Source organism: Ailuropoda melanoleuca, chromosome 2 (assembly GCF_002007445.2).
Source record: "Ailuropoda melanoleuca isolate Jingjing chromosome 2, ASM200744v2, whole genome shotgun sequence".
NCBI classification, from domain to species: Eukaryota; Metazoa; Chordata; class Mammalia; order Carnivora; family Ursidae; genus Ailuropoda; species Ailuropoda melanoleuca.
In genome coordinates this window covers 142,196,143-142,268,231 of record NC_048219.1, presented here as the reverse complement: position 1 = coordinate 142,268,231, position 72,089 = coordinate 142,196,143, and the positions used below count along the sequence as shown (strand labels likewise).

The following is a 72,089-nucleotide window of genomic DNA, read 5'->3' as shown; positions in this document are numbered from 1 at the left end:
GATGCTGAAAGAGAACAAAAAGCAAGCTCACTTTTCTCACGTGGTCATCCCATCTTCTAAGACCTCCTCCTCGAGCCACCTGGAGTCATCCCAGCGACTCTACCACCCTCAGGGCAGCTCTGGGCCTTGGGAAACCTGGGCTGGGTCTGGGCCAGGCCAGGCAGAGCTTTCTCTGAATGTAGGGACCAAAGGCTTGGGCTTTTTCTATGGACAGTGAGGTTTCATTAAAGGTGTTTAAGTGTTTTTGGGGGTGCCTTCATCCGGGTGTAGGGGTGAACAGTTTGCCAGGAGCGGAAGAAGTTGGGCAGGGGGAAGGAAATGTTGGTGGTCATGAAGGGACAGATGTGGCACAGATGTGGGTGGGTGAGGGTTCCAAGCGGCAGGAATCCGGGCCCACCGGAGGCGCGTGAGCCGGGCAGGAGTATGTGGGAGAGTGTGTTAGGGGCTGGCTAGGGCAGGCCCAAAGTCACCTTACCGAAAATGTCCTTCGTGGGGCTGGAACTCAGAGCTCAGAGCTCAGAGCCAGAGACACACATCACCGGGGCCCTGGAGCTAGAACTCTCCAGAAGAGAGAAAAGAACCCTCTGTTTCCCCAGCCCCACATGTCCCCACCCCCAGTCCTGCTGTGGTTTAAATTTCGGAGGAGAGGGAGACCAGTCTTCCTACAAATTGGCAAATAGGCAGAGGGGCCCTCATTCTGGGTGGAAAAGGAAGCTTGGTTCCTGGTTGTTAACTGTGAAGCCAGTGGAATGGAAAACTAATTTGCGAAGGACAGGGACCCTCCCTACAGGACCCAATGCCCAGGGCTGCCTAAGAGGAGGCTGTTCTATCCAAGGCAAAGGAACCAGTATAATAATGATAATAATAATAATAATAATAATAATAATAATAATAAATGCACAAAGAGACATCCCAGAGAAAGCAAAGAAATAGGGCAGTCTTCTCGAGAGTCTCCAGGCCGTTGCATGCAGAGGACACTCATCCTGCCCATGTGCCAAATTTTGCCCCCCAGTCTCTCTGCTCCCCACCAGCCCCTTGCCGAAGCCACCAACACCGGAGACCTTGTGCCAAGCCACTGCCGTTCTGGGGCTTAACCCAGTGGTTGGAAGCAGGAGAGAAACTGGTCTTCTTGGGCTGGTTTCTAAACCTGGATGCCTGCTGGTAGAGGCCAGCTTGGCCCTGGCCTGCGCATAAGGCCCGGGCCGCCAGGTGCGGTCCCCTGCCTCCCAAGGCTGGGAGGAGTGGCAGCCGGCTGCGGGCCTACCGGGGAAGCGGGTCAGCCTGACATCCCCAGCAGATGTCAGTCTGGGAACAGGAAGCAGCTTGTTTGGGGCTTCTAAAAATAAATAAATAAATAAATAATAACTACAACCACAAGAACGGTCTTTTATTCCAAAGTAAAAAAAATGCTTTAATGACTAGAGCATTTAGCACATCGGGGGTTTTCATTGTTTTCAATTATGTGCAATTCTGAAAGGAGCGCACAAATTCTGAGCCTGAATGGAGAATTGTGGGGCTGCGGATTTGTGCTGTTTTAAACATTTGCTTTACTACTTTAAGAAGAGAACTGTAAAATGGAAATAATGATATATTATTACAAGCAAATTACACTGTGGAGTAGCATTAATATTGCAGTTGAAACCTAGAATTTGAAATAAAGATGGAAATATTCATTTGTACATAGTTTTTGTTCTTAGAAAAATGATTTGGAATTAGGCGAGAAGCTTCCTTCTGCGTCTGCGTACCCAGCCAGGCTCAGCGCTCGGCCCCAGGTGCCGGCGGGGGCGGGGGCAGGGAACCCCCAGTTCTCGGGCGGGTGCTGGCACGGGGTGGGGGGCCCCCGTGCCTCCCCAGCTAGGTGGACAGTTGGTGCATTACAGAAATGTGTGATTTAGAAAGCAGAAATGGGGTGGTGGGTAGATCTAACAGTTTTATGTGCATGGGGACAGACCCTGGATGAGGAGACAGTGGTAGCAAGTGACAAATGAGCCTCACTCTTTGGGGGTCACCATCTCCCTTTGCGGAAGCAAGCCCTATTGCCAGACCTGGCACCCCATCTGCGCCTCTTCCTCCTCCTCCCTTTGTGGGAGGGGCTCAACAGGGAAAAATTTAGGGTACATAACTTCCTTTTATTTGTCAATTCAAGTGTTTTGTTTTGTTTTTATTAAAAAATAGGTTATTTTTCTCTGTACTGAGGAACCCTCTTCCCTCAAACGTTTTTAAAACCAATTTAATAGAGCGGAGCTCTGCTGTTTTCTGAACCAAGCATCGCGGCCTACTGTGCCCCGTTACTGGAGACCAGGACCCACATTGCTCCCATGGCTTCCCCAACCCATTTCCTGGTCCGGCCCTGTCCATTCTGCCAAACTCTCTTCCAGTCTTCCCTGCCTTTGCCCCTGAGGCCNGTTACTGGAGACCAGGACCCGCATTGCTCCCATGGCTTCCCCAACCCATTTCCTGGTCCGGCCCTGTCCATTCTGCCAAACTCTCTTCCAGTCTTCCCTGCCTTTGCCCCTGAGGCCCCTCAGGGCAGCTCACGTTCCTTCCTCATCCCCCATGGAGGCCGCTGGACCTCGCTGCCTTTGAGAATTCTTCTGGGGCAGCCCCTCACCCCACCCTACACTCTGTGCTTCTGCAACAGCCTTAGCAGGTATCTTTCAGCATCGACCGCAGTGCATCCCCCCCATTTGATTACCAGTTCCCTAGAGTAACTAAATTCATATTTGTATCCCTTGCCCAGTGCAGGGAATAACAATTAACGGTTATTGAATGAATGAATGAATGAATGAATGAATGAATGAATGAATAAACCATTTGGTGGTTTGGGAGGTGGGACTGTGAAGTATTATTTATTGAGCACATTACAATAACCCTGCAAGGTGGGCATGATCTCTTTTTTTACAGATGAGGTCAGAGGCCGTTAGTAATTTGCCTCAAGACACCAGCCAAGAAGGGACAGAGCAAGGATTATAGTTCAGGTCTGTCTGACTCCCCAGATCTCCCTTTACCCTACACGATGGGGTGACGACTGACTCAGAGAATCCACAGCATGTGCTGAGCACCGCAGAGAGAGCTTTACGGCCCTCATGGGTTTCTTAGGGTCTCCAGGATGGCCTAGCAAATACCAGGGGTCCTGATAACCAACCCCTACCTCCCACCTTCATCACCTCTTATTTGGAAAACTTTCAACCTCGAGAGAAGTTGAAAGAGTAAGACAATGAACACGAGTGTATCTTTCATATTTGTGAATACACATGTGCACTTATATTTGTATTTCTATGTTAGGGGCTTTGTCTCAGGAGCCATATGATGTCAGTCTGTACCATGTAGGTGATGTTATTATGTCTGATTACTTGGCGTGGTAGGCAGCCCCCAGGATGGCCCCAGTGGTCCCTCCCTCTGAATATTCACATCTGGTGTGTCCCCCTCCCCNGGGGCTTTGTCTCAGGAGCCATATGATGTCAGTCTGTACCATTGTAGGTGATGTTATTATGTCTGATTACTTGGCGTGGTAGGCAGCCCCCAGGATGGCCCCAGTGGTCCTTCCCTCAATATTCACATCTGGTGTGTCCCCCTCCCCTTGAGTGTGGGCTAGACTTAGTGACTCACTTCTCAAGACTGGAACATGGAGGGAGATAGAGAATGTCACTTCTGAAATTAGGTTATAAAAAGATGGTGGTTTTCATTTTGGGAGTTCTCTCTCTTTCTATTTGCATCACTTGTCCTGAGGGAAGCCAGCTGCTGTGCTATGAGGCGGCTGCGTGGAGAGGCGCACAGGAGTGATCTTGGATGGGACACTTCTGAGCCGCCAACAGCCACCTGAGTGAAATAATCCACTGTAACAACTTCTGCGAGTCAAGTTGCCCCCAATTTGGAACCCACAGCTTCCTGTCAGTCTTCGAGCACATGCTTACGTGCTGGCTCACTTTGTATTTTCCCTGTCCCAGCCCTGGAATCAGCCATCTCTCCAAGGTCTTTTAGTGGAGAATGGCATTCAGAAACCAAGGTTTGGCTGCTAGGTTTGCTCATTGCAACTGGAATGTCATTGCTTATAGCCCCTTTAAGTGGACAGAGCTAAAAAAATGTATTTAAAAAAAAATTTTTTTTAAAGATTTTATTTATTTATTTGACAGAGAGAGACAGCCAGAGAGAGGGGGAACACAAGCAGGGGGAGTGGGAGAGGAAGAAGCAGGCTCCCAGCAGAGGAGCCTGATGCGGGGCTCGATCCCAGAACGCTGGGATCACGCCCTGAGCTGAAGGCAGCCGCTTAACGACTAAGCCACCCAGGCGCCCCTAAAAAAATTTTTTTAAAGAAATTTCTTTCAATTCAAATCCAGCTCCGTAGGATTCTTCCTCTCCTTCTCATTCCATGTCTGTATCTCTCTTCTTCCCCAGTGAGAACCCTGATTCATGACCGCATTGATGTATTTGATCATTTAATCTGTCTTACATTGCACTCAAAATAGTTTCGGAATTACTACTGATATCATTTCCAAGAAGCCTTCTAAGAAAAAGTTCAAGACTTCTTTTTTTTAAAATTTTATTTATTTGACAGAGAAAGTGAGAGAGCACAAGCAGGAGGAACAGCAGAGGGAGAGGGAGAAACAGACTCCCCGCTGAGCAAGGAGTCCGATGCGGGTCTCNGAGAGCACAAGCAGGAGGAACAGCAGAGGGAGAGGGAGAAACAGACTCCCCGCTGAGCAAGGAGTCCGATGCCAGGACCCTGGGATCATGACCTGAGCTGAAGGCAGATGCTTAACCATCTGAGCCACCCAGGCACCCCCAAATTCAAGACTTCTTTGCAGTTCTATTTGTTCTTAGAATGACCCCACTAAATGTATACAGCACTGAAATGAAAACTGTGTGTGTGTGTGTGTGTGTGTGTGTGTGTGTGTGTGTTTCCATTATCAATTTGATATGCAGTCAGGTGTCTTTGTTTCTATTTGCATTTAGTTTTAGTTTTAGGATTTGTTTTCTCGAAATCTTTTAAAATTGAATTTATTTTTAAAGATTTTATTTTTTAAGTAATAATCTCTACACCCAACGTGGGGCTCAAACCCACCCCTGAGAACAAGAGTCGCACTGAGCCAGCCAGGCACCCCTGAATTTATCTTTTAATATACCAGACTTTCACAAGGTTTAAAAATCAAAACCGTATATAACAAAGTACACTCAGAAGTCTTACTCCCATCCTTGTTCCTTCTACTCTATTCCCACCTATCCACTGTAGACAATTTTTTATTAGTTTCTGGCTTATTCTTCCTGTGTTTCTTTTTCTTATACAAAAAGTAACATGATAGGGGTGCCTGGCTGGCTCGGGCAGTAAAGCATGCCACTCTTGGTCCCAGGATCATGAGTTTGAGCCCCACATTGGGTGTAGAGATTAAAAAAAAAAAGTAACATGCTATATGCCACTATTGAGCACCTTGATTTTTTTCACTTGATATATCTTAGAAATCACCACATATTAATTCATAGAAATATTCCTCAATCTTTTTTGGCTTTATGTTACTCCATTGCACGAATTCATCATAGCTTATTCAGTTAGCATCTTAATGGGTTGAGCATTTATGTTGTTTCTAATATTTTGTTATCATAAATAATGCCTTAGGAAAGAACCTTATAAAAATACTGTTTTATGTTTGTGGCAGTGTACTTTCAGGGTGAATTCCTGGAATTAGAATTGCTGGATCAAAGGGTGAATGCACACGTAGTCTTGCTAGATATTCCAAATTCCCTCCCTAGGGGTTGAACCAGTTTGCACCCCCGCCAATGATTATGAAAATTCCTTTTTCCTTACAGCCTAGGTAACAGAGTATATTACCAAACTTTTTGAATTTTTGACAATTTGATAAACACTAATATATCGATGTAGCTCTAATATGTGTTATATCGTTATGAGTGAAGCTGAGTATCTTTTCATATTTTTATTAAGAAAAAATTTTTCAAGTACACATCCTTCTTTATTTATTTATTTTCTTAAGTAATCTCTACGCAGACCCAATGTGGTCCTCAAACTTATGACCCCAAGATTGAGAGTCCCATGCTCTTCTGATATAGCCAGCCAGGTGCCCCCCATCTTTCATATTTTTAAGACCCATCTACATATGTTGTGTGTGTGTGTGTGTGTGTGTGTGTGTGTGAACTGTCTGTTTGTGCATATTGCCCAATTTTCTATCAAGTTTTGGCTTTTTTTTTTTCAATTCCAGTATAGTCAACATACAGTGTTATATTAGTTTCAGGCGTACAACGTAGTGATTCAGCACTTCTGTACATTACTCAGGGCTCATCATGATAAGTGTGTTCTTAATCCCATCACTTATTTCACCCATCACTCCCCCACCCCCATAACCATCAGTTTGTTCTCTATAGTGAAGAGTATGTTTTTGGGTTTGTCTCTTTTTTTTCTTTGTTCCTTCATTTCTTAAATTCCGCATTTAAGTGAGATCATATGGTATTTGTCTTTCTCTGACTGACTTATTTCACGTAGTATTATACCCTCTAGATGCATCCATGTTGTTGCAAGTGGCAAGATTTTATTCTTTTTTGTGGCCGAGTAATACTCTATTGTGTATACACACCACATCTTTATCCGTTCATCTGTTGATGGACACTTGGGCTACTTCCATAATTTGGCTAGTGTAGATAATGCTGCTAGAAATATCTGGGTGTATGTATCCCTTCAAATTAGTGTTTTTACATTCTTTGGGTAAATATCCAGTAGTAGAATTACTGGATCATAGGGTAGTTCTAGTTTTAATTTGTTGAGGAACCTCATACTATCTTCCACAGTGACTGTACCAGTTGGTATTCCCACCAGCTGTGCAAGAAGGTTCCTCTTTCTCTGCATCCTCACCAACATTTCTTGTTTCTTGTGTTTTTGATGTTAGCCATTTTGACAGGTGCGAGGTGGTATCTTATTGTGGTTTTGATTTGCATTTCCCTGATGGAAATGATGGATGATGTCGAGCATCTTTTCATGTGTCTGTTGGCCATCTGGACATCTTCTTTGAGAAATGTCTGTTTATGCCTTCTGCCCATTTTTTAATTGGAGTATTTATTTTTTTGGCATTGTGTTGTATAAATTTTGTATGTATTTTGGCTATAACACTTTATCAGATATGTCATTTGCAAATATCTTCTTGCATTCAGGTTTTCTTTCCTTTTACTTGAGAGAGAGTGAGAGCAAGATAGAGAGAGTACAGAGGGAGAGGGAGAAACAGACTCCCTGCTGAGCAGGGAGCCCGACTCAGGGCTCAATCCCAGGATCCTGAGATCATGACCTGAACTGAAAGCAGATGTTTAACCGATTGAGCCACCCAGGCACCCGAAGATTTTATTTTCAAGTTATCTCTACACCCAATGTGGGGCTCAAACTTACAACCCCAGGATTAAGGGTCACATGCTCCACTGACTGAGCCAGCCAGGCACCCCTGTCTTTTTGTTTTGTTGATTGTTTCCTTTGCTGTGCAGAAGCTTTTTATTTTCATATAGTTCCAATAATTTATTTTCTTATTCCCTTGCCTCAGGAGACATATCTAGAAAAATATTGCTATGGCTGAGTCAGAGAAATTACTGCCTGTGCTCTCTCCTGGGATTTTTATGGTTTCAGGCCTCATATTTAAGTATTTAATCCATTTTGAGTTGTGTGTGTGTGTGTGTGTGTGTGTGTGTGTGTGTGTGTTACGCTGTGAGAAAGTGGTCTCATTTCATTATTTTGCATGTGGCTATCTGGTTTTCCCAACACCATTTGTTGAAGAGACTGTCTTTTTCCCATTGCATATTCTTGCCTCCTTTGTCAAAGATTAATTGACCATATAACTGTGGATTTATTTCTGGGCTCTCTATTCAGTTCCATTGCTCTATGTGTCTATTTCTGTGCCAGTGCCATCCTGTTTGATTACTACTGCTTCGTAGTATAGCTTGATATCAGGGATGGTAATAGCTCCAGTTTTGTTCTTTTCCAAGATGGCTTTGGCTATTCAGGGTCTTTGTGGTTCCATACAAATTTTAGGATTTTTTGTTCTAGTTATGTGAAAAATGCTATTGGTATTTTGATATGGATTGCATTAAATGCATAGATTGCTTTGGGTAGTATGGACATTTTAACAATATCTGTTCTTCCAATCCATGAACATGAAATACCTTTCCATTTGCTTGTGTCGTCTTCAATTTCTTTCATCAATGTTTTATAGTTTTCAGGGTACAAGTCACTTCCTTAGTTAAGTTTTTTACTAGGTATTCTATTATTTTTGGTACAATTGTAAATGGGATTCTTTTCTTAATTTCTCTTTCTGCTACTTCATTATTAGTGTATAGAAATGCAACAGATTTCTGTATATTGATTTTGATTTTTGCAACCTTACTGAATTCATTTATCAGTTCTTACAGTCTTTTGGTGGAGTCTTTAGGGTTTCCCATATATAATATCATGTCATCAGCAAATAGTGAAAGTTTTATTTCCTCCTTATCAACTTGGATGCATTTTATTTCTTTTTCTTGTCTGATTGCTCTGGCTAGGACTTCCAGAACCATGTTGAATAAAAGTGTTAAGAATGGACATACTTGTCTTATTCCTGATCTTAAGGGAAAAAGCTCTCAGTTTTTCAGTATTGAGTATGATGCTAGCTGTGGGTTTTTCATATATGGCCTTTATTTTGGCCTCTTTTTCTTAATATTTAAATGTTCCTTATATTCCTCATATTACAGATTAGCCTGTATCTGTGATAAATGTTGCAAAACTTTTCTTTCACGTGCTACCATTTTTTCTTTTCTTTCTTTCATTCTTTCTTTCTTTTTTCTTTTTTTCTTTTCTTTTTTTTTTTTTTTTGCCATAGAACAGGGTTTTTAAAAATGCTGCTGAATTTACCAATATTTTCTTTTATTGTCTTTGGATATTTTATTTTTCGTTAGAAAGCCTTTATTTGGGAGTTGGGCTGGGCTTGGACTGGGTTCCCATGCATCTTGATGTCCTAAGTCTCTCCCTTTTGTGAGACAAAGTAGTGAGACTTCTTTTCCCTTCTGCCAGGGAGGTAATGGCGGGTTGTGAGTCAAGCCAGTCTGATTGGTTTTTTTCACCTGTTTCTCCTCCAAGAGGTCCCCATTGCCTCTCTTTGACCGAAGGAATCCTGGTTGGGGAGGGTTACAGACACTTAGCTCTCATCGGGGAGGATGAATGTCACATGATAGAGAACACTGCCCCATATCTTCTCTTTTCTATAGAAGCAGGTACCCACAGCTGCCCTTGGCTTGTATAGGGTTTGGGAAACATTCCCCACACCTACAGTGTAAATAAATCCACCTATTTTTCCTTCTAATACTTGTGTGGTTTCATTTTTTTACATTTACATTTCTGATCCATTTGGCATTTATCCTGGTGTATAGTAAGAGGTATGGGTCCAATTTTCTCATAGGCAAGGTGGCCCCATGGAGTGGGGGTGGGATGACGAGGGGAAAATAGTCCATGATCCTTCTAGTCGGAACCACTAGGTGGCACTCCTCTAGATTCATTTCTGTGGAACTGTAGGAGGAAATGCTTTAAATCTTCAGAAGAAAAAGGAAATGACTCGCTAGGTTTAATTGGCCAAGAGGAAGCCCCAGTGGGAAGTTCCCCTCCATCCACACAATTTTGACTTCTATAGTCAGGCTCCGTGCTTCTTTGCCCTTGATGGAAAATATCACTTCCTCCACATCACTGTTTCCTACCAGGAGGGCTTGTACTCACAGAGACTGCGTTTGTGGAGAGTGACTCCAGGCTCTGGGGTAAGGCTGTGGGGAAAGGAGTCAAAGAGAAGTCAAGATGGTCACTGCCGCGACCTGTTCTTCTTGGGAAGCCTGGACCTGGGAGTGACAAGACCACGGTTCCTGTCCCAAAGCTACAGCCAACTGACCCTGTTTCTATTCCTCAGTGTCCTCATCTGTAAAATGGTACAACAATGCTTTCCTTACCCATGTGCCAAGGATGTCAATGGGATAGAAGGATACAAGTAAAAATGTGCAGGGAAAGTAAAAAACACTGTGCAAGTAGTATGTTTTTATTATCATTACGGTTACATGTTATCATATGTGAGTATATCTCTATGGAAGCTACAGTGGTCATAAGAACTTGTATTTCTAGGGTAATTTGCTGTTGATAAGGTGATTTTTTTGTGTATCCTCTCTCTTGTGCAAGCAACACAGCCTTCGTGAGAAAATGGACTTGGTTAGCTTTAAAAGGGCTGCCAAAGTAGAGGCCATAGCAGGCGGTCTATGACAAGCTTTCCTCTCAGCCACCAAACCCCCAAAGTTGTGTGCAGAAGAATTATATATCTGTACGTTTTTCGCAGCTTGTATCAGGTTACCAAAGGAGTTCGTAGTTCAAAAGTGGTTAAGAATGACACCCGAAAAAAGGAGCCCAGCCGGGCCCAGGGCCTCCTCCCCAGTTGGCTTCTGTAAAGACTGAACTGGTTCTAGTCCCTCCCCACAGATGAGATTTATGGCTCCTGATCTCACTTCTTACCGTAGCTGGTCTGGAGAGAGAGAGAAGAGAGATGGGGGAAGGATCTAGAAGGGGTGTGGAGTGTGTAGAAAGCAAAGATGAAACTCCAAGGCGGTGGCCACTCAGCAAATAGGTCAGAAAACAATTTTGTGTTGTAAAACTCTTTGTCATGCCACAGTAGTCTTCTTTCTGTTCCTCAAATGTGCCAAAGCCGTTCCTACTTAGGGCCTTTTGCAGAGGCGATTTTGATTATCTAGAATGTTCTTGCCCTGGCTCTTCTTCTGACTGGCTCCTTCATATCAACTCCAGTGTCACTTCCTCAGAAAAGTCCTCTCTGATCACACAATTCCCCCAGCCCCCCAGCACGAATGACCACGGGAAATCATCTTTTTTATTTGCTTATGTGTTTGTCGTCTGCACTGCCCACCCACCGTCCGGGAGAGTGAAAGCACCTTTGGGCAGGAATAACATGTTATTGCCAGAGGCTACAACACTACCCGACACAAGGCAAGTACCCAACACATGCTCGCTGAGTGGCTACGTGTCATAAAAAAGGAACCGTGATCTTGTTAGAAAGTGCTGTGTCAGCATCTTGAATTCTTCTTTTTTCCTCAGGGCCAATGTCAAAGTCCTCAGGTCCCACGTGTGTGTTCTACTTCTGAGAAACGTCTCCCACCTTTCCTGTATCCCGCCCCCGCTCCCCGACGGCTGCTGCTCGGTTGCCTGGGTCCTATCAGCCCTGCACCTCTCGCCCTGCTGCCCAAGACTTTCCAGAAACACAGGTGTCCCTGCCCCAGCTCCGTACCCTCCTCCCTTGCTCCCATTCACCCCAACTCCTGGGACAACCAAGCCCTTAATGTGTCTTCCTGGCCTTTCTTGGGGCTGAATCAGTGCCCTCCCCACAGTAACTCCAAGCTTTGCTTTTGCAGCCCACAGATCTTGCCTCTCTCATGAGTGGAGCCCAGGCGAGGCAGAGCAGGCAGCTCCTTGGGAATCCCGGGAGAAGGCGGAAGTCTTCCCCTGAGGTGCATGGGGCTTCCGAAGGCAACGCGGGGGTGTGCCAGAGAGAGCTTACTGGGATGTCTCAGGAGAAGATCAAACCCCGCCCTCCCCCACCAAGGGCAGACCTGGGCCCTTCGACAGCTTCTGGGGGGCCCGTGGGCCAAGATGCTGGGGCTGGCTGCCACAAATCAGTGCAGCCCTTGGGAGGGCTGGAACGGAGCTGCACCCGGGTGGCTGTCCCTGCCCCTGTCCCTGTTGTGCAGAATGGATGGTGGTACAAGGGTAGCAGGCGGTTGTCGAGTAACTTCAGAGGCGAGGATGCAAACCCAGTGAGACAGAAGCTCTTGGCTTTGGTGTGGGAACAAATACTGACCGCAGTTGATGATGTGGCCCTTCTCTTTCCCCAGCTGTTGCCAGGTGCGGCGGGCAGGGGTTAGCAGGCTGCTGCCTGCTCCCCAGAAGAACCCCCGTTGGACTGAAGTGGGCAAACGTGACGCAGGCTGTTCAGGTAACGATGTTTAGAGACCTTTCTTATGAAAGACGTTCTATTTCCTGCGAGTTATTGCCATTAAGGATATCTATTTCTTAAACCCGACCTCTCAATTCATCTAGCCTCTAGAGATCATTTCATCTCATACCTTATGCTAGCTCAGCAGAAAAAAATGCTTTCCCCAAATGTGTCAATTCTATTTTTAAAAAGGTTCAGTGACCTATTTCTGTAATTCTCACAGACACTGAAAGAACATCAGAGTCTATTTAGGCTCAACTCTGTCACCAAAAATTTACCCCTGCCAGGTGTTGCCTACAGAGGCGCCCCCTTGCTGCGCAGGAAAGGAGGGTGGAGTCAGAGGGAGATCCCGAGAGCGAAAACGCACGCGCACGCGCACTTCTCCAGTTTTGAACAGTGGCCAGATGACGACCGTCCAACGTTAGCCAACAGGAGATTGCTTAATAATCAACTACTTCCCAAAGAACTTGAAAAGACAATTTACAAAAGAGGAACTCAGTTCATTGACTAAAACATGGAAAACAGGTTCGCTCCTCCAGTCATCACGAAAATGAAAATTATAACAGTGCCACTGTCCAAAACTAACCTAGTGCGAGAAGCCAGGATAGTGATTACCCTTCAGTGGGGGGAGAAGGGTCAAGGGGGCATGCCAATTGCTTCGGGGGTTGGTAATGTTCAGTTTCTTGATCTGGGTGCTGGTTACTTCGAAGTCTACTGTGTGAAAATTCGCTTATGATTTGTGTACTTCTCTGAGTGTATGGTAAGTCTCAACCAAAAGTTTACATAAGAAAACCAGCTCACTCTCTACCTATTAAGTTAGATCTATATCTGTATCTGTATCTATGTATCTATCTAGCCAGTGCAGCTGAAGTCATCATGAAGCTGGAATTTTCACAAACTGTAGTGGAAGTGTACATTAATACAGCCCTCTTTGGGGAGCAATTTGGCAAAATGAATTTAAAAATCTCAGAAGTGTTTGTGTTTGTGAACTGCATACTTCCACTGCTGAGACTCAATCTTAAGAAATAATCCTAAATGTCAAAAAAGGTTTATGTGCATATATGCATTGCAATGTCATTTATAATAACAAAAAATTTATAAATAGTAAAACATTGAAAGCAATCTAAATGTCCAACTACAGGGCAACAGTTAGGTGAACTTTGATCCATGTGATGACATTTTATCACTGATTATAGTACACTAAAGTGAGCAATGACAGAAGGAAACAGAATGTAGTAAGTAGGGAAAGCAGGATATGAAATTGTAGGCACAATTACAACTATGTTTAGGGGGAAAAAAGGAACACCTTTTTGCAGAGAAAATCACAAGAAGATAAAAAAAAGTGATCAATATTTATGTTTGGGTAACAAGACTGTAGGCAATATATTTTAATTTACTTTCCCATGTTTTCCAAATTTTGTTTAATGAGTCTGTATTACTTCTGTCGAGGAAGTAATGTTTAAAGAGTAAGCCATGGGCCTTCTACTCAGTCTCAGGGGTGCTGCCCCCTGCTCCTCCCAGGCCCCCTACACTCCTGCCTAATGTCACCATCCCAGGCAGAATGAAGCATTGAAAATGGTCACTTCTGGGTGGGGAACATATTGAAGTCAACTGTGCTCTTCATTCTAGCTGATGCACGCTTGGTTCTGATGGCCCAGGAAAATTCCTTAAGCTCATTACCAGGGCTACAAATGTGCCAAGGTCCTACCAAACCACTTGAAATCTGGGGGTGTCGGTGGGGGGAACTATTGGCTCAAAAATTAGAAGTGTAAAATTAAAATTCACACATTTTTATTGTAGTAACTATAAAATGTAAATTATATCAGCTCCTTTAATTTTTAACATTTGATTCCATAAAAATTTCATTAAATCTGAGAGCAATTTGTAGGTTAAATTTTTGTTATATTCAAGATTTTCTGACTCCTCATGACCTTTGAGAGAAATAATAGTTAATATATGTTAAATTGCTTTTTAGTAGCAATTTACTTTAAAAAGAATACAAAATTATGAGAGATCTCTCAGAAACAGCAATATAATTGTGTCTCCTGTGGGATAGGCTGGGTTTCAGGCCTGTTTCCAGGTAGGGTAGGGTTTCCACAAGTGAGCGTGCCTGCGGCCAAGCCTTCTTCATTTCTTCCCTCAGGTAATAGCGACTATTAAGAGGCCTCCCATTCCACCCAAGCCCTGCTTCAAAATGAAAATGTATTCACGTCTGTTCCTGGTAAACATCTCACATGGGCGCCCCAAGCCCTCCTAAGAGAAGTCTGGGCTGACCGCCAGGCCAGGTAAGCCCCTCCCCTGCCCTCTCCCCTAAGTCCCCTGCTTTCTTTCCTCAAACCACTTTCCTCTTCAGAGGGTCCTTATGTGCCTCCACCGATTGCCCTGGGAGTCACCTGAGAGCCGGGACTACTCTGTAAAGATCTTTCTTAACCTCCTGACTACTCCCGGAGATGAGGAGGAAATGCATGAATGATATGAAGGGGGATGGGTGGGAAGACAGATAGGGCTCAGGAGGAGGAGGGGTGGGGGTAGAACTCCAGGACAGGTGAGGCGGCTTTGGACCTCTGGGTAGGCAGAGGCACCCAGCACACATGGAGCTACCAGTCTGGAGTGCAGGGGAGGGGCTGGGATAGAGAAACCAAGTGGTGGTCACCAATATAAATGGGGTGGGGTAGGGCGGAAGCCAGTGCTGTGGCTGTGAGGAGCCCACTTCAGAAAGGTGGGTAGAGAGGGGCGCCTGGGTGGCTCAGTGGGTTAAGCGGCTGCCTTCGGCTCAGGTTATGATCCCAGCATCCTGGAATCGAGTTCCTTGTCATGGGATCCAGCCCTGCATTGGGCTCCCTGCTCAGTGGGGAGTCTGCTTCTCCCTCTGCCTGCCGTTCCCCCTGCTCTACTCTCTCTCTCTCTGTCAAATAAATAAATAAGGTCTTTTTTCTTTCTTTTTTTAAGACAGCGAGAGAGGGAACACAAGCATGGGGGACGGGAGAGGGAGAAGCAGGCTTCCCACTGAGTAGGGAGGCCGTTGCGGGACTCTGTCCCAGGACCCTGAGATCATGAGCTGAGCAGAAGGCAGATGCTTAATGACTGAGCCACCCAGGCGCCCCAATAAAAAAAATTAAAAAGAAATAAAGTGTGGGCAGAGAGAGCGCGCTGGGGGGAACCCCACCCTTGTGGGCCTGGCAGAAGAGATAAAGACAGCAGGGGCTGTGAAGTTCTCGGGGTTCCAGCAGAAAGAGGAAGAAAGCTCTACCAGGAGGCATGAGACCCCCGGAGGCCCGCCGTGCAACAGTGAGCGCTTGCCACTGTCGACTATGGCCAGGCCAAGAATTAGCCCGAAGTGAGTGGCAGAACAATGTTAAGATAAGCCCCATTTTACAGATGAGCACAGGTTGGCTGAGGAACTTGCCCAAGAACCCATAGGAAGGAAGTGCAGGCGTGGAGACGTGGCTCCAGATTCCACCCCAGCGCTGGGTGGCCTCCAAGCATGACTGAGGCTGGAAGAGCGTCCCAAGGAGCTGGTTACTAGAAAGCCTCGGGGGCTGTGAGCGTGAGGAGGGCCATCGCCAAGCAGCTGGAGAATTGCAGAGTCCTGGAAAGGGGAAGAAAGGAGACAGGGAGGGACTGTTTCATGAAGCAAAGGGGTGTCTGCAATTTCACAAGTGTATTTGTTATTTTTCTCATATCAAGAAGCAATTGCCAGTTAATATTTTTATCATTTTAATGTCTAAACAATTACCCTAGCTGCTTCCAGGAGGTGCACGGGGCTTGAGGCTGAGAGCTGTTCCTGCTGCCACCAACATGGACAGTTTGTACCAAGTCTTGTCTTGGCCTCGATTGTCCCGACCTGAGGCTGAGAAGTCACCCGGGGTGCCGGGTGATGATTGTGTAGGCGCTGGAGGTGGGGTCTGGTTTCCTCATCAGGGGAGGGACACTGATGATGTGGTTGCCCAACTTCCAAGTGTCGGCTCTGTGTCTGATGAATGTGGCTGTCAGAGGCCAGCAGCTTTCGTGGCCTACAGAGTAAATGGACAAGATATTGAAGGATTTGCATCCAGCTTCCTGTTTACAGTGGGAAGTTGGGAGCTTCTGTTTCATAAGCCTGGACCAAGCAATGCACCCAACGTTCCAAAATGCAGTAGATTTCTTCTGTTCATTGGACTCATCTGTGTCCGGTTGGTTTCTTTCATGGCTAGGCCGTTCGTGACTATGAACCTGCCAGGCTGTCTGTCTGAGGGGTTCGCGTGCCTTTTGGGAAGAAATCAGTGGCTGTGGATTTGCTCCTGATCGTGAAGTTTTAAAGGCTGTACCCATCCTCGCATATAAAATGTTGAAAAAGACGGAAAGGCGCAGAAAAAGAAGCATCTCTGAAAGAAAGAAAGCATATCATAGCGTGGCCTAGATGTCTTGGGAAGGAAGAGACAAGCTTGTCACTGTTTTTTCCTGCCGACCCATACTGACAAACCAACAATTTGACAGGCATTTACTTCTTAGTTTCTCATTTCTTAAAATAGATTACATTTCTACAACTGTAATAATGAAAAAAGTTTTTATTTTTTTTACAATGCCCTTTTTTCTCCTTTTTGGAGAACACATTTATGATTTTCAGGAATTAATGTAAAATCAGGAAGCAAGATGTCGTAAGCTGAGATGGTGTTTAACCTATGTGCTGTTTTGCCTTTAAACAGAGTGGGGACAGTACATTATTGCAGACATGTATGTAAGATGGTTTCCTGAACAATAAGGTGTAGGAAAGGAGTAGAAGTAAATAATTTTTCTCATTAAAAAATATTACCAATGAACATAGCAATAAAAACCTAAGCGCTTCTCCATTACTCACTTATTTTCTTCCTTAATGCGGACAGCCGCTACCAAACACTGGAGGCCTTTCTGGTCCTTAGTCAACATTGTGGATGTTCTTGTATTTTCTTCGTTCACAGATGCTTTTCCGGTGCTATGCTGTGCGTAGAGCCCTCTGGAAAAATGAGGAGGAAGGAGACTAGGACAGTTCTGCCTGGAGGCCTTTGCTCTAGATATTCCCTTTGTTTTGAACCCTCTAGGGGCACCTGGGTGGCTCAGTCAGTTCAGCGTCTGACTCTTGATTTCAGCCCAGGTCATGATCTCAGGGTGATGGGATTAAGCCCCCCGTCGGGCTCTGCTTTCAGCGCAGAGTCTGCTTGAGATCCTCTCCCTCTGCCCCTTCCCCCGCTGGCTCTCTCTCTAATAAATAAAATAAATAAAATAAAGTAAATCTTAAAAAAAAAAAGAAGAACTCTCTTCCCTCTGGTATCTTGGCTAACTTCCTTGCTTCCCTCAAGTCTCTCACCATCTCAGTGACACATGCCCTGACCATCCTGTAATACTGCAGCCAGCCTCCTACCCCCAAACTGCAGGAGCCCCTCATCTCCCCTACCCTGCTCTATTTTGTTCTTTTCTTTTTCCATAGCAACTGTCACCACTAAGTAATACTTTGATGCGTTGTCTTTCAAGTTTCCCGCACATTCCCCCTCACTACTACAGTGCAAGCTCCTTGGAGGCAGGCGCCTTTATGTCTTGTTCTCTGACCTAATGCAGGCGTCGGGAGCCAGCCATTCTGGGAGAGGGAGCAGCAGAAGCTCCAGTAATATTTTTGGAATAAAAACAGGCGCTATCTCAGTGGGCTGTGACTCCTTCATAAAACAGGAAGGGCTGGGGCGCCTGGGTGGCACAGCGGTTAAGCGTCTGCCTTCGGCTCAGGGCGTGATCCCGGCATTATGGGATCGAGCCCCACGTCAGGCTCCTCTGCTGTGAGCCTGCTTCTTCCTCTCCCACTCCCCCTGCTTGTGTTCCCTCTCTCGCTGGCTGTCTCTATCTCTGTCAAATAAATAAATAAAATCTTAAAAAAACAAACAAACAAACAAAAAAAAAACAGGAAGGGCTATAGCCAACGTTTGGAAGATGGGCAGCTTTTCCATAGGAGAGAGAAACAAGAAAGACATCCCACATAGGGGAGTGACAAGCAAATGCTAGAAGGTAGGAGAAAGTTGTCATTTGGGAGGCCCTGAGTAGACAATTTGGTGGTGCCAGGATGTATGCCATTGAAAGCTGGAATAAAGGGTGTGGATTTTCTTTCATAGGCAATGGGAGGGAAGAGAAGAGGTATTTATGGAAGGGTTTTGAGCAGGGAAAGGACTTGATGCAAGTGATTTTTTTCTGAATTTATTTATTTATTTTTAGTAATCTCTACACCCAAAATGTGGCTTGAACTCGTGGCTTTGAAATCAGGAGTCATAGGCTTCTCCGACTGAGCCAACCTGGCGCCCCCAAAGTGATAGTTCAGAAAGATTAATCTGGAGCTGGGGTGACTTTTGGGTGGGAGTGGTCCCCTTTGGGATGTTTTCCTCAATCCCCTCCCCTTGCCTTTCCCTCCTCATGAGCATTCTGGGGATTTACTGTGCCTCCTTTTGCACGGTACTCTCCACTCCAGGTTAAACGAGAATCTGACTCTGAAGGTGTGTAGCACTTCTTAGATTTGGAGGGAGGAGCCTTTGGCTCTGCCCACTCTCCTTTCTCCAGGTGAAGTCAGGGGAGGCAGTCTCCGTGGCATCTGGTTAGTAATGGCATGTGGCACTTAGAATGCTTCCTTCTGCTTCTCCATCTTCGATTTTGTATCATGGTACCTAAAAGGGATGAATGAATGCTTGAGGTTTCCCTAAGCAACACTGAAATCCCAAAGGAGTGAAGGTGGGGAGGCCTTTGCCCAGTATATCAAGAACAGGGACACATTTAGAACTGGGGCCTTATTGCAAGTCAAACTCCGAGTGATGTAATCAGCCCATTAGCGCAGGCCCGTGAAAACTGGCTTTTCTGCCATCTCTACACACACACACACACACACACACACACACACACGTGTGTGTGCACACTCTCACATACACACATTCATTGGGCCCTGGAAAGATCAAGGCCAACTGCAAAGTACCCATTCCCCAAGACTCCTAATTTATATTGGGAACTAGCTATAAAGCTCCCCCTGGTCCCCAATCTTCCCTTGCAATGATAAAGAGCATGTCACATCACACTAAATGTGACACTTAATCAAAACCCATCTTCTTTAACAAACCCTTAACCTCCAACACATGACAGTCACCAAGGCCAAGGGACGAGACAGGGAGCCGACTCAGGTGGCACATGCTTTGATTAAGAGGATACAGATTTCCTTTTATTTCACTTTCATCAGAGTTGTAAAATTCGAATCTATCTCCTTTTTGATTTGACAACAGCACATTTCAGTAGAGGTTGACACCAAAAAAAGATCAGGACTTGTTCTCTCTTCGACCGGGAGTAGACGATAATTTCTCTGAACCCCCTTCAGTAATGACCGTCAGAGCTTCTGATCTTCCCATAAGCAAGTTTTGCAGGGGACATGGTTAAACTGAAGCACAAACCCGCCTGGCATCTGGTTCCTTTCTTAAGTGGTATCTAAATAGCCTTAATCTCTAGGCCCTGGAAAAGACCTCCCCATTTCTGCCTCCTTTCTTGGGTCTTTTTTTCTCAGACTTAAATCCTCCAGTGAATTCTTTCGCCAGATTTCTGGGGCAGGAAATCGACTTTGCTGCCACACAGTACTTGAAAAACTTCTGGGGCTCCAGCAATTGTCCCTTTCTATAGCATGAGCCATGGCTTTTTCTCATGACCTGGGAGGGATTTTGTTTTAAACTCATTTATTCACTAGCTAGAGCCCAAAAGGACAAATGTATTTCTACCTGTTCAATCTACATTTATTGAATCTCAATTATGGATCATGGAGGCATGATAAGAGAAAAAGATGTACTTCTGCTTTCAAGAAACTTGGAGTAAGATGTGACAATGGCATACACAGCAGAATGGGACAAGCGGCTACAAGGCTTCCAAAGCACAGGCAGTACATGAATCCAGAAAGCATTAGGCACCTACTGTGTGCTGGACCCTGTCCTCGGCACTGAGATACAGCTTTGTACATGATGGACAACGTTCCTGCCTGCAAGGCACTTCTGTTCTAGCAGGGGCTGGGCAACATTTTCAACTTTTGTATATTCAGCTTTTGAACAACCCATACTTTGCACTTCATATGTTGACCTTCTCCAATCATCTTCTGTAGGCTGAGTTTGAACTTGGACGCGCCTGCTGACGAGTGAAATGTAGCTGTTGCGTGCCGTCACAACCGGGGGCTCCCGCTCAGTTTGTGCGGTGGTAGTGCCCTTATTATTTACCAAAAAGGAGTAGAAATTTAGACAAATGAAAGTATGTGCTATTGGTAAGACTTGTAGTTCTCATTGAATTATAACAGAGACAAAGATGGAAACCACTAGGAAAGAAAAATGCAAAATTAGAGAACCTATTTAAATGTAGAAATATCAAATATTGAGTCTAATGAAGTATAAATAGGAATTTTAAAATTTATTTTTGGTTTCCATGAGAGCAGTCTTACTTATAAAATATGTTGGCAACAGCTTGGGCAGGTCTTCAGCAACAGCACTACCTCTACACATGAGGCCTTTCTTTCTACTCCAACGGACTGGGTGCTGTGGTCAGTACTGAGAAAAGACAGGCATGACCACCAACAAGACTAAAAGACAACCTACAGAATGAGAGAAGATATTTGCAAATGTTATATGCAATACAGGGTTAGTATCCAAAATATATAAAGAACTTATACAACTCAACCCCAAAAAAAACACATAATTGAAATTGAAAATGGGCAAAAGATGTGAACAGACATTTCTCCAAAGAAGACAGACAGATGGCCAACAGACACATGAAAAGATGCTCAACATCACCCATCATCAGGGAAATGCAAACCAAAACTACAGTGAGATACCACCCCACACCTTCAACACCAACAGTGCAAGAGGGTTCCTTTTTCTCCACATCCTCACCAACATTTCTTGTTTCTTATGTTTTTGATTTTAGCACTGTTGGTGGAAATGCAAACTGGTGCAGCCACTGTGGAAAACCATATGGAGGTTCCTCAACAAATTAAAAATAGAACTACCCTATGATTCAGTAATCACATCCTGGGTATTTACCCAAAGAATACAAAAACACTAGTTTGAGGGGATGCACGAACCTGGATGTTTCTCACTATTATTTACAACAGCCAAATTATGGAAGCAGCCCAAGTATCCATCAATAAATGAATGGATAAAGAAGCTATGGCATATATACACAATGGACTATTACTCAGCCACAAAAAAGAATGAAATCTGCCATTTGCAATAACATGGATGGATTTAGAGAGTAAAATGCTAAGCCAAATATGCCAGTTAGAGAAAGACAAATACCATATGATTTTACTCATATGTGGAATTAAAGAAACAAAACAAATGAACAAAGGGGAAAAAAGTAGACAAACCAAAAAACAGACTCTTAAGTATGGAGAACAAACTGGTGGTTGCCAGAGGAGAGCCGGTTGGGGGTTGAGTGAAACAGGTGATGGGGATTAAGAGTATACTTACTGTGATGAGCACTGAGTAATATGTGGAATTGTTGAATCACTATATTGTACCCCAGAACACTGCACATTAAGTATACAGGAATAAAAAGAAAAACAAAAACAAAAACAAGAAGAAAGGAGAGGAGAGGAAAGGAGAAGAAAGAAAAGAAAAGAAAAGAAAAGAAAAGAAAAGAAAAGAAAAAAGAAAAGAAAGAAAAGAAAAATCAAAGGAAAGAAAAGAAATCAAAGGGAAAAAAAGAAGAAAAGAAAGGACAGGCATGGCCTGGCACCAGGAAAGGGACCTTACCTTTTACTCAAGGACAGAAAGAAAAGAAGAATATCCAGAATATTTCAAAGTAGAAGGGGAAAAAAATGGTCTTCTAGAAAAAGCCTATGTTTCAGCCAGAAAGAGGAGATAAGTAACACATCAAAGAATCTTCTCCTTCCCAAGACCAGGTTAAGGCTAAAGATTATGGACGATCCTAGACTGAGAACACAGAAGTTGGTGCCAAGGGTCAGAGCAGGAAAAGAGTAAGTGTTGGGTCTGCTTTGACTTTTCTTAGGGGCCTTTTCCGCGGCCCCTCAAAGGCAGTCTTCATCTTCGCAAGGGGCCTGGCAAAGCATCACCCCGATCCGTGTCTGTGCGTGAGTGGGTGCAGGATGACCCCAGCGCACAGACTGGACGGGGTGGAACGCTGGAGGGTGAGGGCAGCGAGAGTGATCGGGCGCTGTAGCAGCAAGCGCTCGACCCAGTAGTTACTCAGTGGCCTGCGGCCTGTGTCCTACACTCCCCCTGTAGGCCCCGGAACCGCTTGTGAAGCACGGCAGCACACACAGGACGCAACCACGGGCCCAAAAGCCAGTGAGAGCTGGGGCGCAGAAGGCTGCCCTTGTCCTGGGAGAGGAGCTCCTTCCCCCTTCTGGCCAGGGCGGTGCTACAGCACGTGGTCAGAGCTCCTCTGGATTAGCTTCGACCATCCCTCTCACCTCCCTTTTGCACCCAAGAGCTAACCCCTCCCAACCATCAGGACAGTTGAGAACCTCATGACAGAATTCAGTCACCATTGAGGTGAGTCAACAGGTGTGTTCAGTTCTCCTCTGAGCTTTGGTGATAAAATTGTCTGCACTTTAAGCTTTCTATTATAAATTTTTTTCAACATATATACATAAAAGTAGTGCGAATAGTATAGAGTCCCATGCACCCATCATCTAGATTTAAGCATTAACATCTTACCTTATGCTATAGTCTGAATGCTTATGCCCTCCCCCACCCCGCCAGTTCATAGTTGAAACCTAACCCTGAACATGATATTAGGAGGTGGGACCTTTGGGAGGTGATTAAGTCATAAGGGTGGGGCCCTTGTAAATGGATTAGTGCCCTTATAAAAGAGATCCGAGAGAGCTCCCTCGAGCCTTCTGACACCAGAGGTCACAGTGAGAAGACACCACCTATGAACCGGGAGGCAGACTCCCATTAGACACCAGATAGACCCACACCTTGATCTTGTACTTCCGGCCTCCAGAACTGCAAGAAATAGATTTTGCTGTTTACACCCAGACTACAGCATTCTGTTTTAGGAGCCCAAGTGGACTAAGACACCCTATTTGCTTCATCAGGTTATTTTTCTTCAGTATTTTAAAATAAATCGCAGACATCATATTTCACCCCCAAATATTTCAGTAGATACTTTTTGAAAGATGAGGGTGTTGTCTTATATAACCACAACACCAGTATCACACATATCAAAATTAACGATAAATTCTTAAATATTTTCTGATACCCGGTCCAAATTCAAATTTCCTTGATCTATCCCAAGATGTCTCCTTACAGTTGGTTCATTTGAATCGGGATCCAAACAAGGTCCACACATTGCATCTGGCTGTTATGTCTTTAGTTGCTTTAATCGAGAGAATCACCTTGAAGGATTCACCAATGGGTTGTTCTCACCCACCCCTCTGTCCTGGGCTTCAGCAATCTCTCCAAGCGTCCCCTGAGGGCCCTCGCTAGCAGTCCAGGCAACCAGACCAGAGCTACCAGGGTCTGGAGAAAGCAGCCTTGGAATGCAACCAGAAACACGGAGTTTCAAAATTTCAGCTATTATGCATGACACTTGGAAAAACGTACAATGAAATTTCTGTCCCCTGGCTCCAGACAAGATACAGCTTCTTCTTGGAGGAGGGAGAGAGAAGAGGACCGCAGGATAGAAGCAGAACTGAGAGGGAGAGCACTCCATGCATCACGGGCCCAGGCAAAGGGGTTCTATCCTCAGCTCGTGCCGAGGAGCTGGCCAGACGGCCTCCTCTGGGTCCTCTGCTGAGCACCACCCTCGATAGTCTCCTTTTGTTTGTTCGGTGGGAGGGACGCCCACCTCTTCCAGGAGAATCTTGCAGCCAAAGGTCCACAGTGCAGGGATGCTCCCTGCATGGGGAGTGGGGCCCTGGCTACCCTAGAGGGTGGGTGGTGCTGGGAAGGGAGCCCCTCCCACGCCCACCGTCACCTCAGCAGGCCAGCACCGTGTTGAGGTCATCCACGCAGCGGAGTCTGGTAACACACACCCTCTCCTGGGTCTTTGTAGGGCTGCCTGGTCCATGGCATACTTGCGTGCTCCCTCTGAGAGTTCAGCTGTATGCTACGTTGATTTCTTCCAAATCTGAAACTTTGATCAAAGAATAGCATTTCTTATGCGGGAGGAGAGTGCCTGAAGGCTGAGCTTCGTCCCCCAGCACTATATTGCAGTTTCAACTGTGCCCTGAACCCCTGGGACCAGAACTAACCGTGTTGGTGAACCCCTAGAGAAGTGGCCCCCCGAGACCCTGCAGCCAGAGTGGAGAGGGTGTGAGCCAACACCCAGATGACAGCTGTGCTCTTGGCCTTCCGGAGGACTGGCTGCCTTCTGTCTGTGCCTGTGTGAAAACTCGTTCCTGAGGGAATATTCATCTTCTTTGACGCCCTAGTCAGCGCTCTTCGGGCTCTGGTCCTGCATGGGCTCCGGTGGCAGGGTTGCTGGGGAGGCTGAGCCCTCTGAGAGACTTCCGGCGGGACCCCAGAAATGCTGCCGGTACCAGGATGGTGGGAGCTCGGGGAAGACGCTGCTCTGCTGGCCTCCACGTGCAGCTCCAAGGGCTGAGCGGCTGGCAGTCTGGTCTGCATCTGATCAGTTTTATCTGCAAAGTATTCAGAAAATTTCTCCCCCAAAGAACATGTTGACCCCCTGAAGGAGGGAATGCAGTGTGGGTCGCTTGTTTGAAGACATTCTCAGTTTTGATGAGGCTTGTGCAGAAACCCAAGATAAGCCTCAGAACATGAGCCAAGCGAGTGGGGGAAAGGCTCCTCTGGTGACACTCCGCGTCTTCCCTGCCTTCCATTTTACGTGTTTACCAATTGTGAAAGCAAATCCAGCTGTTGGGAGGAATTGCTTCCAGATGACATTATGGGAAAGGAAAACACACTTTATAAAAAAGCTGCAGAAAAAAAGCAGAGCATGTACGCTCCGTGGGCCAGGATTCCATATGGACTATTTCCTGATATTGTGCAATAAGCCAGCTCCTGGGGTAATAATAAGAAGAGTGCAAATGTTCCCCGCACTGGAGTCAGGAGCCCAGAGCTGGGACTGGACTTGGCAGAACTTGGGGAAAATCACTTGACCTCCCTAGGCCACCATATTTTTCTCCCTCTCAGGAACCGCTTCCACCTTCACTGGGGGATCCCTTGTGAAAGCTTCAGAAAATATCTTCTGAGCATCGAGTGATGTGCAAGAACCATAAGAAAGCAAGGGCATTTTGCTTTTGAAAATGGGATGCATTTCTCAGCCCCCCAGCACAGAAATTTGCTGTGTTGGCTTTCTCAAAGATTTTAGAAGCTCTCTAATGAGCTGGAATTAAAGTGTCCCTTTACTAATTTGGTTTTACAGGTCACTGGATAAAACCTACTTAGAGTGGTTTGGAAGAGGATTAGGACATTTGCGTCTCTTCCAAGTTGACTTTCCAGGCAGGGTCAGTCGGCAGCTGGAGACTCCCTTGGCTAGGGGCCAGAGCCCTTTTGTAAGCTGCAAGTCTGTAAGGGCCTGGTGAGTACACTGTAACTCTATTACCCAAGAAACGGAAAGTTTGCAGGGAAATGAACATGTAAATGTATGAAAGCAAGGCACATATTCCCGTTTGCCTGCCTAGAAGCATGCCAGAAAGGCCGCCACTGCAGTTCCCTGGGGCAAAGCAAACAGCAGAGGCCGCCGGGCCACTCTCCAAACTCCTCTTGGGGCGGTGTGGACGACAGGAGCCCCAGAACCGCCTTATGCTCAGGAAATTCCCAAAGACTGATACTGTGGCTATTACAGTCAATATTAAATAAAATTTAAAATGGTTTTTCAGTCCTACCAGCCGCATTGCGAGTGCTCCTGCGGCCGGTGACTACCGAATGAGACAGAACAGATCCAATGAACCCCCACTCATTCATTCACCGAGTGCCATGGCCCTGAAGGAAGCACTTAACATCTCTGCCCTCATGGAGTTTATGCTCTAAAGGGGAAGATGAACGCCAGACAATAAATATAGTGAGTAACTTTTTCCATCAGTTGTGGTCCCGGCAGGAAACAGATGACATATTCAGTTGTGTAATCGAGACGAGTTTAATGAGTGGATCTACCAAGGTGTGGGCAGACTTCAGGGAAACCAACAAGACACGGTGTCGTACCCAAGAACTACCCACTGTGGGGAACCCACGCGTGGGCCTCCCGGGGCAAAAGAAGGGGCAGTCACCAGAACCCAGGGAGCAAGCTCCGGGAGGGGGCTGTGGCCTCTGCTAGAGGGACCCGGCCAGGAGAGGTGCCCCAAGTGGGGCGGGACCTTCAGGATGGGACCCTGTTCCCCTCCATGCTCAGAGCTCCTGCCTGTGCCCCCGCCCCCCAGGGTCGGGAACCAGGGAAGGCAGGCAGGGAGTCCCCTGGGGCACAGAGCAAAGTGGAAAAGAGTGCAAGGGAATCTGGAGGGACAAACAGTATTAGCCTAATCGTGCCGTACATGAGAAGGTGACAGGCACAGGAGGAAGAGGTATGTGTGTACCAGAATTCCTCCCCAAACTCAAGTATTTTGAGAATCTAGAGGGATGGGATTATAAAACAATATTTTGGATTCAGCAAACATGCAGATTCCCCTCAGCGTTTCTATTCTATTTGCATGGTTTTGGAAAATTTAGGTTTTTGCTACCAAGGTAAAGCCAAGTTTTTGTTGTTTTTTAATGGATAAACTGAGGTACAGTATCCTGATGACTTATTCACATAGGTTATTACAATCAAAACAGTAATAAGCCCATCACCTATTATGCCCATTATAAATATTTCTCCATGTCATGAAGATCGAATATTACCTGGCACTTATGCTTCCTTTATTGATAGTAGCTACAAAGCAGTGTTTCTCAAACTTCTTGTGCTCTTGGCACACTTTTGAATAACTTTTGGTGACGTGGGTCATTGCAGGCCAGAAGTTACAAACTGGCAGTGCATAAAATGAGTTTTGACGGTCCTGCAAGTGTTTTTTAAAAGTCGGAACGAGCTGACACCATTTAGAAACCAGGTGATTTCACATAACAATTCAGATTTCCGGCTTGTGGAGGACTGGGGGATGTAGGAACACGGTCCGTGTCAACAATCAGAGCATGCTTCATGGTGGTTCTGCCGGCGGAGCAGGCCTATCTTCTCCCATTCTGCAGCCCCAGCCTCTCGCCTTTATATTCCCTGTCTCTTCTCGGTAGGCATTTGTGTTTGACACCAGACCCCCGCTCTAGGCCAACGGACAACTGTTCAAAGTGAATGGCCAATTGCATTGTCACTTCATTATTGTGTTTGTCTCCTTCTGTAATTGGAACTCCTTAAGGGCTGAAGTTTTTGCTTGCTTGAAGTGCTTGTGTACCCATAGCCCTGTGCTAGGCGTGGCACACAGGCACTCAATAAAATTTAGTTAATGAATCTATAAGGTTTAATTCTTTGCAAGCATTTGGCTACAGATGAAGAAGGGGAAATTGCAATGATTTGCCTCAGGTCCTAAAGCTTAGAAATCCTGAGTATGAGATTAGTTCAATCTGCCTGTGATGAAGATGTGAATAAAGGACAGGCTTGGTGTTCAAGTGCATTTCTTGACAGATCCATCAGCCTGACCATGCTGATTCCTGGGAATCTCTTTTGAGTCACAATATGCATACCTAAGGCTCTGAGGAATTCTGTAGTAAAACAACACACGGCATGTTTTATTTGGTTTAACTGAATATTTCCTAGTCTTTATCTACTTTTTCACTATTTTGACACTCCATCGTTGTTTGATTCATAACATTCCCTCTTCTCAGATGTATTAAATGACAAGCTATTTTTTTTTTAATGATGGTAAAATACAAGTATCTTGGTTAAGACAATTTTGCAAGAATTTTGTGACAGTCTCACAGCTCCCTGGGGTCTCCTTCAAAGCATGGCTAAAACAGTGTTGGGAAATGTGGCTTTCATTGTGGTGGTGTTGGACGTCAAGGTTAAGCTATCTTGTTTCTTTTTCTCCTTGGATTAGGCCATAAATCTCTGAAGATATAATGGCTTACATTTGTATAGCCTTTTATAGTTTACATTGTCACATCATTATCTGTTTTTCCTTACAACACTGCGGGTAGGGATTATTATTACATCTTATAGAAGAAGAAATGGTCTCAAAGAGCTTCACTGACTTATTCAAGACCTAAAACTAGCTAGAGGTAATGCCAAGATTTAAGCCAATCTTTTAACTCTAGACCCGACCATATTTCTGTAGTTCCCTCTGACTTTTTGTTTTTGTTTTGTTGTTTTTTTGAGCACATCGTTTTGCTTTTTGGTCAAACCAGAACGTTTACTCTAAATTTCTAACATTTGGTGTTGTAATTCCCTCCCCTCAACCTAAAATACTGACTCTAGTCTTCTCCAGTGAAGCCTTGGGACCACCAAGGAAAGGCATTAAAGGTGGTTCTAGCAAGCCAGGGGCCTGGAAGGCACACGAAGGGAAGTCAAGGGGGCTTAGATCCCCTTGTAGAGGGCCGACACCGGGCCAGCTGGATCTGACTTTTGCTCTTTTACCTAAAATCTTGCCCACTCTCAACCGTGCCTCAGGGCCACAAGCCCCTCCCGCGTCCAAACACTTCCTCTAAGGAGCGGCACGCAATCTTGGCCTTACTTGCCCCGGTCCTAAGGAAGGAAGCCACCCGGGTGAAAAGCTTAATTTGCCAAAAGAACCTTCTGGAAACCCATCTGCGCCGCCTTTAACCTTGCTGGGCGGGTGTCACTGGGTCCGCGTTTACAGATTCTGGGTCCCAAGTTCCACAGCTTCCAGCAACCTGGGGAGGAAGGGGTCTGCTCCTCGGCCTGGGGCCCCTTTCCTGCCAAGCGCGGGGGGTGGGGCGGGCGGGGAGGAGGATACGAAGGGATCCAGGAGAGAGGGGAAGGGGACCGGGAGGGGGCTGGAAGAGGGGCCGCAGGAGGCGAGGCAGGGGCGCTCGGGGCGGCGCGCCCGGGGTCGGGGCGGGGCGGGGCAGCGTGTGGCCGAGACCAGCCCGCGCCCGCCGCCCGTCCTTGCCCTGCCGTGGGCGCGCCGCCCAAAGCCGGGCCCTGGGAAGGCAGACGGCGGGGCTGATGAGCGGTTCCCGACGTCGGAAGGGGCGTCGAGTTCTGTTTCCCGCGCTGCCCGCGGGACTCGAGCTCGACTCCCGCCCCTGGCTGCCCGCCCCGCTGAGCCGGCGCGTCCCGAGAGGCTGGGGCTACAGCCGGGGGCCGAGGGCGGCCCGGGGATGGGCGGAAGTCCGCGCAGAAACCCGGAAGGGGGGCGGCTGGCGGCGGGCGCTGCGGCCGTGCGCACGTGCTTCGGCCCCTTACTTACGCGTGGGCTTGCGAGTGGAGCGCGGCCGCGCCGTGCTTTCGGGGGAAGGCGGCGGCCCAGAGCGCCTCGCCCCGCGGCTGCTCGGATCTGAGGGGCGGGAGCCTGATGTTCGGGCTTCCAGTGCGACTCCTGCCCGACTCCGCCAGCAGTCCGGTCCAGGCGCTCCCGGTTCTGAACGTGAGGTCTTCGTTTCTGTTGGCCCCATGTTGGAAACTTGCAGAGGAAGCCGTGGGGGTCTCTCTCTTCCAGGCAAAAGGTGTGTGTGAGTGCGAGCCTGTGCCGAGGTATGTGAGCAGGAGTGAGCGTCCGGGAAGGACGAGAGTCTTTGTTCCCCAAACCTCTAGGGAGCGGTGGGGTGAAGGGTCAGGGCTACCTGAAGGTGAGGCAGCTTGTCCCACTTCAAAAGGGCAGGAAGGCCCCGGGAAACCCCGTCTTCCAAAATGACCCGAGTGCTGAGCATCGTAAAGAATGGTAGGAACAAACGAACAAACACTGCTCATGGAGACACAACTTGCCGTCATTCCTGTCCTGCCCACGGTGATCTCCTGGGAAGCTTATCACTACAGAGTGATGTATATTGCATCTGTTTACCTCTACTTGTCTCTTCTCTACTCCCAGCCATAGGTTGCAAGCTCTTCCTTTTCTTTTCACTACCACTTGATTGGATGTCTCCCTCTCTTCTTTGACTCTTCAGTCTCTCTCAAGCCTTTGGACATAGAAGGCAGTGTTAAGAGGTCGACTTTGGAGACGGACTGGTTGACTCTCAGCTCCACCACTAATTAGCTTTATGATTTGAGTCAAATTATGTATTTCCCTGCACTGCAGTTTCCATTGCTGTAAAATGGAGAAATAGTAGTAGCCACCTCACAAGGTTCACTGGGGGAGTAAGTGAAATGATTCATGTAGAGTTATCTAGTCTTACCTGTCAGAGCCTAGAGTGCCCACTTACTCCTAAGCCACCTTTGGTATCTCCCTTTCTGTACCCCTTTACTTCGTCACCTAATTTTTTAAAAAAGATTTTATTTATTTATTTGACAGAGAGAGACCGCCAGCGAGAGAGGGAACACAGCAGGGGGAGTGGGAGAAGAAGCAGGCTCCCAGTAGAGGAGCCTGATGTGGGGCTCGATCCCATAACGCCAGGATCACGCCCTGAGCCGAAGGCAGATGCTTAACGACTGAGCCACCCAGGCGCCCCCGTCACCTAATTTTTTTAAAAAAAAGATTTATTTGAGAGAGACACACACACACACACACACACACACACACACACACACACAGCAGGAGTGGGGGGAGGGGCACAGGGAGATGCAGACTCCCTGCTGAGCAGGGAGCCCTAAGTGGGCTCTATCCCAGGACGCTGAGATCATGGGCTGAGCCAAAGGCAGACACTTAACTGACTGAGCCACCCAGGCGCTCCTCACTTAAACGGATTACTTGACATGTTTTCTTTGTGTACAGATGGGTTTTTTCCCCCCATTTTAAAAAATTTTATTATGTTAGTCACCATACACCGTATAGATGGTTTTTCCCCTCAGCCTGCTTTTTAATTTCCTCAAACAGTTACTTTTTATTTATATGTGTTTATTTCAATATCAGTTCGATACAGTGTACATAGCTTGTATTCAATAAACATTTTTTGATTGCTTAATAAAATCTCACTGATTTTATTATCTAGAGAGATTTTCCTGGAAATTTAGAGTTATGGAAAAGGAAAACTCTTCAAGGGGCAGGGTAAGTAGAAGAAAACTTAATATGAGAAACTTATCTTGTTAGTTTAAGACCATAAAAAGGTATCACAAATCGTAATCTCATCTATATAAAGAAAAAAAAGACAATTGGAAGTGAATGTGCCAAATGAGTAGATGTCCTGATGTAGGAGGATTATGAGTGTGTTTTTTTTCTTCTCTTGCTTTATACGTTTAAGTCCTTTGCAACTTTTCCCCAGTCAGTATGTATTACATTGTTATTCAGGAAAAGTACTTGAATTGTTTACATAATTTAGCTAATAAGAATGACCATATTTTGGGTATTTAGAGATGGGGGAACAAACCTAAGAATAAAGCAACAGTTTCCTCCATTGTTTTCGCAGACCAGCCAGTCTTTTCTGATTCATGCTAGAAAATCAACTTACCAGTTGTCTCTACTCTAGAGACATAAGTTGTCTCTTCGTTTCCTTTTCAGTGACCAGAATCCTGTCTTGCCTATTTAGGGGGACTTCCTTTGAAGCATCAAGATCCCAAACAGGGAACCAAAATCATAGAAGGGTTCATATTAAAAACAGAGGCCAGGCAAAGTGAGTAGAATGGTTTTAATGGTTATTTCAACCAAGCTGTAAAAGTCTAGTGAACTTTGATCTTTCCAGTGATTCTCTTTTTGAGCTTAAAAATGCACCAGTGCCCTCCTGCTTGTATTACTATAACCCCCTTCTTTTTAATTGCCAAATTTACAATTTACTTCAAACTGAGTTACCTTCTGTTTCTATTGAAAATTAGGACAATACCTTGACTTATGTGTGCATAGTCATTCATTCAACAAAAATTACTAAATACTGGGGTGCTTGGGTGGCTCAGTCCATTAAGCGTCTGCCTTCGGCTCAGGTCATGATCTCAGGGTCCTGGGATTGAGCCCCACAGTGGGCTCCCTGCTCAGCAGGAAGTCAGCTTCTCCTTCTCACTCTCCCTCTGGGCTCGCCCTCTCTTTCTCTCAAATAAATAAACAAATAAAATCTTTTAAAAAAATTTACTAAATACCTACCAAGTGCCAGGCCTCAGGCTGTTGCTGGGAATACAAGACAAGACCTGGTCCTTTATCTTTCAGAAGCTTGGTGTCTAGATGATGGCCATGCATATATAAACAATGATGTATAGAGAATTATCTCAGAGGTGTTGGTAGGTCCCTGAGTAGACAAACACAGCAGCCAGTGGGACATGCAGGAGTAGCCAGTTTTCATGGGGCAAGAGGACAGCAAGAAGGAGGAGGCAGAAAAGCATCATAGAAAACTAGTTATCTGGGCTGATTTCAAATCTTTAGCTTATAAATGGTTAGTCCTTTCTGATGTGAGACTGTTTTTTTCTGTACTCTGATCATGTTGTCTTATACTCTAGCCATCTGATTATATTCTTTGATACATTAAAGGTATACCTTGTGATTCCTTCCTTTGTTGATAGGTAAGGTGAGTTTATGACATTCAGATTGTATTTCATCATATTCTAAGGACTGGCTAAAATTTAAAAATATGTGAGTCCTTTTAACATGTATGATTTAGACTTACAAGACAACTTAAGCCTTAAACTTTTTATTTTTACTTAAAACATAATTGTATGTTCATTCCCCAATTTTTAGGTGTTGGACTCACTGTGTGGGTCTGCTGATTGGAAATTCTCCTTGTTTTTCTTGTGTAAGCCCCACTCTTGATACTTTGGGTTTAGGATTTCCAATCTTTGCTTTTCTATAGTGGTAGAGAGAGCTCAAAGGTACTTGTAAAACAATACTACTGTGGAGTTCTTTTCCTTTATAATCTCTTTCTTCATCTTTTACAGTTTTCTCGCTTGCAACTAATTTGACATCAGTTTTTATGACTTACTTATTTTATTATTTATTTTTTAGTGACCTCTGTCTTTTCAAAGCATTCAGCTTCGCTTTTATATTATTTCTCATGTCTGGTTTTAAAATGTATTTGTTTTGAGTTTTCTTTTTTTGCACTCATATTTCATTTTTTATGTAATAGATATAAACACATTTTAGAATAAATAACTGATTTTTAAGCATGCAGCATAACCATCCTATACTGTTTAATTTTAAAAATGCCAGTCCATGATCTAGTGAATTTATGTCAACCCAATAAATTGATATGAAGACTTACACTTTGAAAAATACTGTGTTAAAGAGTAGCCTCCTAGTATTCAGTGCACCTGGCATCAGTGGGGGTTAGAGATAATTAGAGAGTGAAGGTTAGTCCAGCAAGTTGGTTAAATAGTGTTCCAATAAGAACCTTCTACTCTATTAAAATTTTGTTGTATTAAATTTCTGGGTGAACCACTAGGGTTTGTAAATCTTATTGCACTCAAATTTTGGCTGCTCTCTTTTGAGGTTTAAAGAAAGGTAGAGTGGATCTAAAACTCTTAAACTTAGAGTTAGTGCTAATGGCCGACAGAGTTCACATAATATATTTAACCAATATAACAGCCATTTTAAGGCCATTTGGTGATATCCTGTCATGGACAGAACAAGGAGATTGATTGGTAAAATGTCTAAGCCAATATAAGAAAAAAGTTTTCCTAGTTTATGATAATGTCTGGGGCCCCTAAGAACCTCCACTTAAGTCTTAGCCTTGGGTTCTTCATGGGCAAAGGACTTGAAAGATATTTGATGGAACCAGAAAAGGATATGTAAATGAATATTTGTTTAAGTTGAAATCAAGACCTTCTNGTCTTAGCCTTGGGTTCTTCATGGGCAAAGGACTTGAAAGATATTTGATGGAACCAGAAAAGGATATGTAAACGAATATTTGTTTAAGTTGAAATCAAGACCTTCTTTTTTTCTCAGTGGAGGCTTCACGTTACAAAAGGTATTGGGGGCTACTCTGCCAGAGAGTGTAGTAAAGGCAGTTGGGTATTTTCCTGGGTTGATAGCTCTATCTATGTTGGTCTGCACTACTAACTTTCAGAATTTTACTCCTTTACAAAATACCTGTTGTTCAGGGAAGATGGGGCCGGTGAAAGAATGGACTGTCTGTGGCAAAATATCCGGGATTTTCCATCTGTGGAGTTAGGTACTTCTATTCCCTTTTTAATGAGGGCACACAGTATGACAGCCTTCATTTCTGAGGATGTCAGGCCTAGAACCTTGGAAATAGGTTGGGTGTGGAGATTGCTGAGAAACAGGACTGGAGAAGGATGTGCACTAGGCACATCTCCTAGCATTACTAGCTGTTTGTTTGAATCTTCAAGGATGGATAGAGTTATAGAGTGATTGCAGTTATAGAGAGGATAGATTAATGTCAGAGAGAGAAGTCAACCAGTTCTGCAAACAGGGCCCAATGAGAGGTTGTCGGTATTATGTAGTCCCCAAAACTCACATTGTCAGTACAACCAGAGTAACCAGGCTCCCAAGGACTGATTCATGCTCACTGAAGACTCTTGAAAGAACTGAATGCCAGTTCACCATGGAGACATTCATCTCTAGTGACCAAAAGACTCGTGTATGTTCTCCTGGACCCTCACTGCTAATTCCTGGGTACCTTGGGGAACCATCCTAGTGACCAGAAGGTTGTTTAGTGATCTTAAAATCACAAGAGAGAAATGGATGTGTTATGGGTTGAATTGTGTCTGCAACAAATTCCTGTGTTGAAGCCCTAACCCCAGTACCTTGGAATGTGACTTTACTGGGAAATAGTCACTGCAGATGAAATTAGTTAAGATTAAGAGTAGAGTGGTGCCTAATCCAAATATGACTGGGATTATATAAAAGGGTCCCTTATAAAAAGGGGTGGGATCAAATTAAATTGTTATCAACTTTAAAAAAACTGTTATAGATATAAGTTGTCACAGAAGAACCTAATATAATCACAAACCAAAAACTATAGTAAATACACAAAAGATAAACAGAAAGGAATGTAAGTATACCACTAAAGAAAGTCATCACACCACCAAGGAAGAGAGGGACAGAAGAAAGAAATAGAGAGGAACTATAAAAACAGCCAGAAAACAATGAACAAAATGGCAATAAACACATACCTATTAATAATTACTTTAAATATAAATGGACTAAATTCTCCAATCAAAAGGCAGAGTGGCTGGATGGATTAAAAAAACATGCTACCTGCAAGAGACTCAGTTTAGATGTAAGGACGCACACAGACTGAACGTGAAGGGATGGAAGAAGATATTCCATACAAATGGAAACCAAAAGAAAGTTGGAATAGCTATAGTTCTATCAGACAAAACAGATTTTAAAACAAAAGACTAGGGGCGCCTGGGTGGCACAGCGGTTAAGTGTCTGCCTTCGGCTCAGGGTGTGATCCCGGTGTTATGGGATCAAGCCCCACATCAGGCTTCTCCGCTATGAGCCTGCTTCTTCCTCTCCCACTCCCCCTGCTTGTGTTCCCTCTCTCGCTGGCTGTCTCTATCTCTGTCAAATGAGTAAATAAATAAAATCTTAAAAAAAAATAAATAAAACAAAAGACTAAGAGACAAGGAAGGGTGTTACATAATGCTAAAGGGGTAATCCAAAAAGAAGATACAACATTTATAAATATATACCCAATATAGAAGCACCTAAATGTATAAATCAATGTTAACAGACCTAAAGGAAAAATAGCAATACTAGTAGAGGACATTAATACCCAGCTTACAATAATGGGTAGATCATCCAGACAGAAAATCAAAATGGAAACATTGGGCTTAAAGGATGTGTTAGGCCAGATGTACTTAATAGATATATTCAGAGTATTCCATCCAAAAGCAACAGAATATACATGCTTCTCAAGTATACATGGAACATTTTCCAAGATAGATTATATGCCACAAAACAAGTATTAATACATTTAAGAGGAATTAATCATATCAAGCATCTTTTCTGACCACAGTGGTATGAAACTAGAAATTAATTACATGAAGAAAACTGGAAAATTCACAAACATGTGGAGATTAAACAACATGCTATTGTATAACCAATGGTTCAACAAACAAATAAAAAGATAAAAAAATACTTTAAAACAAATGAAAATGGAAATGTAACATACTGAAATTTATGGGATGCAGCAAAAGTGGTTCTTTTTTCTTTTCTTTCCAAGTTTTTTTGTTGTTTGTTTTGAGAGAAAGAGAGAGAGAGCATGCAAGCACATCGGGAAGAGAGGGAGAGGGAGAGAGAGAATCTTAAGCAGAGCCAAAATCAAGAGTCATCTTTGACCTGAGCCAAAATCAAGAATCAGCTACTTAACCTACTGAGCCACCCAGGCACCCCATTTTCCAAATTTTTATTTAAATTACAGTTAGTTAGCATACAGTGTACTATTATTTCAAATATAGAATGTAGTGATTCATCACTAACACAACACCTGATGCTCATCACAAGTGTCCTCCTTAATAACCATCACCCATTTAACCCATCCCCCCCTGCCCACCTCCCCTTAAATAACCATCAGTTTGTTCTCTATAGTTGAGAGCAAAAGTAGTTCTAAGAGGGAAGTTTATAGTGATAAATTCCTACCTTAAGAAACAAGAGAGGCACCTGGGTGGCTCAACTGGTAAAGCGTCTGACTTCAATTCAGGTCATGATCTTGGGGTCCTGGGATCAAGCCCCACGTTGGGCTCCCAGCTCAGTGGGGAGTCTGCTTTCCCTCTCCCTCTCCTCTGCCCCTCCCCCTGCTCATCCTCTCTGTCTCTCTGTCTCTCTCTCAAATGAATAAATAATATCTTTAAAAAAAATAAAAACAAGAAAATTCTCAAATAAAAACCTAACTTTATACCTCAAGAAACTAGATGAAGAATAAATGAAGCCCAAATGTAGTAGAAGGGAGGAAAAACAAAGATTAGAGCAGAAATAAATGAAATAGAGACTAAAAAGATAATAGAAAAGATGAATGAAACTAAGAGCTGGTTCTTTGAAAAGATAACAAAATTGAAAGCATTTAGCTAGATTCACCAACAGAAAAAGAGGACCCAAATAAAATCAGAAATGAAAGAGGAGATGTTACAGCTGATAACACAGAAATACAGAGATCATAAGAGACTACTATGAACAATTTACACTAACAAATTGGACAAGCTAGAATAAATGGATAAATTCCTAGAAACATACAACCTACCAAGACTGAATCATGGTGAAATAGAAAATCTGAATAGACTGATTATTACTACTTACTACTACTGCTCCTTACTACTAGTAAGGAGATTGAATAAATAATCAAAAGCTCCCAACAAACAAAGTCCAGGACCAGATGACTTCACTGGTGAATTCTACCAAACATTCAAGGAAGAATTAATATGAATCCTTTTCAAACTCTTCAAAAAATAGGAGAGCAGGGAACTCCTATAAACAAATTTTACAAGGTCAGCATTACCCTGATAACAAAACCAGGCAAATATCCCACAGGAAAAGAGAATTACTGGCCAATATCCCTGCTGAACATAGATGCAAGAATCCTCAATAAAATACTAATAAACCAAATTCAACAATACATTAAAAGGCTCATATAACATGGATCAATGCAAGGATGGTTCAATGTCTGCAAATCAGTCAGTGTGATACACCACATTAACAAAATGTAGTATAAAAATCATATAATTAACTCAACAGATACAGAAAAGGCATTTGGCAAAATTCAATATCCATTTATGATAAAAACTCTCAACCAAGTGGGTATAGAGGGAATGTACATCAACATAATAAAGTCCATATATGATAAGTACACAGCTAACATCATACTTAATGGTGAAAAATTGAAGGCTTTTCCTCTAAGATCAGGAATAAGACATGGATGCCCACTCTTGCACTTTAATTCAACATAGTACTGAAAGTTGTAGCCAGAGCAACTAGGTAAGAAAAAAGAAATAAAAGTCATCCAAACTGGAAAGAAAGAAGTAAAATTCACTATTTGCAGATGACATGAAAATATATACAGGAAAACCCTAAAAACTACATCAAAAAGCTGTTAGAATCAACAAATTCAGTAAAATTATAGGATACAAAATTTACACTAAAAAATATGTTGCATTTTTATTTACTAATGTTGAGCTATCAGAAAGAGAATTAAGAAAACAATTTCATTTACAATTGCATCAAAAAGAATAAAGTACCCTGGAAAGAATTAAACCAAGGAGGTGAAAGCTTGTATATTAAAAACTACAAGACATTAATGAAAAAAATTGAAGACACAAATAAATGGGAAAATGTTCCATGCTCATGGATTGGAAGAATCAATATTGTTAAAATGTATATACTACTCAAAGCAATCTACAGTTTCCGTGAAATCTCTACCAAAATTCCAATGGCATTTTTCACAGAACTAGAACAATCCTAAAAAAATAGAAAAATCCTAAAATTTGTATGGAACAATAAAAAACCCTGAATGCTAAAGCAATCTTTTGAAAGAAGAACAAAGCTGGAGGCATCACACTCCCTGATTTCAAGCTATTACAAAGCTATAGTAATTTAAAACAATATGGTATTGGCATTAAAAACAGACACATAGTTCAACAGAACAGTATAGAGAGCTCAAAAATAAACCCACGCATATACGATCGATTATAAAAGGAGCCAAGAATATATTATGGGGAAAGGACAGTCGCTTTAGTAAATGATCTTAGGAAAATTGGACAGCCACATGCAAAAGAATGAAACTAGACCACTATCTTATAACATGCACAAAAATTAAATCAAAATGGATATTATTCAAAATACTTGAATGTAAGACCTGAAACCATAAAACTGCTGGAAAAAAACATAGATGGTAAGATCCTTGACATAGGTCTTGGTGATGATTTTTTTTTTTTTTAAGAGAGAGAGAGTGTGTCCGTGCAGAGGGGTGGGGGGGAGGGCAGAGGGAGAGAGAGAATCTTAAGCAGGCTCCACACTCAATGCAGAGCCCATTACAGGGCCCAATCTCATGACCCTGAGATCATGACCTGAGCTAAAATCAAGAGTCGGACACTTAACTGACTGAGCCACTCAGGCCCCCCTAGTGATGATTTTTTGAATCTGACACCCAAAGCAAAAATAACAAAAGCAAAATAATTAAGTGGGACTACATCAAACTGAAAAGCTTCTGCACAGTAAAGGAAACAGTCAACAAAATGAAAGTTCAGCCTCCTGAATGGGACAAAATATTTGCAAATCATATCTCTAATGAGGGCCTAATATCCAAAATATATAAAGAACTCAAGCAACACAATAGCAAAAGCCCAAAGAATCCAATTAAAAAATGGGCAGAGAATCTAGACATTTTTCCAAAGAAGACACACCGATGACCAGTAGGCTCACTGAAAGGTGCTCAACATCACTCATCATCAGGGAGATGCAAATGAAAACCACAATGAGATATCACCTCACACCTGTTAGAATGACTTATCAAAAAGAAGAAATAACAAATGTTGGTGAGGATGTGGGGAAAAGGAAACCCTTATGCACCGTTGATGGGAATGTAAATTGGTGCAGCTGCTCTGGAAAACAGTATGGGGGATCCTCAAAAAATTAAAAATAGAGCTACTACATAATCTGGCAATTCCACTTTTAGGTATTTATTTGAAGCAAATGAAAACATTAATTCAAAAAGATACATGCACCCCCATGTTCGTTGCTGCATTATTTACAATAGGCGAGATGTGGAAACAGCCTAAGTGTCCATTCATAGATAAATGGATAAAAAAAATTGGGGTATACCCTCCCCACATGCACAGAATATTACTTAGCCATAAAAAAGACTGAAGTCTTGCCATTTGTGATAACATGGGTGGAAGTGGAGAGTACTGTGCTAAGTGAAATAAGACATGGAAAGACAAATACTGTATGATCTCTCTTATATGTGGAATCTAGACCAAAAAAATATAATTAAGCTCATAGATACAGAGAACAGATTGGTGGTTGACAGAGGCAGGGGGTGGTGGGAGTAAGAGAAATGGGTGAACATTTTTTCTTTTTTAGTTTAAATAAATTGAATAAAAACAATGATAATTCTATTGTTGAACAAAAAAATAACACTTAAATAAAAATTCTCCTTCAGATGCAGAGGTTAATTAAATATGATTATTAAAATGTCAAAAGCAAATTCTAGTCTTATAAACTGGCATGAAATTTAACAAAATGTTAATCTAATTATATTTAAGTGACAAAAATAACATTGTTTTTTGAATATTGCATCAAGAAATAAAGTCAAGAAATAAAGATTTAAGCAAACAAAAGGAAATAACCTAACCAGAACCCCAACTCCCCAAGATCATAACAGTTTCAACCTAGAAGTATTCTTCCATGGAGTGCCTGGGTGGCACAGTCCATTAAGCGACTGACTTTTGGTTTCTGCTCAGGTCATGATCTCAGGGTTGTGAGATCAAGTCCTGTGTTGGACTCTGTGCTCAATGCAGAGCCTGCTTAAGACTCTCTCTCCTCTCTCTCTGCCCCTCCTCTATCTTTTCTCTCTCTCTCAAATGAAAAAAAAAAGTATTTTTCCAGATTTTTGCCTGTGTGTGTAAATATTCAAAAGGAAAATTTTAGAAAAGTTTTTGTTTATTTGTCAGAGAGCAAAAGAGAGAGAGAGAGAGAGGGAGGGAGCACAAGCAGGGGGAGGGGGAGTGGGAGAAGCAGCTCCCTGCTGAGCAAGGAGCCCAAAGGAGGACTTGATCTCAGGACCCTGGGATCGTGACCTGAGCCAAAGGGAGACGCTGAACTGACTAAGCCACCCAGGTGTCCCCAAGAGGAAATATTTTAAATGTATAATTATACATAGAGACGTATATACGTACAAATACAAAGCCTGCATTTGTTCCTTAACGATAGAATGTAAACAGCTGTATACATCAGTGCATATGCTTCTGTAACATCATCTATATAATTAAAAAAAAGTGAAGGGGCACCTGGGTAGTGCAGTCAGTTGAGCAGCTGACTCTTTGGCTCAGGTCATGATCTCAGGGTCCTGGGATTGAGCCCCGGGTCGGGCTTCGCGTGCAGCCTGGAGTCTGCTTCTCTCTCTCTCCCTCTGCCCCTCCCTGCCCCGTTCACTTGCATGTTCTCTCTCTATCTCAAATAAATGAATGAAAAAAAATTTTTTTAAAAAGTGAAATTTGGGCACAGACACATATAGAGGGAGGAAATGATAAGAAGATGAAGGCAGAGATTCAGGGATTTGGTGATGCTTCTATAAACCAAGACAATAGGTTACCAAAGATGACCAGTAAACCACCAAAAGCTGGGAGATAGGCCTGGAAGGAATTCTTCCTCACTGCCCTTACTCAGAAGGAACCAATTTTGCTAACACTTGATTTCAGAGGTCTAGTCTCCAGAACTGTGGGACAATAAAGTGTTCAAACCATCTAGTTGGTTTGAACTCTATTGCGGCAGCCCTAAGAAACTGATACAGATGGCTTCGCAGACTGATCATGTCGTGGAGCCTGATGAATTGCCTCGTAGTCCTGTCTGTGACCAGATTATCTGTAATCCCTAGATCCAGTCTTTGTTCCTTTGGCAGTGCTAGAAAACTGCTCCCCAAGAAACCTTTGGGTTTCCTTTTCCTAAATCCAAGAACATCTTCTCTGCTCCATTTATACTCTTTCTTCTCATGGGTTAATACCGTTTATTATACCTCAGTTCTCTTCATCACACTTGTTATGTCTCATAGTACACCTGTGTTCCTCCCGCCAAGTCTTTATACACATGACCCAGACTACTGAAGAAGGAGATTTATGATCCCTGCCCTTTGAAATTTTGATTTGTAAGTTTGTGGTTGAATCCAAGAACCATCATTTTTAATAAGCACCACAGGTGCTGTTCACCTCATCGATTGTCTGTTGATTCATATCAGTTTCTTTCTTAGAGCATAATCAAAATGCCAAGCTTTGGAGACACCCAGCATAGTCCAACTTTGGATAAAGTCTTAACTTTATGTATTTAGGCATTCCAACCCTAAGAGTTCGGAAGTAGATGGGGTGTCAGAGCCAGCCTCATTCATTCACTCATTCAACAAAGTTTTTTGAGCACTGCATAGACATAAATGCCTTACCTTCTAACTGGGAGGAAAGAGCTGATAAATCAATCAGTATACTAGGCGGGCAGTCCTGTAGAAGAAAATAAGCAGGGGAGGGAGCGTGTGAGTGCAGAGGGTCTTGTAGGCATTGCGGTTTGCAGTGGGCCATCCTGGGTAGGCCTCATTGGCAGAGTGACTTGAAAGTGAGCCATGTGGCTCTCTAGAAGTCGAGTGTCCCAGGCAAAGAGGACAGCCAGTCTAACGTCCCTGATCAGAAGCTGAGCATGCCTGGCATGAGAGAGGGAGCGGTGTGACAGGGGCTGAGGTCTGAAAAGGTACGGGGAGCCAGGTCATGCACTTACAGGGCATTGCAAGGTCATTGGCTTATACTCAAGTGAGATGGGAGCCACTGGAAGAGTCTGAGCGGTGACATGATCTGACTTACATTTTTAAAGTATCACCCAGGCTGCTGTAGGGGGAATGGTCGCAGAAGCAGGGAGACCAGTTAGGAGATGACTCCGGTAATCCAGGTGAGATGTGGATGGCTGGGAACAGGGTGGTAGCGCCGGATCTGGGGAGAGGTGGTTGGATGTTGTGTATATTGTGAAGGCAGAACCAATCATTTTCTGACTGATTGGATGTGAATGTTGGAGAAGAGAGACATTAAAGAGGACTCTACTCAGGGTGAATCTTGGAATTTTTGCTTGGGATGCTGAGCAGAAGCATCCCCAAATAAGGAAGCACATGGTCCGCGTGTTGCTGGCAGCCATCCTGTGTTCATGAGGACAGCCAGCCTGAGGGTGGAGCCCATGCCGCATTGGCAGGGCAGAGTGGCAGGAAGAAATTGTCCTGAGGGCGGTGCTGAGCCCTGGAGTCCACACCTGAAGCCGAATCCACCTTTGCACTTCCAGTTACAAGAGCCAATGAGTCCCCTTTGTTACTTTGTTATTTGCATCCCAAGCACTACTCTGCTGCCTATTGGGACATGTCTTTCAGAGGCACCATTCACCTAAAGAAACTTCTCACAGTCCTATCAGAACCAGCCTCCAGACCTCAGGGCTAACTTTCTCCAAATGTTCTTTCTTATGCCTCTCCCGTCTCATTGGTCCCTTGGCCCATTGTCATCTTAAGACAAGGGTACTGCCTCAGGGGCAAGGCCAGACGAGCCGACCTGGCAGAAGGTCTGAAGTGATTAGCCGAACAGCCCTGTTCCTCATAGTAGTCGCTGTGCCTGCATGTTACCAAATGGAGAGCAGAGATTAGGTGACTTACCCAAGATCAAAAAGTCTTCTATTTCAAATCTAAGATTAGTTTGTCTGATTAGCCAGTCACAATCTATATGTCACAGAGAAGAGAGTAGAGCTTTTCAGGAGGAGGCCACCTGGCTGGTTGCTTCACTGACGGGCAGTATATTGGGACAGATAGCGCAGATCTAATCCTTAGCTTTACAGTTGCAATAATGACTGGGCCCCTTCACTCAGGGTGATTAAGCTGAGAGGGATTAATTCATCATAGTCAAATTTACAAGCGACTGATGTATAAATCAGCTTGTCATGTTATTTATAATGGGAAATGTTTCTCACACTTGAACTTGTGGACCCTTGCCTATATCCCTGTTTGGGAAATATTGCTTTCATACTTACATTATAAGATGATCGCCTGACTGCAACAGATGATCGCCTGACTGCAACAGTCATAAAGGTAAAACCGGTCTGGGCATTGATATTACCTGGCTTTACTCTGTAAAAAGGTGGTGATCCAGGTGATGCTTGTGTTAAAGTTTTATGTATCTTTCAAATGAAAACACAACACTTAAAGATTTTCCTAAGGAATTCATGGACCTCTGAGAATTTGATTAAAGACTCCAATATGAAAAACAATGCAATAGGAGAAAGGCTTTGAACACTGGGGCCGGTTATGTATACAGGATGCTCTAAAGCAAGTCTACTCAGGAAACCGGATTGTAGATCTGAAGGCAGATTGTTGGTGTAGAATAAGGGCAGAGGGAGTTGGCTGTTCTCAGGGAACACAGCCCTCAGACAAGGGGAGCTAGTTATCCTATCTGCACTTATTCTACAAATACTTCCGTTTAAGACTACCAGTCATGGAGAACCGAGTTCCATCTTTCTTCGATTATGGTAGAGAAGCACTGACAAATTATTATTCACTAACTTCCTTTTTCCTAGACTCCTCTTGAATCCGTGAACCCTCCCTGCCAATGCATCATTTCAAGGTAAATAGGAAGTGTGCTCTCTTCCTGACAAGGAAGGAGCTTGGACCAGATTGGTGGAACGCCAAAGCCCATGCATGCTCTTTCCAGTTAGCATGGGGCTAGTTTCTATCATTGAACTAAACTTACGAGGGACCCTTATATTTCTATAGGAGATGGTAAAAGCAACTTTAAAAAAAATCTCTTCCAATGTAGTCTACAGAGACTCTGAGAATCCATCATTCTTCTCAAATGACTTCACCTTGTGTTCTCCCCCTACTTTTAGATCTGCCTTTAACAAACCCTCCCTTTTCCCACCTCCAGCCTCAACTGAGCAACTGGGGAGCACTCACCGCCCATTGTCACATATCCCTCCTGGCTTTGGAACCAGACTGGACTAGAGCCAGACTCAGTGCTGGGCTGCCTCCAAGCAGGCTGGAGAATGCATCCTGTTCCCAGGCAGCGATTCCAAGGGCAGCATTCAATCGCCAGTTCTTCCCTGGCCCATCAGAGCCCGGCAAGGGCATGTAATCCCTTAGGCCATTTGGCCAATGCCTGCCTAGTAGGGTCAGAAGTGGGGGAAGGGGTGCCTGGGAAGCAATGAGAAATGAGAGGGCTCCCAGGGAGCATGCCCGGAAGCCCAGGAGCAGTGCTCTGGAGTATTCAGTCCTTGACCCAGCGCTAAGCCAGTATTCCTTCTGATTGGTCAGTGCCTAGGCCATACCAGTTATTAAATATTTTGTTTATCAGCCCTGCATCTAAGACAGGCAGCACTCAACCAAATGGCATAGAAGAAGCTGGATTCAAATGCATGGTACAGCAGTAAGACATTCCCATTTTGTGCAAGGCCCAGGTTAGGTGTGTTGAGGCAGACATTAGAGGGCGGGGAAGTTGGGTGTAGCTGGAAGCTGGAAATCAGGGAATGAATGATATCACCTTTCTTTCATTACTTGTATAACCTTGGGCAAAAGAACAGCTGGGTTCTCATTCTGGTGATTGGATCTCGAGCAAATCACTTCATCTTGTCAAAGTTAATTCATCTACAAGATAGGAGGATGGGTGGGGTGATAGTGAGACACGGGGTTGCTTGATGCAGGTAGGAAGTCAGGAATGCAGCCTTAAGAACGGGTAGGTGAGGGATGGTGTTTATTTATATATTGAGCCTTTCTGTGGAAGAAAGCATCCGTTTTCTCCCTGTGCTTTAACAGAATATATTTAGTGTTTCTAGACCAGGCCTTGGAGTTGAGCATCTGGCAAAAGATGGAAAAAATAAACAGGTGTATTCAACATCAACCTGATAATTTGCCCAGAGTCTCAGTATTTTTGCTCGAAGCAGGACGTGTCTCTTGTCAGGTCAAATCACAATTAAACCATGCTTCTTTCTTCTTAGTGAAAACAATTTTTCTCGTCATTTAAGTTCTTACTTATTTCTCCTCTGAAAGGCTTACATCACGCAGCCACATGTGACATTGCCATCTGAGCATAGCGTAGGGTATGTACATGTCCGGCATGGATTAGTTCATTATCACTTTTTTTAGTACTTGGTAAACAAAAAAAAAAGAATCATTTGTTGGTTATATTTTTTTCTGTGCAAGTAGAATTGCTTAATAGAAGAAAAGGAAATAGAGCAACTGTTACTAAATGACCCAAAAGCAGAAGTCGAGTTCCTTTCACATGAGTGTTCAAGTGTTTCAGCCACGTACTCTGGTCTTGGCAGCTCGGAATTGGGGAAGGCCTGAACTGTGTCGTGCAAAGTCAATAGTGAAGATCTATGAGCCATCAGAGGAAAGCGGGCAAGAGGTGGACGTGTGGAGGTGGTGTTGAGGGTAAATCTTGGAGCAAAACCACTCAGCATGAGCGCCCCTTGGAACTGAGTTATAATCACGTAGCAGAAACACATGCTGCATACTTTCTAATTTCTCAGAACACGTTGTGTTTCAGGAACTTTGTCGAAACTGGCTCTGTGCAAGACCAAACCCCTGACTGGCTGAACAGTAAGATAATTTTCTAGATTGGGGAGCCATTTGGCATCTGAAAGTCTTGAAAATACCCGTATTACAAAGTAGCTTAGAGCTTGGGACAGAGATTACGATTTTAACAATAGGCACTTACATGTGAATTGTTATCATTGGTTGGACAAATACCAAATTTATCCAACACAGAGTTCCTAGCCTCTTTTATCTCCATAAAAACTATAAATATAGTACCAAGTGGGAAATAAAGGCTGCTGGGTGAGTGGTAAAATAGCCGATTGTTTCTCTGGCGAAGAGAATTTTCACAACTCGTTCATGGGCCACTGAATTAACGCAAAGACTTGCTGTCGGCTATTAATTATCTGCTATAAAAACTTGGTATCTGTTTTTCGTCCTGAGAAAAGAGCAGTTGTGATTGTAGTTCTCGGAATAAGAACGGTACTGATGGAGTTTTCACAGGGGGGAGCTTTGTTACACAGAAAGGATTTGGGGGTGTTATTTTATCACATTCTACCTCCGAAAATTAAGTTTTCTGATGGCTTTTGTTGTTAAAACGCAAGTGTTGTAAATATTTGCGAGGCCCTCATTTCTGCGTACTCCGAGCTGAACCCACTGTGAGGTTCCCCCAAAAGGAGAGAGCTCTGCCCTTGTTCTCAACACGTTTGCCATCTGGCTGGGGGGAGTTTTTATAGTAATGGCTACCTATGGTTCACGACTCTTATTAGCAAGATGATCCATCTAAATTTGGCAAAGGAACTGCTCCAATTTGAGGGCTTTAAAAAAAGAAAATCTCAGGCCAATGAAGATTATTAAAAGCACTTGCAACCACTTGCTCAGACCGGTAGCCAATTCCTTTGACCTGGTGACCAAAGATTTTTCAAAGTAATTCCTTGTGTCGTGAGGCTGAGCTGCTTTTTGTCATAGTATCTCCATCTCCTAGCTGGCTTGTGATGACGAGAGCTTGCACGCATCCCCGCTGTCCTCTGCTTGCTGCAAACAGTGCCCAACTCGTGTGTTCAAATGAGACACAAGTCGGTGCTCAACTCTTTTTGTTTTTTTGTTTTGTTCTGTTTTGTTTTTGTTTGCTTGTTTGGTTTTTGTTTTTTTTTTTGGGCTCAACTCTCTAGGTCACCAGTCAGAGCCCCCGGGTCCTCCCTAGCGAGTTCCTCAGTCACCTGACGGTCTCACAGTCTCTGGTCCCTCCACCTTCAGCCCCTCCCACACGACAGAGCTGGACTAACCCTTCTCAATGATGGCTTCTACCTTATCAGGCGCTTCTTTAGGAATTTATTTAACAACCATGCACAGAACTGAATGCAAGCTCCTCACGCTAGAATTTGCAGCCTTCCTCAGCTCACCAGCCGGCCGTGGATGATCTCAGCGCCTATGCCCTGCTACGGTGAGCGCTGCTCCCATCTGGTCTCTGCTCTTCTTTCCCCTTCCACTTTCTCCTTTTCCCTTTCCCCACCTTGGCTCTCTATCCTTATACTGATCTCCTTGCCTTTGTTTGTACCGTTTCTCATTTTCTCGTCTATTCATTCATTAAATAGACATTGAGCTTCTGCTATACTAGGCAGTGTTTTGGGCCCTGGGGATACACACTCAGCAATTTGGATGACACCATCTCCTCTTTTCCCTCAGTCCAACGCACACAGTGCCCTCAAGAGCCAGTTCAAGCCTCAGCATCCCAAAGTTCTCTGGACTGACTCCTGCAGACCACGAAGCCCCCCGAGTATAATGGCTAGGAGCGGAAGTCTGGGGATCAGATAATTCTGGGTTGGAATTTCCGCTCTGCAGCAGGCATCTGTGGCATACTAGACAAGGGATGCAACTTTTTTTTTTTTAAAGATTTTATTTATTTATTTGAGAGAGAGTGAGAGCACGAGAAGGGGGAGGGTTGGAGGGAGAAGTAGACTCCTCGCCGAGCCGGGAGCCTGAGGCTGGCTCGATCCGGGATTCTGGGACCATGACCCCAGCCTAAGGCAGACGCTTAACCAACTGAGCCACCCAGCCGTCCCGGTGTGCAACCTTTCTAAGCCTTCTAGAGCCTCGTCTATCAAGTGCGGATCATAGTTCATTGTGGGCTTGTTGAGCAAGTGAAGAGAAGGAGCAGTCCGCGGTGGTGTTGCCCTTATTATCTTTCTCTTCTCTCAGGCTTCAGCGGGGAAGTGGTGCCCGGTTACTTGAGAACAAGTGACTATTGCTTGCCGTGCTTTTGTGTGTCTCACGAAGCTCCTTCCTCGCTCAGCAGCACGTAATAAGGGTGTGTGAATGTGTGGACAGTCAGAGGATGCTTGGCTGTCTCATCTCTGCTGCTGGATCCCCAATTCCTCAGGAACACTGGCTTCTGGCTGTCTTTCTATATGACCTCCCGCCATCATGACGGACTCTTCTGTGAACTGAAAGCCATCGAGAGAGATGCAGGTATCTTATTTGATCTGAGGCTAATGGGAGAGAGAAACCTTTACAAACCAGAGGATGCCTGGTTTTCCAGCTAGTGTTAAGCGGCCGTAACAAAGTATAACCCATGGCTTCAATTTGGTCTGTCAAAGATGGAATTAAAAGAAAATTTGAAGTTTCACAACATAGTTCTCTCTATTACGGGTGCTGCTGTGCATTAAAATTGTCCATGTGAGGCTCATTGGGATGGGCAGAGATTCAATCACTGCTAATGGCTTCAGGAAATGGGGTGGTGAGAATTAGGGTCATCCATCCCAATTGGGGCAAGAAAGAGAAGCAGGAAATGTGTTTTTCAATCTTGACATCTTGCCAGCTGGAGCTAGAAGGAAATGTTTTTCTGAACTCATTGAACAGCCTACTCACAAATCATAGAGATAGCGGCGTTCGCTGAGAATAGATATAATTTTTATGTGGTCTGGCTAAAGACTTGCACCACCCCCTCAGAGTTGTACAGAGCACGCCTTGGGGGCCCCTGAAACTATACCACCCCAAGAGGTAGAAACCCACTTTAGCAAACGCCGTAACTGGCTTTATGCAGTGGGGCTATTTACATATTTCCCAGTAATAGTAATTTAGTATAAGAGAAATACAACATGCCTATTTAACCGTCAATGGATGGCTAAGATTTCATTTACTTGGTATAATATTTAGGTGTGGTATCTGATTTTGCATATTGATGTTAAATAGTGTTAAAAAATGAGTATTCTGAACAGGTTACAAACCAACCTTGTCGTCTTCAAAAATTTTGTTTTTACATGATCTCATCTGGTTCTTATGACAATCCTTGGGACAAGGTTCTGGGTAGATTACTGTCATCATGTTACAGGTGGAGAAAGAGAAAGGTTAAATGCTCAAGGTCACCAAGCCTCTAAGTAGGAGAGCTAGGATAAGAGTCCTAGTGGCCATTATGTTTATTATTATTATTATTATCATGATGATTATTATATTGACTTTCTGACATACTTCTCTGCTTTTCTTCTCCTCTGTCCTGTACTCAGAGATTGCCCCTGAGCTGCTTCTGTCTACCCTGGGCTGGGGAGTACAGGGTCCTTGACTAGGTCCTTGACTTTCATGGGGGCAGGTAGGGGCTGGAAGCCTGGCCTGGCCCTCCTGGCTTGGTTCCTAGTTTTGCTTGGGGCTCGGCCTGAGTGGGATGCTTAGAACTGGAGCCTTTTCATGTTTTTCTGGTTTCTAGAAATGAAACAAGGCGCCAGAAACCCCTGCAGCAGGGAGCATTAGTTCCAAGCAGGGTGTTCCCTGCCAGGCTCCTCCTGCAGGAGGGTCTGCCTGAAGGCATTCCGTGTCCCCAGTCTTGGTGTGTGATCCCTCTGACGAGTTTTAAAGATGTATCACGTTCAGTGTCCGGATCTAACTATTGGCTTAGAGTAAAAATGCAGTCGGTTACATGGTTTCATTTCATTAAAAAACAAAAACAAAAAACATTTCTTAAAGTTGGGAGCCACACATGTTTGCTAATTTATGCTGAAGCTTTAGGAAGGGCCACGCCCTAGCCCCAGAGGAGTCAGGCTGGATGACGAGACTCCGGGAAGGAGCCGTGGTGACCAGCACCGGCGGACATTTGCTGGTTTGGTCATGGGGTGCCGTTCAGCAGGGGCCAGGACTCTGGCAGTTCATAATCTGCAAGAGAGATCATTCACTCTCTTTTGGTTTTTGCTTGAATTTTCTTTGGGTGGGAGGGGGGAGAGGGAGGAAGAAACACACCCCAAATTCCAAGTAATGGAACTTCATTATGTTGGAAGCACCGAGGCTGTGTGACTGGGGGAGGGCTTTAACTGGACCAGAAAATGTAAAAGCCTTGCTCCCTGGTAGCTGGAACTCATCCACATTGCACATCTGCATTCAGTCTCTGCCCGTGCTGTTCACGGCTGTTTCTGAGGGCAAGGACCTGGGTTCTGGATGCTCACGAATCAGAACGATGCCAGGGGAAACCCAGGAACATTTTGGAGCTCTCCCCAGAGCATGCAAAATAGGCACCCCTCTCATTCAGTCCACCTGACCCACTGCCTGGGTACAGTGGGCACAGTGGATGCCAAAGGCTGCCGGGGAAGGCATGACTTTGAAAGTCTCTTTAATAGGCTGTAAGAACATGCTTTCCCACATAAACTCTGAGACATCTGGGGAGAGAGAGCGATTGGAAGAAAGATGGGTGGAGGCAGGGAGACCTTCTCTGTACAGACTAAGCCAAGAGTGCAACAGCAGCCTCAGTGTGCCAGAGGAAGGCAGGCCGAGAGCCAAGAAGCTCTGAGCAAAAGCTAAGCACAGGGCAGGCCCCTTGCCCAGCAGAGTCACTGGCCTAGAAGAGGTGGATGGTGCCCGCCAGTTGCCTCAGCAACGGGGGTGGGAGGTTGGAACCCCGTGGAGTTCCTTAGAACTCTGGGCTTCAAGGGGGGGACTCCTTATCCTTTCCTAACTTCGTGGTGAGCAGCTGGGGAGCCTGAAGGGACCGTGGTGCTTTGGGGCTTCAGGAACCACTTTCTCCCTGGCCAGCGGAGTCCCTGGCCTTTGTGTGACCAGGCGCGGACAGTGTCACGGCAGCAGCTGTGGGTCTGTCTCTCCGGCTACAATCTGCATGTAAAATCATACTCGTTCTGCATCCTAACCCTTTCAGGACAGATGTGACTTAATTTTTAAGTTGTCATCATAGTTTCTGAGTCTCCAGTGTCCTCCACGACTTAGTTTTCCCCTCTCCCACGCAGGCAAGAAAGAAACAGAGCATCACGATGCTTCAAGTGTGTCATCTGCCAAGTTCTAAGAGGATCAGGCCCCAGGAGAGGAGGTGGCCTCATGGACACCAGATGTGTGCTGCCACAGCGGGGGCCCAGAGGGACCAGCAGGACCAGCCTCCTTCATGCCTGGGCAACACCCTCTCTTCAGCCCTCTTCTTTTCTAAAACTAAATTGCATTCCCTAGGCCGCTGTACTCGATTTCCTGGCTCCCAGAAATCTCTGGTGTGAGAGCAGGCAGAGGAATCTCCTGGGGTGTATTTGGAAGGAAGGGAGTAAGCTCAGGGTTGGATAACTTCCACAAGCGGAATCTAAATCAGTGGGTTTTTAATCCTGCTGCACAATAGAATCATCTGGGAGCTGTTAAAAAATTGCAACGCCCAGGCCCAGGCCAGAGATTCAGTTCAACAGGCCTGGACAAAGGGTTTTTTTTGACAAAGGTATTTTTGGGAGCAATTCCCAGGCTCTTCAGAGATGTGACTAGGGTTGAGAACACTGGTAAAGGTCCCTGTGTGCTACATAACAAGTCCAAACCTTATTTGTCTGCAGGAAACCCCCAAGTCTGGGCCGGTCAGGCAGCTGTGCGGGGTGGTGGAGACCTCTTTCTTCATCCTTAATCTACCAGATACGCCCTCTATGGAGTTCTAAAACTTGAGGGAGGTGGCCCTGGGTAAGAAGAACCCAATAACGGCACCATTCTAGTAAGGGAAGCCAGTAGAGGAGAGAGATAAACTCAGAGCACTGGGGCGGGGTGGGGGGTGGCAGGGAGAGGGAGAGATGAGTTGATTTTTTTCTTTACATCTAAAATAAAACCCAGAGGAGGGTGGGCGGCAGACAAGAGGAGGGAAGAAAGGGAAGTGAAACAGCAGACCGAGTCATGAACGAAAATGAGAGAATCCAGGAGACAGCACCCCCGCCCTGCCTCTCACACCTGTTCTTTGAGAATCTCAGAAGGTGGAGCTTTTGACTCAAACAATTAAAATTGCAAGTGGCCTTCCTTGGAAATCTGTCCCAAATCTCTGAATAGCTGTGGCTCTGGCAGCTGCTTTGGGACAGTTATTTCAGTGTCCCAGAGGAAAGATATTTTGGGGTTTAGTCCTTGCCAGAAATAAGAAGCCAAGGGAAAAGGAGAAACATTACAGAATTTCCAAAAATATTTTGATAGCAATGCAAAACTTTGTGGAGGCTTAAGGAAAAATTAGAGTACACTCTTATTTTAAAAATGCCTAGTGGACTGGCTTTGTATTTTGGCTAGTAGCTGCGTTCTGTCATCCTCTGTTGTCAACTGCAAAAGGGCCTGTGAGTTCAGTCGCAGGTGTGGGAGTGTATGTGTGTACGTGTGTGTGCGTGTGTACCCCGAGCTGTATATTGATAGTGTTATGATTTGTATGTATGGAATAGGTAAGGCCTATGTAAGTTTTAAAATAATATGGAACTTTGCCTGTTTGGGAACATGAAGAAAATGACATCAGATCTAAGTCTGGCAGAAAAGTGAAGCACCAAAGGCTTCGGTTAGTTATTTCAAATTGGACCATGCATCTCAAGAAACCAAACACGACCCTACCTATCGATGGGCATCAGGGCATCGTCGGCCCTTTACCACAACTCAGGGGTCTTTCGTGGTCCTGCTGGGAAATAATGCGCTCTGAATGAAGCTCGTGGTTTTCCTCTTCCAGTCCTTCTTCCCTCCATCAACTCCTGCTTCTCTTGCGTGAAAGAAGGAAAAGTCTTAAAGCGTCCAACAGTCTTAGTGGTTAAAGGACTTTGTTCCTCCCCTGTGGCCTGGCAATAAGACAATTTTATGGGTTCTTATTTTTAATTCGCTTAAGCTATTAGTTGTTGTTCTATAATATTTTATTTGTTATAATGTGCTCATTTTCTCTGGAAGCACCTGAGGGCTGTGTTGTACAGGGTGCAATTTTAAAAATAAAATAATGTTAATTATGCCCCGGAGGTTGGCAGATGTGGACTTAAGAATTATTGCATTATAAGGGTATCCCTCAGTTATGTGCCTGCTCATAAAAGTCTGACCATCAGTCAGCTTGTCCGGGCAGCCAAAACTGTAGAATCATTTAGGGATCAAGGGTACCGAAAGTGCCAGAGCTTTGCTTATCTCAGCAAAAAGGGCTTTATGCACTTTGGGACCTTAAGTAACCAACATTTATGTCCATGGTGGAAAATGAAAGTGAAGGATCTGAGAGAACAAGATTTTCTTAGCAGTCAAACATGGGAGCCCTTGGGAAGGACGGGCAGCTAGTACTGACCCTCATTTTGCTCTGGCACTCAGCAAGTGAGCAAACAATACCTGCTCCATAAGGTGGGTATTAAAAAACTGACCCCAGTGGCTTTTTTTTCTCTAATTTTTCCTCAATAAGGGAAAGAAATTGTATTTTTTTATTTAAAGGAAGAGGGAAAAAAAGTATTTTTATTCATAGGATTATACCTGTAGGAATTTCATTTCTTTGAATTTTAAAATAAACATGTAAACTGCCCCAAAGCAGAGTTTTAAGTTCATATTGTTACTAAATTTAAGATTGAGTTTAATTAAGAAAGTCTTCAAGTTGAATTGTTAATTGGTAATGATAGTTAAAAGTTTACACTTCTTCCTAGTTTATAAAAAGCATTCACATGCTTGCTCACTTAACTTTCACAACATGGAGAGGAAGATGAGGCAGGTTTTATTATCTCTACTTTATGGATGGGGAGGCCAAGGCTCAGAAAAGTTAAGGATCTTCCCCAAGTCACGAAACTGGTACAGGAAGCGGGTGCCTGGGTGGCTCAGTTGGTTAAGTTTCCAGGTCTGGATTTGGGCTCAGATCATGATCTCAGGGTCCTGGGATTGAGCGCAGGGTCACCTTGGGCTCCATGCTGGGGGGGGGGGATCTGCTCGTGATTTTTCTCCCCCTCCCTATCCCTCCCCTCCGCGCTCAAGTGTGTTCTCTCTCTCAAATAAATAAATAAATCTTAAAAAAATGCTGGTACCTGAAGAATGTAAGTCTTTTGATTCCAAATCCATGCTTTACCTAACTGCTAATTAATTAGTTGGTAAGGACTTAGAAGCTAAATAATTATGTACATATGTCTTGGATTATATGGCTTCTTACTAAGTTTTACATTTTGTTAGGGTTCTTTAAGAGCAGATCTCAAATGGTAAGCAAGCTCATGCTCCCCAGGGTTTGAACTCTCTCTGTCCCATATTCCTCAGCCTGGTTGGCTTAGGGAGTTGTTGTTCCTAATTCTGATACTGAATGAGATCTAGAAAAATTCTCTTTCCTGGTAGTGTAGTCTAGCCCAGCTGTGACAACACTGGCCCCTTTCAAAATTGGCTCATCCTAGTAAACTGAGAAAACAATTATAAAAACATATAATTATAAAAACATTAGTTTATGTAACACATATTTTTAAAATTCGAATTTAACGACACACAAAGACCCTGCTCCTCTGAGGACTTAGCTGAAAGCAGACTCATTTGGGGCTCAGAGATGAAAATAATAGAGACAAGCAAGATAATGACCTCTAAGAGTTAAGATCTAGAGAAGATGCGAAACTGTCACAAGGACGGACAGATGATGAAGGGATTTTTGTTCTGGTTAGTGATGGATCCCACACACAGGCACTCAGTGCACACTAGTGAATGGTAAATACTTTAAACTTAAGATAGACTAAATGAGCAATGGGAGATTATCTACTTTATCTTACTATATTCACCCTAAAATTACCCCTGTGTCCTAGGGCTGTTATCTGAGCAGTAGTGGTTGATTTAGAATCACTAGCTAAGCTGCAATCCATGGGGCCACTAACTGTCCTGGCCTTTCCTACTACTACTTGCACTTTTTTGACTCTTGCCGGTGGAATGGTTGGTCTGACATTTAGGACTCCGTCGTCCACCATGAGTTAGTAAACATCCCCAGAATAACCTTACTGTAACAGTTCAGTCATGAAGCTAAAATGGTCAGCAAGATCATGCAGTCTTCTAGAGACGTTGATTGTAGAGAGCTGAAGAGTGTGTTAATGTGTGGGCGGATATGTAAGTAAGATATGTAACTGAGACGAGAAGGAGAAAAAGAGAATGTTGCCATGTTTCTGCGTGTCCCCCTCCCTGATCATCAGGGATGTGCTCAGATCCGTCTGAAAATACTCTCCGGCTGCTCTACTCTGAAAACAGACTTACCACCTAAAATGATTCATTGACATCATTTTACATGTCGTGATGGCAGACAGGGTTCTTGGAACACAATAAAAGCCTGACACAAATAGGAAACAAACCAAATAGGGTAACAGGGCTAGAAAAAACCTGGCAGCCCTTGCAGAACGGGGCGGAGCCAATGCCGGAGCTCTGAACTGTGGTCCAGCCACACCCCCTCGGAGGCGGGGCGGGGTCTAGTCGGGGCTCTCCTCCACGCAGGTTCCGGCTGCGCGCTCTCTGGTTTCTCCCCTCTTCAGAATTCAGTTCCATAGCCTGCTGGTTTTGCTTTTTTGCTTTGTCTCCACTAGCAGTTGCTTTTTTGCTGTTCTACCAAACTCTGTTCTATCCAGGCCTGTGTGTTCTCAAGAAAGATGTTCTGGTGAGTGAGCTCTTCGGGACACTGAACACACGGGGTTAGCCCCGGGTATTCCTCCCCAGAGGCCTGTGGGTTTATGTAGTTTGGTTTATAGGCGACCCTTGCCCTCCAAGCAGTTTACAACCCACCAAACAGATAAGGCAGGTAATTCATCCATGATGCATAAAGAAGTAAATCAGTTGGCTGGCAATATAAAATACAAGGAATACATTTGAAATGCATAATTTACAAGGAAATAGGGCTAGTTGGTTTTAGTAAAGAGAATAAAAAGTTCTGGCAGAAAGGGTGGATTTGCAAATATGTTCTTTCCCTCATCCAGTGGTAACTTAGTCAATATGCTGTGTTGGACACCGTAAGAGAGAGAAAATGGTATGACGTGATTCTTGCTCTCAAACGTTATGGTTTGTAGAAGAGACGTCATCCGTGCACACAGATCTAAAACAAGGTAAAAAGCGTTAAGTGTCACAAGAGGTACACAAACAAGGCGTAGGCAAGGGAGCAGTGATTTTTGGCTGCGGAGGAGGTGGAGGCTTTGAGGTACGCTTGAAGCATAGGTGGGATTTCATGTTTCCATGTAACCAGAGTTTCTCCAAGTCACAGATGCCTCAAGGTAAAAATAAGTCACATGAACTGAAAAAAGTGTTTTTCTGGCTTTGCCCGTGTCTGCCATGATGGCATTCTCAAAATCTTATAAAATCTGCTTGATTAATGTTTTCTTGGCAGTTGCCAGTTCTTAGCCTTTTGACGATCCTCTCCTCTTTCCAAAATCTGAGAAACTTATCGAACCTTTACCAGAAAAACATATATGCCCAGTAAGTCGTGTGCAATTTTCAGAAGTTTATGGGACCCCTCCCCCGGAGCCTATTCTTGGATTCCTAGGAAGCCATGGTCTACAGTGTAAGAATGCTGGATGCAGGTGGTACCTGAAGTGCTAGAAGCCATGAGTGTTCAGAGCGCAGGGAACTCACATATACAGAAGCCACCCTGTGTTCTCTGGAGTCCTCAGTGCCCCTGGTGCAGTCTGATCTATGTAAATCTCAGGGCCAATTTTGGTGCCAAAGCAGTGCTTCTTGCTAGTGTGCATCCATTTGTGTACATGGATAGACAAACACCCCCACACACCCACACACACCCACACATACACACACAACCACAATGAGCAATGCATTTGTGCAGGGTATACATATTTTTAAGTTTCCCTGGTGAGTCTGATACCTGTGATGTATCCCCCATACCCACTGCCTTAGGATTTTGTTTTCTATGAGCTTCCTCCAACCCTCATGCTAAGAGACTCCTGGCAAGCCCATCAGACATGCCCAGACGAATCTGAATCTTGGCTCTGAGCCCAGCTTGGGCTCAGGCTGGGACATCCCTCCATTCCCCTTCCATGCTGAATTAATATTGAAACTGGATGGCAAAATAAGGTCACCAACAAGGAAACTCTAGAAAGCAGGCAGTTTATAAGTCTTAAAGAAAATATTTCTTTTTTTTTTTTTTTAAGATTTTATTTATTTATTTGAGAGAGAGGGAGAGTGAGAGAGAGGACGGGTGGCGGTGGGGAGGGAGGGACAGAGAGCAGGAGAAGCAGACTCCCCGCTGAGCAGGGAGCCTGACTCAGGGCTCAATCCCAGGACCCTGAGATCATGACCTGAGTTGAAGGCAGGTGCTTAACCGACTGAGCCACCCAGGCGCCCCGAGAAAATATTTCTGTAGCACAGCTTCATTGAGCAGCAGCTGGGCTGGAGCCTCTTAGAACCAGGGATGTGACCTGGGGTTGCTGGCTGAATGTTGAGTTGTTCTGATGTACAGCTTCAGAATTAGACCAGCTTCTGGGAGTAGTGAGTATGTTGGGGTGAAAACCATACCCCATTTCCTGTTTTTTATACCATTTTACATCAATGTGGTATCTCCCTCAGGACGGAGGACCTGGTGGACAGAGTAAGCATGTGCTTAAAGCACTCTCCTCCCAGTTCTCCCTCCCACCTTAATCAAGGCGATAAGGGCTCTTGTCTCCATCAAGGGCCCCTTCTCAACTGGAAAGGGCAAATCAGGCAGAACCATAAGCACCCCTTTATTTGTGGAGGGCAGTCTGCATCTCTAAAGACTTGAGGACAAATACCTTCTTCATAGACCCCAGGACTTGCCGAGAAGGAGCACATTTCTCACAGTTACTCACAAATACCCCCTCTATCTGGGTATTGGATCAGGCGCTTCAGAAAGGTACCATTTATGGTGAGTTTGTGGCAGGGAGACATTCTGGGGAATGTGTGAGGAGGAGGCCTTCCCAAGGGCCTTGGATTTGCCACACAAAAGTGACAATGTTTACTGTCTGTGAACCAGGCCTTCTTCTTGCCTTAAGTTTTTCTTATTTATTTTTTTTCCTTGGCTTAAGTTTAATGTAAAACTTGAGCCATCTTACATGTTTTCATTAAAAAAAAAAAGAGGAAGAAGGCTTTTAAATCTTCCTGGTTCTTTTTAATAACTTTCAGTCCTGGCATTTGCCCTAAAATTGTCGTGACTTTAGATGTCCTAACATGGAGGCAAGGAGAAGGGGAACTAGGAAGAGAACTCCTGGTCCTCCTGAGCCAGGCTCTCCTTCCTGTTCAGAGGGAGCTGGGAGCCCTAGGGAAGGACTTGGAGGCAGGGGTACTCATAGGTGGTGGGCTGGGGATCCCCACTGTGTACAGCCCTAAAGCTATTAAAACATACGATGTTTGACATTTGGGAGATGAACTGTCTTTTTTTTTTTTTTAAACTGAGTTTTTACTATCTTTGGAATTTATTTCTTTGGAAGCCAGTGGCAGCCCAAATTTGGCAGTATTCAGGGCAGTGGGCTTTTGAATTTGTTTTATTTCTTTTTTCTCTCCTAAAGCTTGGTCCTGTGAGGACTGAGGTTATTGCCTCATTAGGAAAGGGAGCATATCAACCTGTGCTGGAATTGCGGTGCTGCAGGATTCCTAGACTCACATGAGTGGCCCCGAACAGGAACAACCAGGAGGCAGGACTGAGCTCATAAGAACATAAAACATAAAAACAAACCCAAACAAACAAAAAACCCAAAACACCTACCATAGGCAGAAAACAAATGAGAACACTTCATACCTCTGAAAATCAAAACATCATTAAAAGGCAAATGAAAAACAGGGAAAAATAAGTATTTGAAACTTGTAGGAGAGAAGTTTAATGTCATTCCTGCACACTTTTAAATCAATAAGAAAATGATGAATGCCTTGAGAGGAAGTTGGATTTTAAAGGATACAAACAAGTAATACACTGTATAAGAAATATACAAATGGCACTAACCATATAAAATGTTCACCCTAGCAGAAACAGACCTAGAACCACAGAGACCAAACTGGTGGTTGCCAGAGGGAAGGGGGGAGTTGGGCAAAGTGGGCGAAGGGGAGGGGGAGGTACGGGATTCCGGTTACGAGGTGAATAAGTCATGGGGATGAGAGGCACAGCATAAGGAATATGGTGAACAGTGTTGTGATGGCATTGTGTGGTGACAGATGGTGGTGGCTCTAGAGGTGAGCAGAACATAACTTCTAATAGAGATGTTGAATCATTTAGTGCACACCTGAAACTAATGTAACATGGACTGTCAACTACACTTCAGTAATAATATAAGAAGATGGTCAACCTCACCAGTAATCACAGAAATGTAGCTTTAAAAAATGCCATCCTTTTGATTATCAAATTGGCAAAGATGAAAAATAAAAATAAAAACTGAGTTGGCGAGGGGCACCTGGGCGGCAGAGCCAGTGAAGTGTCTGCCTTCGGCTCAGGTCATGATCTTGGGGTCCTGGGATCAAGCCCTGTGTTGGGTTCCCTGCTCAGCAGGGAGTCTGCTTCTCCCTCTCCCTCTCTCTCTCAAATAAATAAATAAAATCTTAAAAAGAAAACCGAGTTGCTGAGGGGGCACCTGGGTGGCTCAGTCAGTAGGGTATGTAACTCTTGATCTTGAGGTCATGAGTTTGAGCCTCACGTTGGGGGTAGAGTTTACTTTTAAAAAAACCTGAGTTGGTGAGTATGTGGGGAAGTGGGTACTTAATTTGATAAGTTGCTGGTGTGTGCATCAATAGGTAAAGTCATTCTGGAGGGCAGTTTGGCAGTGCATATCAGAAGCCTTCAAATTGCATATACCCTTTGGTACAGAGAATCTACTTAATGAATTTGATCTTAGGAAATGATTACGGCTCTGTGTGAATATTTAGCCGCAAGGATGTTAAGTAATACACCTATACTGTATTATGCAGGTATTAAAAATGATGTCATAGGTGTTTAGTTATATAAAAGGGTATTCATGATATATCAGATTTTAAGTTAATTAAAATGAGCATATAATGGTATAATCCAATTTTTGTGAAAGAAGATGCAATGGATAGAAAAAAGACTAACAGCATATACAAAAAAGCTAATAGTTGTTAACCAGTGGTTTTCCTAGGGCAGTGGGATTATAGGTGATTTGATTTTCTTCCTTTTCATTTTTTCTCTTTTCTAAATTTTCTGCAAAGATATATTTTCTTTTCGTAACTAGAAAAAAAAAAGCCTTCCTAGCTTTGTTTAGCCAAATGGTGGTATATTTTTTACCCTCCGAGGACAGTATTGATGGAGAAGCCTCATGACTTCAAAGGTAACTTGAGTAATGAGCCTGACTTCTCTTGTCATTTTCAAAGTTTAAATAAGAATTTTTTGAATTTGAAGCAATTTGACTTTGCCCCTTGTAGAATAGTAACATGAGAAACGTATCTAGAAGAAAAAATTCACTCTAACTCTCGGACAAGTGATTTTATCTTCTTTTAAAAATTAAAGTGATGTTCTAAGGAATTTAAAGTCCACCATGGCTAATGTAACCAAGAAAATAAGCACTGACATTTGCAGAATTTAAAAATAAATTAGGGCCCCAAAGCTCCTGACACCAGTGTAAACATGAGAAAAACATCAGACAAATCTAATTGACATTCTACAAAATACTTTACAATTACTCGTCAAAAGAGTCGAGGTCATGAGAAATGAGGAAAAAGAGAAACTGTCACAGGCCAGAGGACACCAAGACAGGACAATTAAACACAGTGTGGTATCCTGAATCAGATCCTGGAACAGGAAAGAAGGACATTAGTGGAAAACTGGTGAAATCCAAATAAAGTCTGGAGTTCGGTTGGTGGTTAGGTGTTGGTTTCTTAGTGTTGATGGATATACCATCAACCATGTTGATGTAGTAGGGTGACGAACAATCCTTGTTTGCTTGGGAAAGCAATTTCTTGGGATATTGGACTTTTGGTGCTGACACCAGGACAGTCCCAAGAAAACTGGAATGATTGCTCAGTCCCAGTCCCCATTAGGGGCAGCTGGGTAGATGGGAACTCTCTATTATCTTTGTAACTTTTTTTGTAAGTCTGAAAGTATTAAAAAATAAAAAGTTTGTTAAAAAAGAATAAAACAAATTAAAAACAAAAAATAAACAAAGTAGGGACAACTGACTAATAATGGGATAATAGGCTAAAGAAGTTAAATATCCATCTATTCAATAAATGCGTTGAAGTCCTACTCTGTGCTAAGTTTTCTGCTGGTCCCTGCTTTCAAGGGGACAAAGCAGATATATCCAAATATATACTGCTCTTCTTTTACTATCTTGATGTGTTCAGAGATATGTGTTTGTGGGGGACCCTGTGGGTTTATTCATTTGCCTTTTTGTGCATTTAATTTTAGTATACATTAAATAAGCTTTAAATAGTTTGTACTTTCCATTCCATTGCTTCATCCATGGTCTTTATCCACTTTCAGAATATTCATTGCTTGACCTTTATTCGTATGTTCTCATCTCCTCCTCAGAAAAGTTTCCATGATGGGGGTGCCTGAGTGGTTCAGTTGGTTAAGCGTCTGCCTTTAGCTCAGGTTATGATTCCAGAATCCTGGGATTCCAAAATCCTGGGATCGAGCCTGCTTTTCCCTCTTCCTCTGCCCCTCCCTCCTCCCCCCTCATGCTTTCTTCCTCAAGCTCTCTCTCTCAAATAAATAAAATAAAATAAGTTTCCATGATGAGTTAAACCCCCCTATGTACAGGAATAGGTCTCTATGCTCTTCTTACAGGCTTTCACCTTCAGCATTCTACCAGATTTTTTAAAGTGAAGATTTTCTCTGTTTCCTTTTTTCCCATTAAAAAATTAATATGTAATTTATATTCACTGAAACTCACCTATTTTGGGCATAAATCTATGAATTTTTGACTCCTAGATTTTGACTATTGTAACTCAAGTATTTTCTTCTTGATTCTTAATAGTTTCTTGAATTCATCTATAAAGGTGACTTGAAATACTTACATATGTCTATATCAGTTATAATAAATAAAACCCTCATCAATTATTGATCATTCCCTAAATATCCCTTTTCTCCTGAATATAAAATGCAGAATTTTTTTAAATTTTAATAAATGTTTTATTTGTTTTTTAAGTAATCTCTACATCCAATGTCGGGCTTGAACTCACAACCCCGAGATCAAGAGTCTCATGCTCTACCGACCAGCCAGGCACCCCAAAATTCAGAATTATTAAGTATAATTTACATGGAGCATAAGATCTTGGTAAACTTTGTAGAAAATCAATGGCTGGAAGTATCAGAAAGTTAAGATTTAGTTTAAAGAGTCAGCACGGATTCACATCTCATCTGCCTGAGTGATGTGAAATAACCTCTGGGTCTAATGCCAATATCAGCTGAGGGAAGCCATGAACCAATTACTCGGGATAAAGCACCATGAAAAGAAGACTATACAAACAACTAATCTAGAAGCTAGACAAGTATGGTATAGGGATGAACTACTTAAGTAGATTAAACATTGACTTTGACACCAACGTGTGGAAGAGTTTGGAACAGATGGATTGCAAAGCTTCAGGGATCAATATTAGGACCAATTTTATTCATTTTATATGTCAGTGACTTAGAAGAGGGAACATGCAGTAAGCTTGTTGTACAAAACCAGAGGGAGGGACAGTCAATACAAAGAAGGAATGAAATAAGTTGACTAGACTAGGAACATAAGCAGATAAGTGGCTTATTCAATTCAGTGTGGAGGAAATATGAAGTAGAAAGATTATCTCACAGTAATGTGAAATCAGAATGTTCAAAATAGAGTAAAAAAAGTAAAAACTCTTGAGATGTGTAAATAAGCATGCTAGAACTAAATGAAAATCATTCAAATGCTATGAGTGAGATAGGAATATTGACTACAGAATTTCAATATTCATGTAAATGTTCATATTTTAAATAAAAATATTAAGTATATTTTAAATATACTAGACTAAGAAAATAGCTCACTGGAATATATATAATTAGAGCAAAAATAATGACACTTGCTGTCAAGTATGATAGAGCCCTTAAATTATGGGTGGTCTGTCAATACCAGAAACAAATTAGTTGACAGGGTCACCTAATTTATTATTTATTATGATTTATAATTTACATATACATTGCACATATTTCATATATTTCATTTATATATGTGTCAAATAGTAGATCACAAAAATGTTTGAAGATTTCCTTACAAGTTTTTGATGATTAGTTCAACTGGTGAATATTAGTTTTGTGGCCCCTTTACAATCAGCAGGTTATTAGCAGTTTCTCCATTAAAATAAGTCTGAAACTTTAATCCTAACAGAATCCAAATTTGTGGTTTATTGAAATCAATGAATTCAACAGATTTTGTTGGTTATCTTCTATTTGCTTACCTCTATAGATGTGTTTCTTGATCTCCTTTATTAACAAGATATCTCTTTTGATAAAGCATACAAATCGAACATTTTTCTTTAATATTTGAAATTCAAATAAGTTAATGTCATAGCTTTTAAAAAAAAGTGGCCCAGTGGTACAAATGAAGAGCTGTTTATACCTCTCTCCTTCCTTGAATAATCATTGCGTAGGTGCTGGGGAAGGTGAAACCTCATGCTTGCACACAGAATGCATATGATTTAAACAGTGGTGGCAACACAGTCCTAAGTGAGGAGTACATCCTCTAAGTGTAACGGAAAGTTGAAAGGGAGGGAATTACTAATTGCTGGAAGCAACAGCTTTTTGGAAGTGGTTAAGACTTGAATGGAAGCTTAAAGACATGTTAGAATTTGCATGAGAACAGGGGAGAGGAAAGGACAGTCCTGGTACTAAGGGTGATTAAATATAGGGCAGTGAGGGGTTTCGAGAGCGACCCTGTGTGCATTACATCTTGGGAATCACTAATTAAAGCAAGGTAGAGGAATAATTTGGTGGCAGACACAGAACAGAAAGGAGCAGGAAAGTCTGGAGCACTGTCTAGAGCTGCAGAAGTCCAGCCAGAGCCAAGCATGCTTGGATCTCTTTCAGAAGGAGCTGACCTCCCCTCAGTGATTTCTGAATTCAGAGCACTCCTTTGGCAATGCACCTTTGTTATTTCTGTTCTATATTATCTTAATTTGTGTATCTGTATGTCTTGTCTCTTAATTGGATTATCTGTTTCTTGAGGGTAGGGACCATGCAGTATCTGGAAGGGTAGGGTTCAATTAATTTTGTGGATTCAATGAACAGATAGATAGCTGAGAGAGATTCTGCAGGAAAGCTTGTTAATGCCTGGTAGCCAGCTGCCAGTGGGAGAAGAAAGAGATGTGTCAAAGGTAATTTCACATATGGGTATCTGAGAGAACACCGCTGTCAGAGATAGGAATGTCGTAAAGGATGGGGGGCTGGTTCTGTAGACAGAGTTATGGGTTCAGCTTTGAACATTCTGGGTTTGAGGTAAATTTTGAGGAATTAAGAGCATTTTTAGTGCTTGAGGAACTCAGGTGACAGGAGACAAAGATAAGATTTGGGATTGAATTTAGAGACATGGTTGAAGTTCCAGGAACGGTGCCCCTTCCAGGGGATGAACTTGTAAAGATCAGTTCAGGGAATCAAAAACTGAGTCTGAAATAATGTTTGTATTTAGAAATTGGAAGGAGGAAAAGAAACCCTACAACTGCACTGTCCAATATGGTAATCACTAGCCACACACGGCCATTTAAATTTAAATTAATGAATATGAAATACAATGACAAATTCCGTTCTTTGGTCAGACTAGCCACATTTCAAGTGCTCAGTAGCCACATGTGGTTAGTGGCTCCTGTAATGGGCAGTACAAACAGAATGCTTCCATCATCACAGATAACATTATTGGACAGCATTGAAAAGATATAGAGAAATACTCATTTGAGAGAAAATCAGAGAGCAGATGACCTTTCAAGGGAAGAGAGAGTTTTAAGGATCAAATGTTTACAGTGTCAAATGCTGAAAAAGAATGAAAATTGGTGGGGGAGGGGGAATCCATGGTTTTGCCATAAGGACGTCATTGCAACCTTTCAGACAGCAATTTTGAGTCGCATGGGAGGCACAGAAATTGAGCATAGGATTAAATTAGGAAGGCAGGAGGTAGAGAGCAAACTACTGAGACCTTGGACAAGGAAAGGAAAGGAAGAAAGAAGACAATAATTAGAACTTCAGAGTCACAAGGAGGATTTTTAAGTATGGGGAGACTGTTTTTTTTTTTTTTTTTTTAATTTTGAGCCCGATGTGGGGCTCGAACCCATAACACCGGGATCACGCCCTGAGCCGAAGGCAGACGCTTAACCGCTGTGCCACCCAGGCGCCCCTAAGTATGGGGAGACTGTTGATGTTTGAAGTTATGAAGGCCTATGAAGATGGTAAGGGCTCCATCTAGGAAAAACTCTGATTTTTTTTTATTTTCACATTCACAATAGTCAGAATACTTCCCTTCCTGTCACCAAATATGTATGTTTACTCCCACACCGACCAACACCGGCCAAGTGTCCTGCAATTCAATTCCTTTCTGGCACCATCTACCTGGATTTCGCGTCAGATCTCATAGGTCAGGAGCTCAATCTCACAAAACTGGTCCCACTTTAGACACCAGCTGCAGGTATTTCTGACCAACAGGCTATAAATCGGGGTTCCCACAACTCCCTCCTAGGGTTCGATAATTCGTTGGAATGTCTCACAGAACACAGGGAAAAACTTGCTTACCGTTACCAGTTTACCACAAAGAATATAAACAGGTAGATGAACAAACACATAGGGCAAGGTAGGGGAAATGGGGTGTGGATCTTCTGTACCCACTCTGGGCATGCCGCCTTTCTAGCACCTTCATGAGTTCAGCAACCTGGAAGCTTTCAAACTCTGTATTTAAAGGATTTTAATGGAGCCTTCATCTCATAGGCATGTCTAATTATTAACTCATTTTCTAGTACCTTTCTGGGGGACGGGGGTGGAGCTGTGAAAGTTCTAAGCCTCTAATCATGACTTGGTCTTTCTAGTGACCAGCCCCCATCCAGAAGCCCACCCCAAGACTGCTCATTAGAACAAAAGATGCTCCTATCATTTAGGACATTCCAAGGGATTTAGGAGTGCAGTGTTAAGATCCAGAGTCAAAGACCAAATATTTGAACACAAGATGCACCTACTGCTCTTACCACTTAGGAAATTACGAGAGTTTTAGGAGCCTCTGGGCCAGGAGCAAGGGGCAGAGATCAATGTGTATATTTTCTGTTATTTCATAGGCTTCCAAATCCACAGCTTGCACTTGCTTCTCTTTTTAGCTCTGGGTTCAAATTTATAAGAGTCTCTTGGATATCTCATGGATATCTTCCTAGCACCTCCAGCTCAACACATCTAAAACTAAACTCCTGATTGTCCATCCCATACCCATTCCCATTTTTTATATCCCTGACTCTGGCTCATCTTTCCACTTACTAAAGCAGGAAAACTTAGTCATATGTTAATCATTCTCTCCTTCCCCTCCACTCCTTCAGTCAGGCAGTTGCCTGGGCATGCTTATTTTACTACCTCTGCCATAGACCGATGTATTAATTTATTCTCCTTGTTAAAATAATGATTATGAAGTATTTCAGGCAAACAGTAGTAATAGAGGACAGCATCACAATAACAACATACTCAGTATAACTTAAGTAAAACTTGCAAATACAAACAAAGCCCCTAGAGAAACCCGTTCAAATCTCATTCTCCCCTCCACGCCAAGGGTTATCACCATTTAAAATGTAGTATTTATCATTGCCATGCAAGATGTTATAGTTGTACTCCCCTTCTAGAATACTGTTTATCCTGCTGTGACTAGCTTTTTTCACTCATTATTGAGATTTATCCATGATGAATCATCTTTTTTCATTTATTTTAAATGTTGCTTAATGAATACACTAATTTATTAGTCATTGTGGATTATACTATATGTATTGCATATATATAATTCATATATATGTATGTGTATGTATAATTGCATTTATTTTTTACTCCACTTCTTGGATTGAAATGGTATGATGACATCCATGGTGCAGGATTTCAAGTATTTTAGTGGTATTCGGAAAAATTCTATTCCTTCAAGGCAGGTAAAAACTATTTTCAATATTTTATGCAGTTCTATCGAAATTTTCCCCTGCCTCCTGATTCTTTATTTTTTCCCCTTTCTCTTACTTTCTCTAACTAGGCCTTCAGTATAGTTGGCTCTTTTGGGAATTGAGTTCACCCTTGAACAACACGGGGTTAAGGTGCTGACCACTCACACAGTTGAAAATCTGCATATAACTATGAATCCCCCACAACTACTAATAGTCTGCTGTTGACTGGGAGCCTTGCCGATAACATAAACAGTCGATTAATTCATGTTTTGTATAGGTATTTTATACAGTATCCTTACAATACAGTAAGCCAGAAAAAAATGATACTGAGAAAATCATAAGGGAAAAAACATTTACAGTACTATACTGTATTTACTGAAAAAAAAATCTGTGTAGTAAAGTGGACTCATGTAGTTCAAACCCGTATTGTTCAAGGGTCAGCTGTAGTTGATGGATATGTCTGGATTACAGGATTAAAGGATAGAAAAAAATTCCATTATAAGATAGTGAATCATGAAATGTACGAATATACTTCATGCTGAAGGCTGTTGCTCATCGTTTAATGACACCACACCTTAATGGAATCAGGTGATTAGTATCATTTGTTAAGTAAAGCTACCTCATAAGTTTGCTAATTTACAACCAAGAGAATTTCTAGTATTCTACATTATTCTAAGAAAGGTAGTTAAGAAGATACTTTCTAGCATTCAGTATTCTTCGAAGATAGAGTAACAAGGTAGAAATACATAAACCATCTTTTTTCAGAAAATGTCAATGACTCAGAAATCTGTCAGTGCACTAAGCTTCCTGGACTGACATGAAGATGTTTTCATAAGTGTCATGGGTAATTAGAAAATGTAGAATACCCAGGGATGTCAATAACCTAGATCGAAAGAATGGGATTCCTTGAATTATGAAAAGATGAGTCCTTTGTATCATAATGGTATCATTGATGTGGAGCTTGAATGAAAATGAGGGTCTAACTCATTTGGGAAATGTGATCTTGAAAGAGGTGAACTATTATAAGGTTGAAGAAATTTTATCATAATGTATTGGTTAATTGTAGTTTTTTATTCATCATGCATTTTCCCACAAGATAATAGTTTTGACAATCTTTCTGCTTAGTATTAGCCATCCACAATGTGTTAGGTATTGGTGAGAGCATTCAAAATATGATCCCTAACACAAGGAGCTCACATCCTAAGACTCGCTTTAAAAATGATCTTCCTTATACATATGGACCTAGTTTATCTACTATATTGTGTGTGTGTATTTAAGTAATCACTGCACCCAATGTGGGGCTCAAACTCACTACCTTAAAGAGTCAGCATGCTCTACCAACTGAACCAGCCAGGTGCCCCTATTGTGTTTTTATCTTCTCTTTTTTCCGTAATAGGTTATGTGAATCTCTTAAACTGGTCATTTAAGAAAACTTGGTATGTTGATTGGTGAAACTGCCAACATGTGAGTTTGAATCCTGACTCTGCTACTTATGTGAAAAATAACCCTGAGCTAGTCCCATAATCTTGCTGAACCTCAGAGTCCTCATCTATAAAGTGATAAACCTATGATATTTATCTCCTAAGGCTGTAAGGATTAAAAATGTGAAGTAGGTGATACACAGCAAAAGCCCCAAAATGTTCTCTTTTGGTAGATTAAGAAAAAATAAGAAATATGTTTTTTTTGGTGTATTTTTTAAAGAAGGGAAGATGAAGTATGAAGGGGGTTAAATATACCTAATCTCAATGTCAACCAGAATGTTTCCGAAACATGATAGTGATTATGTAAGTAGAACAAACTTGAAGATCTTTGAAATCCAATGTGAACAGGTTAAAGAGATCCGGGGGGTGCGTAAGAGGAGGGTCACAATCATAGCAACAAAGGTTATGTCAAAGAGACATTGATTTAACTATAAAAAATCATCACCTTTTTAGATGAAAATGGTTGAGTACTGACAGTTTCATATGGTCCAGTTAACAGATACTCAGGAGGCAAGAAAAGCAGAAAGGGCAGCGTGCAGTTAACCAGGGCTGTCGCTATTTTTAATACAGAATGGCTAGGCTTTTGCAGATGTGAATCAAGCATTATTTAGTAGCCTCTTCTATTTGTAGAGAAAAAGGGGGTTGAAGAAGGGTGAAAATTCATGCCATTGGGTGTAGAAGTCTTTTAGGCCCTTTGGAATTCATGTCTCCAAAGGATTTAAGAAAACTTTACAAAAACACATCGAAGATAAAATAAGTGAGGAAACTGAGGATAAGGGAAAATACAGTAACACCCGGATCTCCTACTGTGATGTAAACAGTGGCTAGCACAGAGCTTCCTTCCTGAAATCATCTTTGGAAAGGAGAAAGTATAAATGGTATCCAGCATGGTGCTTCCCTTCCTGAAGGGCGACTGCAGTTCTGGACTCTTATGTAATGTGGCAGTAGTTGCCATTGAGTCTGCCTTTGACTGAGAAAACAGATATCTTTTAATTAACACAAGCTGTACTTCAAGATTTGACTACAGTACTGAAATAACTAAGGAAAGGTGTTCTGTCCAGAGACTATCTTCATTTTCAGCCTAATATTGCATGACAATCACTTTTAAGTGTGGTCTGAGAGGGTCCTCTGAATATGATTCTGTAGTAGTAATACTTTAGGTATATGTATCTTTTAAAAGTATTGCATTAAAAGAATAGTTAGCTCTGGTAGGTGATTTTCTTTTCAGAAAGATTAGATGAAGTGTTTTTGCATCTTGTCAGAATGGTCTATGGACCAAAGAAGTTTGAAAATGATTTCTTCATTCCATTTGTTAGGTGGTATCAGTGAGGAAATAAATTCCTGTGGCCAAATACCTTGCTCTCTATAGGCGGCTGGACTAGGACTTTGTAAAAGAGGCATGGAAATAGTATTTTAAGACCCATAAAACACATCACCACTCCTGGAAAAACAGCTGAAAATCCTGAAATCTCTCTTCTATGGACAGAGCGATCCTCTATCCAACATATCCATACCAAAAAAGTGACAATACTGTGCCTTCCCTTTCTCTCCCACTCCTTTTCACTTGTGTCCTCTTCAAGCCTCCCATTCCTCACCCCCCCATCAGCTTATTCTATGATGCTTTAAAGTTCCTTTAAAATTTAATTGTAAAATAGTACAGCATTTATGCTACTTACCTTTTAAAATTATTCTATTTAAATATGAGATCGAAGTTCTTAATATTAGGCAAGATAAACACCATTCTTGGATCCATAATTTCAAGCCTTGTTTTTTTGCATGTTTATGGCTTTTAGGTCATTTCTCTGGGAAGTTGTCTTTTGTACAATTAAATGCCAAGTAACTACACAATGTTTTTGATCCTATGAGCATAGATCACAAGAACTGAGATGCAAATTTCTTTAGTGTCTCACAAATGGGCTAAGATTTCTTTTTAGTTAGCACACACAAAATCTAGTTCAGTTGCTTGGACTTTACAACCCAATCCCTCAGCACAACTTTATCACACAAAATACAATAATTGAATGTTAATTCTTGTTTGGGTCAGCTTTCTAATAAACAGGGTTATTGTGGACAATGTTTTCACCTCTTGAGTTTAACCTTTCTTGGCAATTAGATCTATAGGTAATAGGCAGGTCTGTCTATAGTTGGCAACACACACACACACACACACACACACACACACACAGCCTGAGCTTTCCTCCCGGATAAAGCAAGATATCAAGGACAAGAAAAAATAACTTCGCTGAGAATCACCATTTAAAATATGTTGGCAATTGTTGATGGGCTTTTTCAGATGTTGACTTGTTACCAAGACGATCAAGAAGCAGGGAATAATATATGTTTGAGCAGCAAAATGATTGAGTGGATTAAAAAAAATTCTGTCCCTGTATATATACTCGCCACGTACTAAAAGAAATCTTAAGTGCCCGCTTTGGTGCCACTGGCCAAAAGGAAAGCTCTTCTCCAGTTAGTGAGGGGAACTGAGATTTTTGTTTTAAATGCCTGCCTCCAGGGTACTTACAAGTGGGAGACCTGGGGCTAAGGGGGATGGGAACGAGATGGCTCCGACTGTGAATCTAAGAGCTGAATGTGAGAGAAAGAAAATCCTCCTCCAGCCTCGGAGGGGGTGTCTCCCCCAATACCAGCTCCCTCCCCCCGGGCTCGTGGGGCGGGTCTGGTTTGCTCAGTAGCTGCAGCGGCCGTAGCAGCAGCCCCGGGGCTGAGCGGCGGCGGCCTCCTGGCAGCGCAGGGAAGCGGCGGCTCCGAGAGCGTGAGGCCCTGGGGAGATGCGGCGGAGGCTGCCGTCGGGATGGAGGAAGCATCGAGTGGAACCGGAGCCGCCGGGGATGGATTTCCTCCCCAGCCCAGCTCCCTACAGCGTGGCTGGGCCTGCTCCAAGCACCTGCGAGGTAGAAGAGGCCTGCGTCTCGGGCCTGACAGCGGCAGCCGGCGACCGAGGCGGGCACAGCGGGGTAACAGTTGAGCCGTAGCCGCTCTCGGGAACCTGCGCCGCCACGGCCGCTTATTGTCTCTCCCCTTCCACCCGGGGGCAAACAGGAAGCGCGCCGGCTGGCCGAGCGACGGACGGCTATCCGAGCCAATGAGCACTGGCGACCGAGAGCGCGGTGGCGAATGAGAACGGAGAAGAGAGGCGGGACTTCCGGGCGGGCTGTCACCCTCTTCCCCCCTTTTGGGCTGGAGGCTCCACCTTTTGTGTTTCCCGCACAGTCAATCAAAATAGGAAA

General features: G+C 43.4%; 1 protein-coding gene and 1 long non-coding RNA gene across 3 annotated transcripts in view; both read left to right on the top strand.

The window, feature by feature from the left end:
• The window catches only part of LOC117795957, a 21,664-nt gene extending 4,845 nt beyond the window's left edge, over positions 1–16,819 (top strand). The window contains exons 2-7 of the mRNA XM_034642287.1: positions 2,238–2,650; positions 9,591–9,927; positions 11,093–11,259; positions 11,887–11,987; positions 14,131–14,272; positions 16,181–16,819. Of these exons, the coding sequence (XP_034498178.1) occupies positions 2,238–2,650; positions 9,591–9,927; positions 11,093–11,259; positions 11,887–11,987; positions 14,131–14,147 (1,035 nt within the window). The 3' untranslated portion in view covers positions 14,148–14,272; positions 16,181–16,819. The remainder of the gene's footprint in view (positions 1–2,237; positions 2,651–9,590; positions 9,928–11,092; positions 11,260–11,886; positions 11,988–14,130; positions 14,273–16,180) is intronic.
• Positions 16,820–31,033: 14,214 nt separating this feature from the next.
• Positions 31,034–54,399, top strand: LOC117801096. 2 transcript variants are annotated; one of them, XR_004623494.1, is made up of 4 exons: positions 41,061–46,192; positions 47,443–47,570; positions 48,326–48,595; positions 51,349–54,399. It is a non-coding gene; the product is annotated as an uncharacterized LOC117801096 (long non-coding RNA). The 2 variants fall into 2 exon arrangements; XR_004623495.1 differs by lacking the exons at positions 41,061–46,192; positions 47,443–47,570 and adding an exon at positions 31,034–31,609.
• The last annotated feature ends 17,690 nt before the right edge of the window (positions 54,400–72,089 follow it).